The 72,089-nt window shown below is 48.8% G+C and overlaps 1 protein-coding gene across 1 annotated transcript; it reads right to left on the bottom strand.

The window, feature by feature from the left end:
• Window positions 1–39,394: 39,394 nt before the first annotated feature.
• LOC143770440 (myeloid cell surface antigen CD33-like) lies at window positions 39,395–54,475 on the bottom strand. Its single transcript, XM_077260064.1, has 3 exons — window positions 54,359–54,475; window positions 51,674–51,790; window positions 39,395–39,930 (listed from the first exon to the last, which is right to left on the bottom strand). The coding sequence occupies exons 2-3, from the start codon at window positions 51,714–51,716 to the stop codon at window positions 39,515–39,517; spliced, it is 459 nt and encodes a 152-aa protein (XP_077116179.1). The 5' UTR covers window positions 51,717–51,790; window positions 54,359–54,475; the 3' UTR covers window positions 39,395–39,514.
• Between the last annotated feature and the right edge of the window lie 17,614 nt (window positions 54,476–72,089).

The following is a 72,089-nucleotide window of genomic DNA, read 5'->3' as shown; positions in this document are numbered from 1 at the left end:
ACCTAAACAGGGATGGTTGTTAAAAAAGGGGCAGAGTCCCGAAAGGGGGTGGTATCCCAAAAGGGAGTAATTACCTAAAAAGGGAAAGTGCCTGTGGAATTGATGTGTATGAAAATTAATGCAGAGAATGCACCCCCTATAGTTTACAGTCCTAAGACAGGCGTGACCAAGGAAAATGGTGGAGGGTCCCAACTTACGGACATGATGTCACCTAATGTGTGCCACAATATGACTGTTAGTGATGTGGTAGATAAAACGTGTGGAGCTGACACCCGGAAAGAGTGTGACTTGGGGGTTCGCCATACTGTGGGGTATGACACAGACTATGCTGGTGACTGTGACTCTGAGGAAGTAAGGGAGTACAGTAAAGAAGAGCCCCACCAGAAGGAAAAGTCCTCCCGTCACCAGAGACGTAAAGGATGCAAAGAAGTGGTACCAGTTGCACCTTGTGAAGAGCTGGAGGAGGCCACCAAAGGAGTGGGGCCTGAAGTAGGCACCACCTCGCATGATGAAAGCTCAGCCAATCCAGAGGATGGAGGGAGCGAGCTAAGCATGGTCCAAGAGGCTGTGGATACTCGTTTGAAGCAAGAGGAGCTTCGGAGACAGGCCGCTGAGTGTCGTGTGAGTGCCTTAGAGAAAGAGGTGGCGGAGCTCAGAGGTCACCTGAAAGAAAGCCAGTCAATGTATAAAGCAGCCTGGGAGAAGGTGGAGCGGCAGGTGTCTATCCTGGCCAAACGTCTGGAAGCTGGTGATGTTCAGAGGAAGTTGGCTCTGAAAGCTGAACAAGATGGGTGTCTAATGACAGCTGAAGATAAGGAGAGTTCCCTGTTCAAATGTATGATAGACGTCCCTGAAGACCTGAGAGAGGCCTGTGCCAGGGAGTCTATGCATGAAGAGTTCAAGACGGCTGTGGGGCATGTAAGGTGAATTGGTCCCCAGAAACTAATCAGTTAGTGATGCTGTCCACAACTGATGTCACAGCTAAGAGGGTAGCTACCCTGAGTGACATGCACCTGAGATATGTGCGTACAAAATGGATGGCCCAATTGCGGAATGAAGAAGCTGCTAGACGACTAGAGCATGTAAGGAAAGCTCGGAGTCTTCGAGAATATGTAATACAGGTACCCATTTCTAGGGTAAAGAAAGTCATTGGAAGGAATGGTCAAGCCATGCAAGAGATGGTGGATAAGTCTGGAGTGGTAAGGTTGAGAATACCTGGTGTTCATGAAGACCAAATACCCCAAGAAAAGGGTATGGTTCCCTTCTTCGTTGTAGGAACAGTGGAGAGTCTTAGCAAAATATGGACTCTGCTGGAGTATCGCATGGTATATCTGAAGGAAATGGAGCAGTTAAGGGTTGAAGGACGGCGCCTTACAGGATGGCGGCCACTTTCGACCCGAAATGTGGACAAACAAAGGGGTTGAAGTACCCAGCCTGAAGGAAGAGTTAGAGGCAGTGACTTCTCAGTTAGCTCAGGGCTGAGTGACTTACGTGGGAGACCCGGTAGCAGACGTGTTGACAAAGAGTCAGTCCAGACAGGTTGTATGAGTGCAAGGGGATTGCGACGCCAGATTGACCATGTTGCCCAAATCCGACTGAGACGAGATGAAAAGGGGTCATCTTTATCAAAGGGTGTGACGGAAATGGTTGATGAATGCCGACGAAAGGGTTCAGTAACAGGCCCTGACTTTCGCAGACGGTTTGACTGTCAGGGACGACAGAGAAGGATCTCTGGTCGGGTAATAGAAAGTGCCAAGCCCCACGGCTTTAAGCAGAGGGGGAATATGTGGCATAGCGACTGGTCATGTGATTGATGGACGGTATGTATCGCAGAGGTGGGTGGCCCTGTGATGGAAGCCTGGGTATGTTTTGCTCAAGCAGATCTACTGCTGAGGGATTTGTTTACATTGGGAAGACTTCCAGGTGATTGGAGAGATGGGTGGGTTCAGTCACCTACAAACCCACCCAAAGAGGCGTGTCTGAACACGTAAGATGGTTTTGTGTGTAAGGACCTGTGGTGATGTTACGCTCACCTGGCTGGCCATGTGACAGGTACTTGGGAGTGGTTACACCTATGTAAAGGAGGTGTGTGTAGCACATGGGGGGTGTTTGGGAGTCTGTCAGGGTGGACACACTTCCATGTGTCCTGGCTGGACACTACAGAGTGGCCTGTGTGTTGGACGGTTCCACGTGGGGACAGACGTCCTGAACAGCACACAGAGACCATATTTAGGCTGGAGAGCCTACGTGCTGGACATAGCACAGTCTGTGTGCCCACAGACCTGAGAGAGCGGAGCTCTACTATGGACATTGAGGATTAATCTGTCTGATGTAAGACTGTTTACCTGTTGTTCCTGCTGCAGTGTGGTTTATGGAGCAATAAACCCTGTTAACCTTTAATGAAACGTGTCTCCTGAGTGTCACCCATCGCACCTGAGCGAGTACAACCCCTACAATATATATATATATATATATATATATATATAATATATATACATACATGCATGTATTTATTTTTGCACTGGCACTTTGTTTAAGATATGTGCTACATCATGTATACTCAATATAAGTAATAAAGACAAAGGAGGACACGATGTTATCCCATAAAAGCAATAGCCAATTTTATTAGTCAAAATGTAATAGTAAAAATTCATAATACAATGTATCATAGCAAGAAAGTGCCAATCCAATGCAAATAAAAGGAATCCCCCACCCCCACTCCCCATTGGCCCAATAGTCAATATAAGTTTAGGCATCAAGGAGATATATAGATATATATATGCAAATACATATCTATATATCTCCATGATGCCTATATGTATATATTATTGACCATAAATGATGTAGCTCATATTTTAAATAAACTGCCAGTGCAAAAATAAATATATGGATATATATATATATATATATATATATATATATATATATATATATGCAGTGTATATATATATGTATATATATATATATATACACTGTATATCCTTGATGTCTATATTTATATTGAGTATAAACGCTGTAGCTCATATCTTAAATAAAGTGCCAGTGCACATATAATTTATAAGCCTACATAATATATATATATATATATATATATATATATATATATGTGTGTGTGTGTGTATATATATTTTCATCATTGTCTCCGAATATTAGGAATTGGCTGACCATACGATTTATGATCCATTAATGACCATTCATTGTTATATGTGTAATAGTTCCAATATATTACATCTGGACATATTTTGCTCCATATATAATATTTATAATTTTTTCTATAATTGTGAGAGGAGACCTTTGTCCATCCTATTCTAGAGTACATTATATTACATTATTTTTTTCAATTATGTTCCTGTTCTGTGCATCTATTACAATTTTTACCCCTTTAATTTTTATTCCACTTGTGGAAAATAATTTGTCCTACTATTGTTTTAATGGTACGCATTATGTTATAAAAATTGAGATTGATTCAATATTCTTTGTTTGAGTATCATTATCTTATGCTCGATATTTAGTAAAAGTAGTAGATTTCAGCTCAGGTTTAAAATTAAGATCCTTTATTGAAAAAAAATTACTAAAAATACCAACTCCATGATGGTGATACAGCAAAACATGGTTAGATGTAAACTATATAACTTTCATCTATAAAGCTTTGTGCTTTGAGGATAAGGGTTACAATAATGAACTTGTGGAGGGAGAGGGAGTAATGGGAGTAATGGAGCGTGAGTGTTTTATGGGTTAGGGTGTAGAAAATAGCTGGGTACTGAGTACTCAGACTACACCAACTCATATCATTGTGTATAATATATACGGTTTACGGTAACTCTTTTTATACAAATATGTTGTAATATTCACACATATGAGTTCTCTAACCCAGCACAGAAATGGAAGGAATTTATTTTGATTATTTTTTACATTGGAAGAATGTTTTTTATGTTATAAAGTCAACATTGAAAATAAGGTTAATGGGTCAATGTGACTTTTATTATGAAAATAAAAAGTTTAGAATTTTTGCATTTTCCTGCAACTTTTAACCTCACAGGAAGACGCTGAGCAAAATTCTCAGTGATTCTTTTAGAACTGGGTTAATAAACTTCAAGCATCCAATGTTATTGTTAAGAAGACCTTAGCAAAAAGATCTGTAGCAAAGTTTATCACCCCACTAGCATTTACAACCACCATTCCTAATGAATGGAGCAGGGATCACACATGCTCAGATCTTCTACACATTTGCTTACTAATCCTTGAGATCACCATTGTCATGACCATAGAGGTCCTATTTGTTGGCAGAAGTCAAACATGTATTATCTATCTTGTTGATAGGCAACATATGTTGTTTATAGGACAACCCCTCTATCTAGGAATCTAGGCTGGAAATTTTCTGAAGCCACTATAGTTGATCTCATAGATCAAGTGGCTGCTAGTTCCACCACTTTCTATAGACTAAAGGTACCGTCACATTAAGCGACGCTGCAGCGATAGCGACAGCGATGCTGATCGCTGCAGCGTCGCTGTTTGGTCGCTGGAGAGCTGTCACACAGACCGCTCTCCAGCGACCAACGATGCCGAGGTCCCCGGGTAACCAGGGTAAGCATCGGGTTGCTAAGCGCAGGGCCGCGCTTAGTAACCCGATGTTTACCCTGGTTACCAGCGTAAAAGTTAAAAAAACAAACAGCACATACTCACCAGCGCGTCCCCCAGCCTCTGCTTCCTGACACTGACTGAGCTCCGGCCCTAACAGCACAGCGGTGACGTCACCGCTGTGCTTTCACTTTCAGTTTAGGGCCGGCGCTCAGTCAGTGTCAGGAAGCAGAGGCTGGGGGACGCGCTGGTGAGTATGTGCTGTTTGTTTTTTTAACTTTTACGCTGGTAACCAGGGTAAACATCGGGTTACTAAGCGCGGCCCTGCGCTTAGTAACCCGATGTTTACCCTGGTTACCAGTGTAAAATATCGCTGGTATCCTTGCTTTTGCTGTCAAACACGGCGATACACGGCGACCTAGCGACCAAATAAAGTGCAGACCTTCTAGCAGCGACCAGCAATTTCACAGCGGGATCCAGATCGCTGCTGCGTGTCAAATACAGCGATATCGCTATCCAGGTCGCTGCAACGTCACGGATCGCTGGCGATATCGCCTAGTGTGACGGTACCTTAACAGTATCAACTTGTTCTATAGATGCAATCTAGAAGATTCATGAAAGATTTGTTTAAACTGTCACTAAACACTAAAACTTGGTCAACTAAGTGGGGTCAGATGGTTTTACAACCCTGTTCTTAGGTCTACTGTTGTCTGATAAAATTCTCCATCGAACCCAAACTGTTTTCATTCTTTCTCCAACACATATTTCAGTTCGTTAGTCTTGAAGTCCAAAATATTCTTATTTTCGACAACTTCTCCTTTACATTATTTCCCTATTCTACATACGGAAGACTGTATTGCCAAATCGCTCATCTGTTCATATCTCTTATGAGAAAAATCCCTCTAGATATAGTCTGTGTTAGGATGATTTCCAGTATGTAATGTTGCAATGTGACATACATTAATCAGAACTCTCACTCTGGTAATTCTGAGGAACATCTGAGATGTTCTGTTCAACTTTACAGAGTAGAAGATGGTATTTTAAGACATACTCTGGTTTAGGATACCCTATTTGACAGTAATGGGTCAATGGATGGAGTATTAGGACTCAATAAAAAGAAGTATAAATGTCACTCACAGATACTTTTTAATGTAAACAAAAATATTTATTGTATTTCTCTCATAGAGGCGCAGTGCTTTATGGTTACAGTCACTTTCTGTGGTAGAAGTATTTACTTATTTAATAGCCTTCAACTTGGTCTCGAGTCATGGAGACTTGAAGGAGGAAAGTTCAGTAGGAAGATCAATCTTATTTGGTTCATCAGGGTCTTCTCCATACAAGTATAATGGTTACAATCTCTAGATGAGGCACAAAGCTTGGTGGTTACACTCACACTTGGTAGGCACATTTACCAACTTGGAATGAAGTAGACTTAGTAGATTGTTTATGGACTTAACGTAGGCTGAATTGGGAGTGAAGACTAGTGTATCACTTGTTTTTACCCTTTGATCTTCATATTTAGATGCAGATTTTCCTGCAGGAATTCACATATTGTTTTACATAGTCGTCTCTGTTGGCGGTTGACTATAGTTGAGCAGAAGACTTCAATAGTAAAATGTTCACAGTATAAAGGCAGCATAAAAAACATGGTCAGATTGCCCAGATCAGGGTAGCTGGAGTTTAATAAAATAAAACAGATGAGATGAAGTCAGGGCAGGGAGCCGATAATGCAACATGGTCAAAAACAGGCGAGGTCACAGACAAATTTCAGTAGCAGAATACATCTCTGATTAATAAGAGTATAGAAAAACTATTATTCCTGATGCCAAGTACAATACCCATGGAAGATGAATGCACTTAGTCCTAGTTTTAGAGTCTGGAGGCCATGAAGTGAAATAGCCAAATATATTGGTAAAGGGAAAGGAGAAGATGTGGTGGGACATAGAGGTAGATGTGTAACTATAATAGGTGCAGGGGTTGCAATCGACCAGGTAGCCAAAAGGTCTCTTTGGCCCATATGAAAAGAGTAGTACTTTTCAAGACTTTCACTACTTGGGGGCACTATTGGAGATTTTACATTGGGGCCTATGAACTTCAAGTTACTCCACTAGATGGATGGAAGAATGGAGGCTGCTGGGGCAAAAGCAGTCAACGATGGATAAGATAGCACTGTGGATCTTAGGAGAGCTACTAACTACCACAGCATACCCTGCATTGGTGTTGATTTGTGGGGCTATGCTGTTCACGTATTTTAGCATGCACAGGAGCGTCATGGGGTATCTCCATCTGCTTGATCACTACTTATTTTCAGAAGGCCCCTGACCCCACAGTACAGGCTTTGAACTGTTCATACCTTCTCTCTCATAAGTTCTTACAGAGACCAGTCCCTTTTTACCCTTGTCCAGATCCACCTTTCTTAAAAGTGATACCACTAAACTTGTACTTAGAGAATACAGTGCAACATTACAGTAGCTTTGCCTTCACTCTCCTTGTTTCCAGTGCTTATTTCACCACTCCATTGTCGCACAACGAGGATGGCAACTTACATGTGATAATCCAGAATTTTTCCTTGTGTGATCACCAGTAGACATGATCCCTTTACCCCTGCTCTCCCGTAATATCACATGAGTCTTTAATGGCCTTGGACCATGCCGTGGTCAACAACTAGTCTTATTGCTGAACTTGTTCAGACTTTTACTCTGACAGTACGGAGTCACTGATTTCCGCTCAACAATTTCTCATAATCACTTAATTAAATGACTTTTTTTCCCAGGATCTCCTGAACAACTTGAACAAACTGACCTGAGCAGTTGATAGTTTGGTGATGAAAAAATAACTGGCTGTAACCCCCCCCCCACTGAAATAATGAATTTATATTTGGTTTTGGGACATGATCAATAAAGAACCATTGTATTATACCCTTTTTGGGAAGTGTCTGCACTACAAGATTTCATGACTACGAACAACAAGATATTCTTACCATCTTTGCGGTCCGGACTTTTTTCCAGTTGGAACATAGAAAAGGAGAAAGAACCTTCTTGTTTTAATAAGCCCAAGCAAAAGTAAAGTATTGATGTGAACATTTATTAGCAGTGGCACCAAAAGATGAGCAAACCAGAACTTAAAGATTCGGCGTTCACACCGGACAGTTAGTGTCTGGCTCTAAACACGTACATCGACTTTCCCCGGAATGTTTGGAGTTTCAGGGAAAGTCTGTGAGAGAGGGCTTTTCTGCTACAAACTTCAGGTCCAGGGTTCAGTTTCTGGTTCAAGTTCAGGTACAGTTCTGGCATCCGAAACAAATTTTGGACTAAAGTTTGGATGAGGTGCCAGAACCCGAATTTCCACTTGTCCGCTCACCACCAGTGACAACTCTAACTAACAAACTAAACCCCAAGTGATCGTTATTTGCAGATTATCTATTTCACTTGTTACTCAACAAAAGTGAACAATTTGTTCGATATTCAAGGACCTTTTAAAGAAATTATCCCTATAGAGTAAATCCATTTTGCAAGAACCACAATAAAGAAAACAAAGGTTACTGATGCTGATTTAGAACCTTTAGATAGCTGAAAATTTAAGGTTAGATGTTGATATTCTTGCTTGAGAAATTCTTTAGATGATTTTTCTATTCGTCTGAAGAAGTCTGAGAAGCAATTTTGGAATTCTTGGATTATATAGGATCTAGTTCTTTGCTCTTTTAAGAATGTTAATTATGTCCTTTTACTATTGCATTATAGCCAACGGTGCCCTAAGCGCAGCTCCTGTTTCTAGCAGTAAGATTCTCCAGCTCAGTAAAATAACAGTGATATCAAACTTATCTTCTATGTCTTATATGTTTTTTATTGTTTTGTTCATTATTCCAACTGCTTCAAAATAAAAATTAAACTTCGTAAAATAAAAATTTAGCTTATGCTGTAATTTTCCAAAATCAATATTTTTTTTAATTTTTTACAGCTTCTTTTGTCCTTTTTTTGACACAATTTTTTGGGTACATTTGATGGATTTTTTAGCACTTCGTTTCTGGAGGACAAAACGATTCTGTCTTGTATATATCTTTTTTGGATAGTAAAATCTGACATAAGGACTAGAGATGAGCCGACTTGTGGAAATTTGGATTCCGGTTCCAACCCAAACTTTAGTTTAAAGAAACCCATTGAAAACAAGGGAGACCCAAACTTTTTATCTTGAAAAAATCTTTCTCTCTCTCTCTCTCTCAAACTCTCTTTCTGTCTCGAAACTCCAAGTCATAGCAAGATTAATTACCATTGAGAAAAAAAGCATATTGTGTCATTTCTGCCTGTTTTTCCGAACCAGAAAACTTTCTGAAAAGTCTGTTATGTCATTAGTTTGTTATTTCTACTCTTAGACAATTTCTGAATAAACTGACAACTGGGTGTTACCAACAGTGGTGGTGTCTCTGCAGTCTGACACTATCCAATCAGTGTTGATAGTTTCAATGCCACACCCCTTTGAGATGGTAACACCTGGTTGTCAATTTATTCATACATGTAGAGAAATGTGAAAAAAAAGATATCCCTTGGGGAATTGTTTGGTAAAAGAGATTTTTCAGGAGAGATGAAAACATATCTCTCACTGACTTAAGTAATACCACATTGAGTAAGTAAACACCAAAAACTTCAGCCGAAGACCATTTCTTGCATATTTTAAAGGAAATTGTTTTAATATAATTTTCTTGTAAGTGCCATGTATTGGCTAATTTGTCCTGGAGTCTGATCGGTGAGTCAGATGATTATGAAGCTTTACTGCAGACACAAGTCATCTGGCTCCATCTGTGGGTCCAGAAAGGTTATGACAGTCCATCATGCACATACTGTATAACGTTATGGACAAGTAACACAATGAACTGTGATAAAACCCTCAGTGACAAAGCTTCAAAGCTCAATTTTACAAATCTGACCTGTGTCACTTAATGTGGTCACAATTTTGGAATTCTTCTACATGTCTCAGGGATCTAAAGGGTAATGTTTCTCCTTGTAGAGAGTGAAAAACCAAGCGTGAGGAGACTTATAAGCCATGCATGGTCCTCTGCGATCTATGGCATTATTGGTAGCTAGATAGATGTAGATAAGTAAATGACTGTAATAATATTATGGTAGGTTTAGGAGTAAAACATGCAGTATAATAAAAACTGACACTTTATTAACCCCTTCACCCCCGGAGCTTTTTCCGTTTTTCCATTTTCGTTTTTCGCTCCCCTCCTTCCCAGAGCCATAACTTTTTTATTTTTCCGTCAATTTGGCCATGTGAGGGCTTATTTTTTGCGGGACGAGTTGTACTTTTGAACGACATCATTGGTTTTAGCATGTCGTGTACTAGAAAACGGGAAAAAAATTCCAAGTGCAGTGAAATTGCAAAAAAAGTGCAATCCCACACTTGTTTTTTGCTTGCCTATTTTGCTAGGTTCACTAAATGCTAAAACTGACCTGCCATTATGATTCTCCAGGTCACTACGAGTTTATAGACACCTAACATGACTAGGTTATTTTTCACCTAAGTGGTGAAAAAAAATTCCAAACTTTGCAAAAAACAAAACAAAACAAAATTGCGCCATTTTCCGATACTCGTAGCGTCTCCATTTTTCGTGATCTGGGGTCAGGTGAGGGCTTATTTTTTGCGTGCCGAGCTGGCGTTTTTAATGATAGCATTTTGGTGTAGATACGTTCTTTTGATCGCCCGTTATTGCATTTTAATGCAATGTCGTGGCGACCAAAAAAACGTAAATCTGGCGTTTCGAATTTTTTTCTCATTACGCCATTTAGCGATCAGGTTAATGCTTTTTTTTTATTGATAGATCGGGCGATTCTGAACGCGGCGATACCAAATATGTGTAGGTTGGGTTTTTTTTTTATTGATTTATTTTGATTGGGGCGAAAGGGGGGTGATTTAAACTTTTATATTTTTTTTATTTTTTTCACATTTTTAAAAACTTTTTTTTTTTACTTTTGCCATGCTTCAATAGCCTCCATGGGAGGCTAGAAGCAGGCACAGCCCGATCGGCTCTGCTATGCAGCAGTGATCATAAGATCGCTGCTACACAGCAGATTTGCAGGTGTGCTGTGAGCGCCGACCACAGGGTGGCGCTCACAGCCACCGGCAATCAGTAACCATAGAGGTCTCAAGGACCTCTATGGTTACCTTCCTGACACATCGCCGACCCCCGATCATGTGACGGGGGTCGGCGATGCGCTCATATCCGGCCGCACGGCCGGATGCGGTAGTTAAATGCCGCTGTCTGCGCTTGACAGCGGCATTTAACTAGTTAATAGCGGCGGGTGATCGCGATTTCACCCGCCGCTATTGCGCGCACATGTCAGCTGTAAAAAACAGCTGACATGTCGCGACTTTGATGTGCGCTCACCGCCGGAGCGCACATCAAAGCGGGGGTCCCGACATGTGACGTACTATACCGTCACATGTCGGGAAGGGGTTAATATCTTAAACTTAAAATATATGCATATGGCTTGGATAAACAAGTAAAAGAGACATTAAAAACAAATATTTTATATAAAGATGGGATAAAAAGTGAAACAGTGGTTCTAAAAAGCAGTACAATGTCAAAAAAGGATTATTTTCGTAGAGGACTTAAAAATCTTATACGTTGTGAACCATAGGGCCTATTTTGGTGCTAAACTAACCAGTGTGGAGATCTCCACGCCGGTAAGTTTAGCACCAAAAAAGGCCCTAAATTATGATATCAAATGATATGCTTCTCAGCTTCTTCTCTTTATACTCATCCTTTACTCCCATTTTATTAAGCATTTCTGACATAGTTCATGGCGTATAAGATTTTTAAGTCCACCTACGAAAATAATCGTTTTTTGACACTGTACTGGTTTTATTAAATAAAATTAGATAGATTTTATGAAAAAATAATTAGTTCTGTGAAGCAATGAGGGAGCAAACTGGTTTGTAGAACACGAAGATCTTCAAATCATTGCATCCTTATGTTGTAGTAGGTATTGTCCTGCTGTCCCATTAGGTCCTTCAAAACAAATGTTTATTGTTTTCAAATATCAATTTTCAATCATAATTGCAATATTCCTCAGATTCTATCTATCTATCTATCTATCTATCTATCTATCTATCTATCTATCTATCTAGGCTGGTGGAATGCACCAAATAAGTGTAAAGATGATAATAAGGTGCGTTCGAACCCTGGGGTCCACCGTGCAGGGATGGTAACTGTTATGATCCCAGTGGTAGAGGATCTCTGATATTCCGGCAAGATAACCAAAAAACATAAATACTGCTCTAGGGAGGTGGAAACTGGGCTAACCGCATACCTGATCCTAACACACAACTAGAAGCAGCCGGTGAACGTGCCTACGTTGGTTCTAGACGTCTCGAGCCAGCCGGAGAACTGACTACCCCTAGAGGGAAAATAAGACCTCACTTGCCTCCAGAGAAATTGAACCCCAAAGATATAGAAAGCCCCCAACAAATAATAACGGTGAGGCAAGAGGAAAACACAAACGTAGAGATGAACTAGATTCAGCAAAGTGAGGCCCACTAGTCTAGATAGGCAGGAAATAGATAGTGAACTATGCGGTCTGCAGAAAACCCTGCAAAAACATCCATGCTGAATATTCAAGAACCCCCACACCGACTGACGGTGCGGAGGGAGAATATCAGCCCCCTAGAGCTTCCAGCGAGCCAGAAAATCACATATTAAGCAAGCTGGACAAAAACACTGAAAAATGCAAATGATCCAAAGTATTCAAAACGGACTTAGCTTTTCTTGCATGAGACAGACTGAAAGGAATCCGGAGGAGACCATATGGGACTGGATACAACGATGCCAGGCAAGAGACTGAGTCCAGAGGAGACCTAAATAGGGAACACCCGCTGTTTAATGACACAGCTGGAGCTCAGGCCTGCAACAAGACATGCCTAACACAATACCGTTAGTGACCACCAGAGGGAGCCCAGAAACACAGCTCACAACAGTACCCCCCCCTTGAGGAGGGGTCACCGAACCGTCACCAAGACCCCCAGGGCGATCAGGATGAGCAGCGTGAAAGGCATGAACCAAATCAGCCGCATGAACATCAGAGGCGACAACCCAGGAATTATCCTCCTGACCATAGCCTTTCCACTTAACTAAATACTGAAGTCTCCATCTAGAGATACGAGAATCCAAAATCTTCTCCACCACGTACTCCAACTCGCCCTCAACCAAAACCGGGGCAGGAGGCTCAACAGCAGGAACCATAGGCACCATGTACCGCCGCAACAAGGACCTATGGAACACATTATGAATAGCAAATGACGCTGGAAGGTCCAAGCGAAAAGACACCGGGTTAAGGATTTCCAAAATCTTATAAGGACCGATAAAGCGAGGCTTGAACTTAGGAGAGGAGACCTTCAAAGGAACATGCCGAGAAGACAACCAAACCAAATCCCCAACACGAAGTCGGGGACCCACACCGCGGCGGCGGTTGGCAAAACTCTGGGCCTTCTCTTGTGACAATTTCAAATTGTCCACCACATGGTTCCAAATCCGCTGCAACCTATCCACCACAGAATCAACCCCAGGACAGTCAGAAGGTTCAACCTGGCCCGAAGAGAAACGAGGATGAAAACCAGAGTTGCAGAAAAAGGGTGAAACCAAAGAGGCAGAACTAGCCCGATTATTAAGGGCAAACTCGGCCAGTGGCAAAAAGGTAACCCAGTCGTCCTGATCAGCAAAACAAAACATCTTAAATAAGTCTCCAACGTCTGATTAGTTCGCTCGGTCTGGCCATTAGTCTGAGGATGAAAAGCCGACGAAAAAGACAAATCAATACCCATCTTAGCACAAAAGGATCGCCAGAATCTGGACACAAACTGGGATCCTCTGTCAGACACAATATTCTCAGGGATGCCGTACAAACGAACCACATTCTGAAAGAACAATGGAACCAAATCGGAGGAGGAAGGCAACTTAGGCAAAGGCACCAAATGGACCATTTTAGAAAAACGATCGCACACCACCCAGATGACAGACATCTTCCGAGATACCGGAAGATCCGAAATGAAATCCATGGAAATGTGCGTCCAAGGCCTCTTCGGGATAGGCAAGGGCAAAAGCAACCCGCTGGCACGAGAACAGCAAGGCTTAGCCCGAGCACAAATCCCACAGGACTGCACAAAAGAACGCACATCCCGCGACAAGGAAGGCCACCAAAAGGACCTAGCCACCAAATCTCTGGTACCGAAAATCCCAGGATGCCCCGCCAACACCGAAGAATGAACCTCAGAAATAACTCTGCTGGTCCATCTGTCAGGGACAAACAGTCTCTCTGGTGGGCAACGATCAGGCCTATCAGCCTGAAATTTCTGCAGCACTCGTCGCAAATCTGGGGAAATGGCAGGCAAAATCACTCCCTCTCTGAGAATACCAGCCGGCTCCGAGACTCCCGGAGAGTCAGGCACAAAACTCCTAGAAAGTGCATCAGCCTTCAAGTTCTTCGAACCAGGCAGGTACGAGACCACAAAGTCAAAACGGGAGAAAAACAACGACCAACGAGCCTGTCTAGGATTCAGGCGCTTGGCAGACTCGAGATAAATCAGATTTTTGTGATCAGTTAAGACCACTACACGATGCTTAGCTCCCTCGAGCCAATGTCGCCACTCCTCAAATGCCCACTTCATAGCCAACAACTCCCGATTACCAACATCATAGTTCCGCTCAGCAGGCGAAAATTTTCTTGAAAAGAAGGCGCATGGCTTCATCACGGAGCCATCAGAACTTTTTTGCGACAAAACGGCCCCTGCACCAATCTCAGAAGCATCAACTTCAACCTGGAAGGGAAGAGAGACATCCGGCTGGCACAAGACTGGCGCTGAAGTAAACCGACGCTTCAGCTCCCGAAAGGCCTCCACGGCCGCAGGAGACCAATTAGCAACATCAGAACCCTTCTTGGTCATATCCGTCAAAGGTTTAAGCATGCTAGAAAAATTAGCGATAAAACGACGGTAAAAATTAGCAAAGCCCAAGAACTTCTGCAGGCTCTTAACAGACGTGGGCTGAGTCCAGTCATGAATGGCACGGACCTTGACTGGGTCCATCTCCACAGTAGAAGGGGAAAAAATAAAACCCAAAAAAGAAACCTTCTGTACCCCAAAGATACATTTTGAGCCCTTCACAAATAGAGCATTCTCACACAGAACCTGAAACACCATCCTGACCTGGTTCACATGGGACTCCCAATCATCAGAAAAAACCAAAATATCATCCAGATAAATAATCATAAATTTATCCAGATATTTCCGGAAGATGTCATGCATGAAGGACTGAAACACAGAAGGAGCATTAGAGAGTCCAAAAGGCATCACCAGGTACTCAAAATGACCCTCGGGCGTATTAAATGCTGTTTTCCATTCATCTCCCTGCTTTATGCGCACAAGGTTATACGCACCACGAAGATCTATCTTGGTGAACCAAGTGGCACCCTTAATCCGAGCAAACAAATCAGACAACAATGGCAAAGGATACTGAAATTTAACCGTGATCTTATTCAGAAGACGATAATCTATACAAGGTCTCAAAGACCCGTCTTTCTTGCCCACAAAAAAGAATCCTGCACCAAGAGGAGAAGAGGATGGGCGAATATGTCCCTTCTCCAAAGACTCCTTTATATAACTCCGCATTGCGGCATGCTCTGGCACAGATAAATTAAAGAGTCGTCCCTTAGGAAATTTACTACCAGGAATCAAATCTATAGCACAATCACAGTCCCTATGAGGAGGAAGGGCACTGGACCTGGGCTCATTAAATACATCCTGAAAGTCTGACAAAAACTCAGGGATCTCAGAAGGAGTAGAAGAAGCAATAGACACCAATGGAGAATCGCCATGAATCCCCTGACACCCCCAACTAGACACAGTCATAGCTTTCCAATCTAAAACTGGATTATGGGCCTGTAACCATGGCAGACCCAAAACGACAACATCATGCATTTTATGCAGTACCAGAAAACGAATCACCTCCTGATGTACAGGAGTCATGCACATTGTCACTTGCGTCCAATACTGAGGTTTATTCTCTGCCAATGGCGTAGCATCAATTCCTCTAAGAGGAATAGGAATTTCCAAAGGCTCCAGGACTAGTGTTGAGCATTCCGATACCGCAAGTATCGGGTATCGGCCGATACTAGCGGTATCGGAATTCCGATACCGGGATTCCGATACTTGGCGCGTATCGGATACCGGAATCGGAAGTTCCATGATTCAAAATTCAGAAATTCAGCCAATGAGAAAGATTCCAAGTGTGGGCACATCCTGTTTAGCATGGAGGGCATGAAAGTACTGGCAAGGCTGTGATTGGCTGCTGAAATGATGTCATGATGCAGTTTAAAAGTCGCTGGCGCCATTTTGCGATCACTCTGCTGTGAATTCAGTTAGTGACAGGACGCTGTTTGCTGACTGAGGGACAGTTTAGAGATAGCGATTTGCTTCTTTGTGCTTTCCAAAGGCTAATTTAGCAACCGCTGTGTTCACCTACTATTCACCTTGCTTTTGCCTTGTAGCGCTGTTTTCACAGCGATCTGCAAGGTCTCTCTGTGTGTGTGTGTGTGAGTGCAGCCCACTCTCTAGTCTGAGTGCAGCCACATAGGCCATCCATAGCTGGTTGTATTCAGTTCAGGGAGGGTGGTTCATTGCCTCATACTGTCCTTTTTTTTTTTTTTTTTTGAAGTAGTGCAGGCTGCTGCACATTTTTTCAAATAATTCCTATTAGTGTCTTTCCACCCGTCTCCATCTAATTTGTGGAAAAACACTACATAGGATAAAGTAGAGGAGGGTTTTTGGGCCTTGCAGCGCCGTTTACGGCTGTCTGCACGGTCTCCGTGTGACTGCAGCTCGCCCTGTAGTCTGTGAGCAGCCGTAGCTTGGTTGTCTCCAGCTCAGGGTTGTTCACTGCGTCATACCGCCAAATCAATTTTAATTTTTTTTCAAGTACTGTAGTCTGCTGTTAATTAATTTAAAAAAATCCTATTAGTGTCTTTCCACCCGTCTCCAGCTAATTTGTGGAAAAACACTACATAGGATAAAGTAGAGGAGGGTTTTTGGGCCTTGCAGCGCCGTTTACGGCTGTCTGCACGGTCTCCGTGTGACTGCAGCTCGCCCTGTAGTCTGTGAGCAGCTATAGCCTGGTTGTCTCCAGCTCAGGGTTGTTCACTGCGTCATACCGCCAAATCAATTTTAATTTTTTTTCAAGTACTGTAGTCTGCTGCTAATTAATTTAAAAAAATCCTATTAGTGTCTTTCCACCCGTCTCCAGCTAATTTGTGGAAAAACACTACATAGGATAAAGTAGAGGAGGGTTTTTGGGCCTTGCAGCGCCGTTTACGGCTGTCTGCACGGTCTCCGTGTGACTGCAGCTCGCCCTGTAGTCTGTGAGCAGCCGTAGCTTGGTTGTCTCCAGCTCAGGGTTGTTAACTGCGTCATACCGCCAAATCAATTTTAATTTTTTTTCAAGTACTGTAGTCTGCTGCTAATTAATTTAAAAAAATCCTATTAGTGTCTTTCCACCCGTCTCCAGCTAATTTGTGGAAAAACACTACATAGGATAAAGTAGAGGAGGGTTTTTGGGCCTTACAGCGCCGTTAACGTCTGTCTGCACGGTCTCCGTGTGACTGCAGCTCTATCCGTTGTCAGTTCAGCCCCCAAAAAAGAAATAAATAATAAAGTTCACCAAACACACCAGTTACACCACTTTACATTTGTGTAGGCCACATTAACTCATATTAAAGTCTAGTCCACACTTTAGCTAATTAGTGTTTCTTATACCTGTTAGGAGGAGTTTTTCAGGAATAAGCACACAAAGCCGTTAGTACTTTTCTGCTTTTCTTTATCAGTCAACCACGATGAAGAAGGCAGTGAGTAAGGCACGTGGGCGTGGGCGCGGAGCAGGGAGGGGACGTGGGGATTCTGTGCCCGCTGCGGGCACCGGTGACTCATCAGCACCCACTTTCACGAGGGAACAGTCGTTCATGCGCAGCTTTGTCGCCGAGCGCCGTACACCGCTGCTGCGTGAAGACCAAATTGAAGCCGTTGTGGGATGGATGGCAGCTAATGCATCAACTTCCATTAGTGCCACATCCTCTCAGACACAGAGCACTGGAGAGCAGCCATCTGTCTCTTCACCACCTGCCAAATTGCCCAGGCAGACAGAGAGCCCAGGACAGGAGCCGTCTCTACTTCTGTTCTCTGAATCTCTTGGCTTGGAAACAGGGGGCCAGCCAAGCAGCATTGGAGAAATGGAAGAAGAGGCAGGGTGCAGTGATGCCCAACAGCTTTTTCTCTCTGAGTCTGAAGAGGCGGGTGGGCCAGTGGCTCCGTTCACCACATCGCAGGCCGCATCAGCTGATGATGACACTCAGGTGCCACTTACTGGTGCGTGCTCTGCTGCTGAGACTACCCGGGAGGAGCAGTTGGGGGCAGAGGGTAGTGTGGATGACGAGGTCCTTGACCCATCTTGGCGTCAGGGACAGGAAGGTGGTGGGAGCAGCTCTGAGGAAGAGATTCCCCGTACGGTCCAAAGAGGGAGAGGGAGGGGGAAGACTGCGGATCCTGCAGCCTCCGCTTTGGCACCCGTAAGGAGCATGTCTCTTCCAAAAGTCAAAAGGGGGGCTCCCAAGACTTGCAGTGCCTGGTCCTTTTTTGACACAGTTGCAGATGACATTTGCTATGTCAGATGCAAGGTGTGTCATCAAAAAATCAAAAGAGGTCAAAAAGTCGCCAACCTCAATACCTCCAACATGTGGAAACATGTGCGCAACAGGCACCCGGCGGAGTTAGACAAACACACTGAAGAGCTAGGCCAACCAACAGCGGCAGCTACCACCTCTTCAGCTCGTGTTGCCTCTTCCTCTAGCTCACACGCAGCTGGTTCGGCTTCCTCCCAGGATCGCCGTGGAAGAACCTCTGGCCCTGTTGTCCAGAGACCCGCTGTAATTCCACCCGCAGCACCACTTTCCCAGTCAACCCCACACTCCCAGCCCAGTCTACAGCCATCGGTAGTACAGGCATGGGAGAAAAGGCGGCCTTTCTCGTCAAACCACCCACGAGCACAGGCTCTGACTGCAGGCATTGCCAAACTTCTGTCACTGGAAATGCTGTCATTCAGGCTGGTGGAGACTGACAGCTTCCGTGACTTGATGTCATTGGCAGTCCCACAGTACAGTGTGCCCAGCCGCTTTTACTTCAGCAGGCAAGCCGTCCCTGCCCTGCACAAGCATGTGGAGGGACACATAAAACATGCGCTACTGAACGCCGTCAGTAGCAAGGTCCACCTCACCACCGATGCGTGGACCAGTCAACATGGACAGGGGCGATACCTTTCCCTCACTGCCCATTGGGTTAATGTCGTTGAGCCGGGTACAGACCGTGCGAGTGGCGCAGGACGTGTCCTGCCCACTCCAAGGATTGCAGGAATCCATTCTGTACGCATTGACTCCTCCTCTTACACCAGTTCCTCAGAATCATCGCTGCAGGAGCCGTCACAGTCCACCTCCACATGGACCCGTGATGAACGTGTACCTGTTACGACCGACATGAGCACAGCCGTGGCCAAACGTCAACAGGCCGTCTTGAAATTAATTTTTTTGGGGAATCGTAGCCACACAGCGCAGGAGCTCTGGAATGCCATCAAGCAGGAGAGCGATGTGTGGTTTGAGCCAGCGAATCTCCAGCCAGGCATGGTAGTGTGTGATAATGGCCGAAATCTGGTGGCAGCCCTGGGCCTCGGCAACCTCACTCACATCCCATGTCTGGCACATGTGCTCAATTTGGTCGTGCAGAGTTTTTTGAGGGACTATCCGGATCTTGATGCACTGCTGCACAAGGTCCGCCTAGAGTGTGCTCACTTGCGGCGTTCCAGCACGGCAAAAGCGCGCATTGCGGCTCTGCAGCGCCGACACCGCCTGCCGGAACATCGCATCATATGTGACCTACCTACCAGGTGGAATTCCACGTTACATATGTTGGAGCGGTTGTGTGAGCAGCAGCAAGCTGTAATGGAGTACCAGCTGTATCAGGCGCACAAAAGTCGCAGTCAGCGCCGTACAGACTTCACAACCACAGAGTGGGCCACTATGAAGGATGTCTGCCAGGTTTTGCGTCCCTTCGATTATTCCACGCGGATGGCGAGTGCAGATGATGCACTAGTCAGCATGACTGTCCCCCTTATCTGCCTGCTTGAAAAATCACTGCAAGCGCTAAGGGATGATGTTGTGGAAGAGGTGGAGGATGAGGATTCACCACTTCCATCATCTTCTGGACAGTCAGCGCCACGTGGTTCCTCACAAACGCGTAGGCAGGGGACAGTTTGTGAGGAGGATGAGGAGGAGTCAATGGAGGAGGAAGACATCCGTCCAGAGGAGGGAGTTACACAATTGTCCAGTACTCAGTGTGTACAGCGAGGGTGGGGTGATGACGAGCGGGCAGAGATCACGCCTCCAGCTGGGGACAGCGTTTCTTGGGCAGTTGGCAGTCTGCAGCACATGGTGGATTACATGCTGCAGTGCCTGAGAAACGACCGCCGCATCGACCACATTCTCAACATGTCTGATTACTGGGTGTTCACCCTCCTCGATCCTCGCTACCGGGACAACGTAGAAAGCCTCATCACACCGTTGAACCGGGAGCGAAAAATGCGGGAGTACCAAGACACACTGGTCAGTTCCATCATCTTCTCCATTCCAACTGAGAGAAGTGCTGCTAGTGCATTCCAAAGCAGCTCAGTGCGTCCAGGCAGTGGTGGAGGCTCTGCACAAAGAGGGAGCAGAAGCAGTGCCTCTGCCCAAGGCAAGACCAGTATGGCCCAACTGTGGCACAGTTTTCTGTGCCCGCCACAAAAGTCTACACCATCACAGACGGCTCCAGTCAGCAGGAGGCAACGGTTCCGTCAGATGGTGACAGACTACATGTCTTGCCCTCTTGCTGTACTCCCAGACGGCTCTTCCCCTTTCAAGTTTTGGGTCTCAAAGCTGGATACATGGCCAGAGCGAAGCCAGTATGCATTGGAGGTGCTGTCTTGCCCTGCGGCCAGTGTATTATCGGAACGTGTCTTTAGTGCTGCAGGTGGTGTACTAACTGACCGTCGCATGCGACTATCCTCCGATAACGTTGACCGGCTTACTTTCCTGAAAATGAACAAGGCCTGGATCTCGCAGGAATTTGCCACTCCTCCTCCTGATTAAATAATTAGGTCACTGTATACGTTATCCAGGTCTCCTGTTGTGTTCATCTTTCTACCACCTGAACTTAAATTCCTGGGCTCCAACACCGCCAGTTGAGGCTCAGATGTGCCGTCTGCACAGTCAAAACATACGACCCAGTGTTATTGGGTTTCAGTAACGTCAGCTGATCCCCAGCTGTGTAGCCGGCAATGTGTCATGCGACCGCCACGCTGACACAACAACTGAAATGTAAGGGAATCTGTCCCCCCCCCCCCAAGGCGTTTGTTACTGAAAGAGCCACCTTGTGCAGCAGTAATGCTGCACAAGGAAAAAGGTAGCTATTTTGGTTTTGCTCCTTGCACACGCAAAACTTAACACTTATAAAATGTGTCCACTGATACCGTAAAACCGTCCCGGAGGTGGGACTTTCCTTCGTAATATGACGCAGCACAGCCGTCATTCCTACCCCCCCGGCGCCGCGCCCCGGCTCCTCAGCGTTGTTTGATTCCGTCCCGGAGCCTGCGCTGTTATGTTATCCCGTGGCCAGGCACACTTAGCGCTGCCCGTCTTCTGGCATCATTTGGTGTCAGGCTGGCTGCGCCTGTGCGGCCACGCTGGCCGAGAGCCCGCCTCGCAGTGTCTTCTGATTTAATCCCACTGGGGGCCTGGGATCTATGGACATGCGCAGTGCATATCTGAACCTCCACCTCTCACTCATCTCCCTATGGCTTCTTCAGACTGTTCGGTGTCAGCTGGTCCCTAATAGCATGCCACGGCCGTGACACCGCACAGTCTGAAAAAGAAGCCGTAGGGAGGGGAGTGAGAGGCGAGGATATGCACTGCGCATGGCCATGGATCCCAGGCCCCCAGTGGGATTACATCAGAAGACACTGCGAGGCGGGCTCTCGGCCAGCGCGGCCGCACAGGCGCAGCCAGCCTGACACCAAATGATGTCAGAAGATGGGCAGCGCTAAGTGTGCCTGGCCACGGGATAACATAACAGCGCAGGCTCCGGGACGGAATCAAACAACGCTGAGGAGCCGGGGCACGGCGGCGGGGGGGTAGTAATGATGGCTGTGCTGCGTCATATTACGAAGGAAAGTCCCACCTCCGGGACGGTTTCACGGCTTCAGGGGACACATTTTAAAAGTGTTTAGTTCTGTGTTTGCAAGGAGCATGATGAAAAGAGCCACCTTTTCCTTTTGCATCTTTTGTGCTGCACAAGCTGGCTCTTTCAGCTACAAACGCCTTGGGGGGGGGGTTAAAGGTTCCCTTTCGACTTTCTCAGGCTTCGGCCTACATTGTGTTCCTCTGCTTTTCCACCTGCCCCTGGGCTCCAACACCGCTAGTTGCCGTCCAGAAGTGCTGTACGCACAGTCAACAGTCGCTCCTCTGTTATTGGGGTTCAGTAACGTCAGCTGTTCCCCTGCTGTGTGTGTGGCAATCCCTCCAACCTCCTCCAACCTCCTCCTCCTCCACCTGTCCCTGGGCTCCAACACCGCCAGTTGCCGTCCAGAAGTGCTGTACGCACAGTCAACAGTCCCTCCTCTGTTATTGGGGTTCAGTAACGTCAGCTGTTCCCCTGCTGTGTGTGTGGCAATCCCTCCTACCTCCTCCAACCTCCTCCAACCTCCTCCTCCTCCACCTGTCCCTGGGCTCCAACACCGCCAGTTGCCGTCCAGAAGTGCTGTACGCACAGTCAACAGTCCCTCCTCTGTTATTGGGGTTCAGTAACGTCAGCTGTTCCCCTGCTGTGTGTGTGGCAATCCCTCCAACCTCCTCCAACCTCCTCCTCCTCCACCTGTCCCTGGGCTCCAACACCGCCAGTTGCCGTCCAGAAGTGCTGTACGCACAGTCAACAGTCCCTCCTCTGTTATTGGGGTTCAGTAACGTCAGCTGTTCCCCTGCTGTGTGTGTGGCAATCACTCCTACCTCCTCCTACTTCCTCCTCCTCCAACTGTCCCTGGGCTCCAACACCGCCAGTTGCCGTCCAGAAGTGCTGTACGCACAGTCAACAGTCCCTCCTCTGTTATTGGGGTTCAGTAACGTCAGCTGTTCCCCTGCTGTGTGTGTGGCAATCCCTCCTACCTCCTCCAACCTCCTCCAACCTCCTCCAACCTCCTCCTCCTCCACCTGTCCCTGGGCTCCAACACCGCCAGTTGCCGTCCAGAAGTGCTGTACGCACAGTCAACAGTCCCTCCTCTGTTATTGGGGTTCAGTAACGTCAGCTGTTCCCCTGCTGTGTGTGTGGCAATCCCTCCAACCTCCTCCAACCTCCTCCTCCTCCACCTGTCCCTGGGCTCCAACACCGCCAGTTGCCGTCCAGAAGTGCTGTACGCACAGTCAACAGTCCCTCCTCTGTTATTGGGGTTCAGTAACGTCAGCTGTTCCCCTGCTGTGTGTGTGGCAATCCCTCCTACCTCCTCCAACCTCCTCCTCCTCCACCTGTCCCTGGGCTCCAACACCGCCAGTTGCCGTCCAGAAGTGCTGTACGCACAGTCAACAGTCCCTCCTCTGTTATTGGGGTTCAGTAACGTCAGCTGTTCCCCTGCTGTGTGTGTGGCAATCCCTCCTACCTCCTCCAACCTCCTCCAAACTCCTCCTCCTCCACCTGTCCCTGGGCTCCAACACCGCCAGTTGCCGTCCAGAAGTGCTGTACGCACAGTCAACAGTCCCTCCTCTGTTATTGGGGTTCAGTAACGTCAGCTGTTCCCCTGCTGTGTGTGTGGCAATCCCTCCTACCTCCTCCAACCTCCTCCAACCTCCTCCTCCTCCACCTGTCCCTGGGCTCCAACACCGCCAGTTGCCGTCCAGAAGTGCTGTACGCACAGTCAACAGTCCCTCCTCTGTTATTGGGGTTCAGTAACGTCAGCTGTTCCCCTGCTGTGTGTGTGGCAATCCCTCCTACCTCCTCCAACCTCCTCCAACCTCCTCCTCCTCCACCTGTCCCTGGGCTCCAACACCGCCAGTTGCCGTCCAGAAGTGCTGTACGCACAGTCAACAGTCCCTCCTCTGTTATTGGGGTTCAGTAACGTCAGCTGTTCCCCTGCTGTGTGTGTGGCAATCCCTCCAACCTCCTCCAACCTCCTCCTCCTCCACCTGTCCCTGGGCTCCAACACCGCCAGTTGCCGTCCAGAAGTGCTGTACGCACAGTCAACAGTCCCTCCTCTGTTATTGGGGTTCAGTAACGTCAGCTGTTCCCCTGCTGTGTGTGTGGCAATCCCTCCAACCTCCTCCAACCTCCTCCTCCTCCACCTGTCCCTGGGCTCCAACACCGCCAGTTGCCGTCCAGAAGTGCTGTACGCACAGTCAACAGTCCCTCCTCTGTTATTGGGGTTCAGTAACGTCAGCTGTTCCCCTGCTGTGTGTGTGGCAATCACTCCTACCTCCTCCAACCTCCTCCTCCTCCACCTGTCCCTGGGCTCCAACACCGCCAGTTGCCGTCCAGAAGTGCTGTACGCACAGTCAACAGTCCCTCCTCTGTTATTGGGGTTCAGTAACGTCAGCTGTTCCCCTGCTGTGTGTGTGGCAATCCCTCCTACCTCCTCCAACCTCCTCCAACCTCCTCCTCCTCCACCTGTCCCTGGGCTCCAACACCGCCAGTTGCCGTCCAGAAGTGCTGTACGCACAGTCAACAGTCCCTCCTCTGTTATTGGGGTTCAGTAACGTCAGCTGTTCCCCTGCTGTGTGTGTGGCAATCCCTCCTACCTCCTCCAACCTCCTCCAACCTCCTCCTCCTCCACCTGTCCCTGGGCTCCAACACCGCCAGTTGCCGTCCAGAAGTGCTGTACGCACAGTCAACAGTCCCTCCTCTGTTATTGGGGTTCAGTAACGTCAGCTGTTCCCCTGCTGTGTGTGTGGCAATCCCTCCAACCTCCTCCAACCTCCTCCTCCTCCACCTGTCCCTGGGCTCCAACACCGCCAGTTGCCGTCCAGAAGTGCTGTACGCACAGTCAACAGTCCCTCCTCTGTTATTGGGGTTCAGTAACGTCAGCTGTTCCCCTGCTGTGTGTGTGGCAATCACTCCTACCTCCTCCAACCTCCTCCTCCTCCACCTGTCCCTGGGCTCCAACACCGCCAGTTGCCGTCCAGAAGTGCTGTACGCACAGAGCCAAACACCTCGCCAATGTGTTAGTGGGGTTCAGCACCGCCAGCTGTTCCCCTGCTGTGTATACGGCAACGTGTACTGCGACCGCCACGCAGGCACAACAAGTTAAATGTAAGGGAACCTGAACCCCCCCCCCCCCCAGGCGTTTGTTACTGAAGGAGCCACCTTGTGCAGCAGTAATGATGCAAAGGGAAAAAGTGCCTCTTTTCGTGATGCTCCTTGCACATGCTGAACCAAACACTTATGAAATGTGTCCCCACACAGCGTTAAACCGTCCGGTAGGTGGAACTTTCCTTTGTCGTGTGACGCAGCACAGCCATCATTTTTACCCCCTTGGCGCCGTGCGCCCCCTCCTCAGCGTTGTTTGAATCTGTCCCGGAGCCTGCGCTGTTAGGTTAGCCCTTGGCCATGCACACATGTTGCGCTGCCCGTCTTCTGACCTCATTTGGTGTCAGGCTGGCTGCGCCTGTGCGGGTGCGCTGGCCGAGATCCCGCCTCGCAGTGTCGTCTAATGTAATCCCACCGCGGGCCTGTGATCCGTGCCCGTGCGCAGTGCATATCCTCTCCTCTCACTCCCCTCCCTACGGCTTCTTCAGACTGTGCGATGTCAGCTGGTCCCTAATAGCATGCCACGGCCGTGACACCGCACAGTCTGGGACTGGGATTTATTGGGACTGCGAGGGTGTGATTGATGGGCAGGATCAGTGCATCAGTTCGCCTGTCCCTCCTCTCCTTCCGCCTTCTTCGGACTGTGCGGCTTCATGGCCGTGGCATGCGATAAGGGATCAGATGACGCCGCACAGTCTGAAGCGGGTGTAAGGACCCGAGTGTGAGAGGCGAACATATGTGCTGCGCCAGGCCCTGAATCCCAGCCCCGCAGTGTTTTAACAATGTTAAGACACTGCGGGGCTGGGATTCATGGGCATCGCGAACCACACCGGCCGACATTACATGATGCCAGAAGATGGGCAGCGCTAACGGCGCTAGGCCAGGGGATAACACGACAGCGCAGACTCCTGTACAGCAAATAACAACGCTCGGGAGGCTGCACCCAGCACCAAGGTGGGATTCTTGACACCTGTGCTGCGTCTCATTACAAAGGGAACTCTCGCCTCCATTACACAGTTTGACTGTATAAAGGGCTAAATGTTATACGTGTTCCATTCAGCGTGTGCAAGGAGAAAAATTACAAGAGCAACCTTTGACTTGCGCAGCACTGCTGCTGCATAAGCTGTGGCTCTTCTACTTTGTAACCCCTGAGGGGGGGTTAAAGGTGACTTTTGAAATCGGTTCAATTAGGCTTCGGCCTACACTCTGCTCCACCTGCAGAGCCCGGGCTCCAACAACGCTAGTTGCTGTCCGGAAGTGCTGGCTGCACAGAGCCAAACACCTCGCCAATGTGTCAGTGGGGTCCAGCACCGCCAGCTGTTCCCCTGCTGTGTAGCCGGCAACGTGTCCTGCAAAAGCCACGCAGACACAACACACCCAAAGCTGCCGCCTGTGCAGGCTTCGGCCTACACTCCCCTCCCCCTGCTCCTCCTCCTCCTGCTCCTCCTCCTGCTGTCCCTGGGCTCTAACACACCGCCAGTTGGGGCCCAGATGTGCTAGCTGCACAGAGAAAAACACCAGCCAATGTGTCAGTGGGGTCCAGCACCGCCAGCTGTTCCCCTGCTGTGCAGCCGGCAACGTGTCCTGCAAAAGCCACGCAGACACAAGAACTGAAATTGAAGGGAACCTGTCCCCCCTCCCCCAGGCGTTTTTACGTTATCCAGCCACCTTGTACAGCGGTAATGCTGCATGTGTGCAAGGTGGCTCAGAAACGTATTCTCCTCGCACATGTGGAACTGAAAACACGTCTGAAATGTGTCCTCTGTGTGACCATTTAACCGTCCCGGTGGTGTGACTTTCCTTTGTAATGACACGCTGCAACCCCCTTGGTAGCGCTGCCCGTCTTCTGGCATCATTGTTTGGCTGGCTGCGCCTCTGCGGCCGCCCTGACCCACACAACGCCCCTCGGTGTCTTATTTATTGGGACTGCGAGGGTGTGATTGATGGGCAGGATCAGTGCATCAGTTCGCCTGTCCCTCCTCTCCTTCCGCCTTCTTCGGACTGTGTGGCTTCATGGCCGTGGCATGCGATAAGGGATCAGATGACGCCGCACAGTCTGAAGCGGGTGTAAGGACCCGAGTGTGAGAGGCGAACATATGTGCTGCGCCAGGCCCTGAATCCCAGCCCCGCAGTGTTTTAACAATGTTAAGACACTGCGGGGCTGGGATTCATGGGCATCGCGAACCGCACCGGCCGACATTACATGATGCCAGAAGATGGGCAGCGCTAACGGCGCTAGGCCAGGGGATAACACGACAGCGCAGACTCCTGTACAGCAAATAACAACGCTCGGGAGGCTGCACCCAGCACCAAGGTGGGATTCTTGACACCTGTGCTGCGTCTCATTACAAAGGGAACTCTCGCCTCCATTACACAGTTTGACTGTATAAAGGGCTAAATGTTATACGTGTTCCATTCAGCGTGTGCAAGGAGAAAAATTACAAGAGCAACCTTTGACTTGCGCAGCACTGCTGCTGCATAAGCTGTGGCTCTTCTACTTTGTAACCCCTGAGGGGGGGTTAAAGGTGACTTTTGAAATCGGTTCAATTAAGCTTCGGCCTACACTCTGCTCCACCTGCAGAGCCCGGGCTCCAACAACGCTAGTTGCTGTCCGGAAGTGCTGGCTGCACAGAGCCAAACACCTCGCCAATGTGTCAGTGGGGTCCAGCACCGCCAGCTGTTCCCCTGCTGTGTAGCCGGCAACGTGTCCTGCAAAAGCCACGCAGACACAACACACCCAAAGCTGCCGCCTGTGCAGGCTTCGGCCTACACTCCCCTCCCCCTGCTCCTCCTCCTGCTGTCCCTGGGCTCTAACACACCGCCAGTTGGGGCCCTAGGAAGACAAGCTTGAATAGGTCCCCATCCGGGTTCCAGTACCGTCAGCTGGTTCTCGGCAGTGTCTTTTGCTCTTGTACCTTCTGCTCCCCATCCTGGTTCCAGTACCGTCAGCTGGTTCCGGGCAGAGCCTTTGGCTTAGGTGCCTCCCTCTGGGTATCCGAGTTCCACCAACGTCAGGTGGTCCTTGGTAGTGCTTTCAGGCATGGGTACCTCCTGCTTAGTAACCGGGTTCCAGTAACGTCAGCTGGTCCTCGGTAGTTCCATTGGCTCTTGGACCTTCGGCTACCCATCCGGGTTCCAGTACCGTCAGCTGGTTCTCGGCAGTGTCTTTTGCTCTTGTACCTTCTGCTCCCCATCCTGGTTCCAGTACCGTCAGCTGGTTCCGGGCAGAGCCTTTGGCTTAGGTGCCTCCCTCTGGGTATCCGAGTTCCACCAACGTCAGGTGGTCCTTGGTAGTGCTTTCAGGCACGGGTACCTCCTGCTTAGTAACCGGGTTCCAGTAACGTCAGCTGGTCCTCGGTAGTTCCATTGGCTCTTGGACCTTCGGGTAGCCATCCGAGTTCCAGTTCCATCAGCTGTTTCTCGGCATTTTCTCAGCCTTCTTGTACCTTCTGCTACATTTCCAAGTTCAAGACCCGAAAGACTATATTTGTATAGTAAAGCTGGATTTCTCAGGAAACTCAATGTATAACAGACAAGCAGAATGATCCAAAGTAGTGGCAAACATAAAAGACTGGAATAAAGATGGGTTAAAATTGTGCTACCATTGGAAAAATTAGGAGGAAACAGGAGTCCAAGATTGTTGAAAGATTGTTGTTTATTGGTTAACGGGTTTCAAAGTGTTAAGGTTCTTTATTAAAGCAAATAGCTGTGGTTTGAACTATGAATGGGGATCTGCCTCTGTTCCCAGAGACTCTACAGAAGAGCAACCAGGGAACCAAGGCACCAACTGGAGGAATACAGATCTGCTCCATTGACCATCACTGAACCCTCTAAGACATTTGTAAAATACAGGTTAGGACAATCAATGTGGTTTTTCGAAAGACAGCCAGGCAAGCAGACAAAAACACCAACTATCCCAATTGCGACCACACTGACCATGACAGAATTGAGATGATTTCACCTTCTAGGAACATGATGTCATTTTGAATGCACCGAGATACCGTGACGAGATCCTGAGTCCCATTGTTGTGCCATTCATCAATGACCATCACCTCCTGTTACATCATGATAATGCATGGCCCCATGTTGTGAGGATCTGTACTCAATTTCTGGAAGCTGAATGGTTATGGCAAATGGAGGTCACACCAGATACTTACTGGCTTTCTGACTCCCCCCCCCCCTGTAAAACTACACATCCTAGAGTGACCATTTATTGTGGCTAGCCTAAGGCACACCTGTGAAATAATCATTCTGTCTTATAAGGGTCCTAATATACCACACCTATGAAGTGGATAGATTATATCTACAAAGGAGAAGATCTCACTAACACAGATTTAGACAAATAAGTGAACAATATTTGAGAGAAAATGGCCTTTGGTGTCCATACAAAAAGTCTTAGACCTTTCAGTTCAGCTGATGAAAAATGGGAGCAAAGCCAAGTGTTACCCTTATAATTTTGTTCAGTGTATTTCCTTGCTTCTGACACTATAACAATATTTTTTATTGTAATTGCTTTTGCACATTCTGTTAGGGCTAGCGGAACGCACCATATAATATAAAGGGAGATAAGAGGTGCTTTCGCACCGTGCAGAGATGGAACCTGCTGCTGAGTAATGGCGGATGGGCGCTTGCTCACACGTGGGTTTAGACCTCACCCAGTGTGAATGGAAGTGAACTCTGTTGCTTCACAGAGTCGCCATAAATACGCTGGGCCCTGTTAGCAGTCACAGGGTGCAGCTGAAAGACACTAGTGGGATCCTTATGAATCTCCCCCACTAAACTGGTGGTTGGACTCACTCTGACCCTCGGTGGCTTTTGAGCCCGCACCAGAGGACGCCTTGAGTCAGATGCTGAGTCCAAGCGGGAATTCCCACCCTACACTGACAGGCTGTCAGGACAGGACTAACAAAAACATTTACCTCACTGAGTGCATACAGCGCCGCTCTGGCGGACACCACTATCCACCCTAACTAGGGCCAGGAAAGTGCATTGATTGTGCATGGCGCCGCATTGGTGGTCGCTACTAATAGATGCTGTAGCTTGTGCCTAGTGCTGGATGGCACAGTCTGGCACTAGGTAGCTCAATTACCCAAGTACTTTCAACAACACTAGGGATGGAAATGATTAAGGAGCTTTCACCAGATTCAGTCATACATACACACACACACAATTTCAGTTTTATACTAGTGCATGGCTGTGTGGCCATGCAAACCTTTTATAGCTGTAGCCTTCCGGGACCCTCCTAGTGATCCAATCGGAGACACTACAGGACCTGAGCATGTGACCCCCGACCTCCAATGAGAGGTCATACTGTGGGCATGCTCAGTAGAAGAAAAGCAGGACTTAGTCCCTGGAATGTCTGCTCGCAGCTGATCAATTCTGGTTACAAAGGCTGAGCCTGGAAAGGCAGCAGTAACCAAATGCGCAGTATAGGCTTGAGCCAGATGCTGTGATCGACGTCTCTGCTGTGCAGGCTCCACTGTGGCTGGAGGAGAATGGGAGGCTGCACCAGACATGGTTCGAGATTCCCCCTGTTCAGCGGTGGGAACTCGACACTTAACACATTCATTTTTAAGCAATGTCACGATATGGTATGAAATATCATAAGTTAGTTTTCTTGCTAGCATGCGGGGGCTAAACCCCCCCCCCTCTCTCTGGTTCTCTTTCCTTTCCTGTGTTTCTATCTGTCTGTGTAGAAGAGCTTGCCTTGTGGGGGGAGTTTTATTGACGAAAGGTATTTACGACTAGCATAGCTGCAAGAGAAATTTGTGTTAGCAGGAACTGTTAGAGAAACTTCTAGAACGCATAGAAGGTCTTTGTTCTGTTTTTGGAAGATATTATGCAAACCGTTTAAGTTACGAACACCAAAATATATCGTCATAATCACACTCGGAGGATCTACGCATCACTCTAATCACAGGCTTGTAGCTCCATCTGGTACAGAGGTAGGGATTTCTCTGTCAGTGTGCGTGACAAATAGGACATATTTGATCTCATCGGAATGCCCACGATACTATGAGATGAACGATGGGTATGGTGCGATTATTTTATGTTCGGTGGCGAAGTTACGGGCATCAGATATATTTAATGCCCAGTTAGTGAAACCGAAGAGGTAGGAGGAGTTGGAAAACCAAGCCCTTTCTGTGAGGTCACAGACTGTAGGTTTTAAGTGCTGGCAGGCATCCAAGAGAGAGAGTTGGGAGTTTTTACCTGAAGCGACCAGACTGCGAGTGCCAATGCACTGGGATAGATGGAAAGCTCTCCTAGCCTAGCCTGCAATGCAATGATCTGAGAATATGTGAGTGTTACCGTTTCTTCCTTTAATCCTTTTATTTTCATAATTACCTTGTACATATTTGCAATTGTCTCATTTGTAACATCTTTGTAAAATATTTTATAAACACTGCCTAAAAATCATTTATGGGGTATCATAGTTATTACTAGTTCGTTCTCCATGCTCTAAAAACGTACCCTGTCTTTGAAGGGAATTTACGCTACTGTTTTGGGTTAGCAGCCAAACCCGTTTAATCAGCGCTGGTGGCAGCTTACCGTGTGCCGGCTTTTTGGGGGGGTCACTGTAGCGACTGCGGCTTGATAATTATTGTTCCTGCCTGAGTGGGAGTAGTTATCGCGTTGCTGCAGTGCGCCCAATAGCCAGTACATAGCAGGCAGCCTTTCTGGCGACTAATTACCCCAGGTGCAGTACCTAATCTGACCTGAGAGTAAGGGGGGCGCCAGAGAGCTGCAAGTGTTAAGTGGAACTGTAAGCGGGATAGACACAAATCCCTGCAGTTCATGGTATACTGAAGAGCAGTGGGATACCTAAAATAAGCCCCTGCTGTAAACTAAGAGGTCAATAGCCTCGTGGGTGTTTTTTCATCACATTGTGGCAGTGGAGGGATAACTAGGATAAGCCCCTGCACATGTGATAGCCGTCTGCTGGTCTAAAGTCACCCCAATCCGTGACATATTGTGGGCAGCGGCTAAGGGACCTTGACAATTGGTGACAGTCACGGTGTGAATCGTGACATATTGGTGGCAAGGCGGTGGGATATTAGAGCATTAGTGATTTGGTTTGAGCAATCATTCCTCTCACTAAAAACTTGCAGAAAGTTCTTGCGAGAACTCTGCGCAAATAAGTTTGGAGAACGAACTCAGTGTTTATTAGTTGTGAGACAATTGTGTACTGGTAATTATCCCTTCCCTTTCTCTTCGTTTTTCTATTCTATCTTTTATTTGGCAACCATGGCTGCGAAAGGAGAAGCCTGGTACACCCAGCAGAAGAAAGACACTCTTGCTGGGATATGCATGTACCATGGCCTGAAACCCCAGGACAAGTCCAAGGCTCAAATGGTCGCTGAACTGGTGCAATTTGAAGCAGACCAAGCCAGGCCACAGAGCCCAGAGGCCGCAGAAGCTGGCACAAGCGAGCATGGTGCTGCCGCAGAGGTCCAACCACTGAATACGGGCCCTACTGGCAACCAAGGGGGCGCAGACCTCCTCCTGCAGCTGGCTCTGCAACAATGCCCCGCAGATGATCTAGAGAGACGTCTGCAGCTGATTCAGCAATACCGGCAGGAGGCCGAGGCCCGAGCCGAGCGAGAGGCCCAGGCCCAGCGAGCCGAGCGAGAGGCCCAAGCGCAGCGGGAGTACCAGCTGCAGATGGCCCAACTGCAAATGCAGGGGTCGTCCCAGTCCAGCCGTGAGCCCAGCAGCGCTCAGACACCAAAACCCCGACCCGACCACTTTCCTGTTATGGAAAAGGATGGGGACTTGGACACTTTTCTGCGGGCCTTTGAGAAAGCCTGCAGACAGTACCAGCTGCCTACACAAGAATGGGCACGGTACCTGACACCAGGGCTGAGAGGAAAAGCTCTGGAGGCGTTTGCTGCACTCCCTCAAGAACAAGATGGTGACTATGAGGCCATCAAGCAGGCTCTGATAGCCAAGTACCAGCTTACACCCGAGGTGTACCGTAAAAAGTTTCGGACCCTCCAACGTGGCCCACACGACAGTTACAGTGATGTGGTGCATGGACTGGGGACCCACTTTGACCAGTGGACCCAAGGACTGTCAGTGACCACCTTTGTACAGCTGCGAGACCTGATGATCAAAGACCAGTTCTTCCGTCTTTGCCCAACTGAGGTGCGACAGTTTGTGATGGACAGAGAACCCAAAGACGTGACGAAAGCAGCGCAGATTGCCGATGCCTATGAGGCCAACCGTAGATCGGAAGTGCGGAAGCCAGTCACCACCAGCTGGAGAGGGGGTAAGCCTGCAGCCAACGCCAGTACCCCTGCCAGCCAACACACCAGAGGTCCTGTCCCCGTGGCCAACAGCACCAGACCTACCACCGAACTTCGCCAGTGTTACCACTGCAGGCAGACTGGACACCTCAGTCACCAATGTCCAGCCAGGCAGAAGAACCCCTCATCCCAGGCCCCAGGGCCTAATGCAGCCGTTCTTTTGGTGGGTGGTGTGGTTGGGAGGGGGTGTGATAACGTACAGCATGTCACTGTGGGAGGTCGTGTTGCTACAGGCCTCAAGGACACCGGGGCTGAACGAACCCTCATCCGACCCGAACTGGCGGCCCCTGAAGAAATCATTCCGGGGAAAACCCTAACTGTCACTGGGATTGGGGGCATCAGCTGTCCCTTACCGATGGCCCGGGTTTTTATTGATTGGGGTGCTGGGAGCGGGGTGAAGGAAGTGGGGCTGTCTGATTTGCCCACTGATGTTTTGTTGGGGACTGATTTGGGGAGGTTGGTTGCATACTTCGTGGATGACCCTCCTCCCCAATCTACTAATGAGGGTAAAGTTAACCCTGGGGATGATGATGATGATGATGATGATGGGAAATCGCATGTGTTACCTGACCATGCTTTATCTTGTAGTGATGCATCTGCTAACCATTTTTTCCCTAGGATTGATGGTGAAAATGTTGTACCTGTGCCAACTGTATCTGATAATGATGTTTCTGTAAAAGTTGATGTGTCCATAGGTACAGGAGTGCTCAGCCACGTTGCTCTGCGGAGTGAGACGGCTGAGGAACCCCTAGCAGGGGCAAGTGTCGGTGCTACAAGAAATGGGGAGATACATGGGAACCGTGAGACAGGTGACGCCATGAAATTGACCAGTGCCACCGAGGAAGGTAACTGGCCCATAAGTAGCAATGCTCCTGAGGTAACGGGGGTGGATGGGGAGGTAGAGCCCATAGCAGCGTCGGCTGTTGGGTCTGTAGAAATCCCCGGGGAGACAGCCTACGTAGCTGCTGTCACCCGCAGTCAGAGTGCCCGGAACACAGATACCTGTCTGCCTTCCGGACCCTCCTCAGTCATCAGTATGACTGAACCAGAGGTGGACCCAGTGCAGGTCCCAGAGGGCTCCCTGTTGTGAATTTACTTTTTGCTCCCTCTAGTGGTTACTAGTTTTTTGACTCTGGTTTTTCTGTCATTCCTTTTATCCGCACCTGGGTCGTTAGTTAAGGGTGTTGCTATTTAAGCTCCCTGGACCTTCAGTTCAATGCCTGGCAACGTAGTTATCAGAGCTAGTCTGCTGTGCTCTTGTCTACTGATCCTGGTTCCAGTTATATCAGCTAAGTCCGCTTTTTGCTTTTTGCTATTTTGTTTTGGTTTTGTATTTTTGTCCAGCTTGTTCCAAATATATATCCTGACCTTTGCTGGAAGCTCTAGGGGGCTGGTGTTCTCCCCCCGGACCGTTAGACGGTTCGGGGGTTCTTGAATTTCCAGTGTGGATTTTGATAGGGTTTTTGTTGACCATATAAGTTACCTTTCTTTATTCTGCTATCAGTAAGCGGGCCTCTCTGTGCTAAACCTGGTTCATTTCTGTGTTTGTCATTTCCTCTTACCTCACCGTTATTATTTGTGGGGGGCTTCTATCCAGCTTTGGGGTCCCCTTCTCTGGAGGCAAGAAAGGTCTTTTGTTTTCCTCTACTAGGGGTAGCTAGATTCTCCGGCTGGAGCGTGTCATCTAGAATCAACGTAGGAATGATCCCCGGCTACTTCTAGTGTTGGCGTTAGGAGTAGATATATGGTCAACCCAGCTACCACTGCCCTATGAGCTGGATTTTTGTATTCTGCAGACTTCCACGTTCCTCTGAGACCCTCGCCATTGGGGTCATAACAGCTCCCGTGGGGAAGGGACCCTGACGTCGCTTCTGGCTTCCCCTAGCCAGGAGTTTCAGGCCGCTCTGCACACAGATGCGAGCCTAGAGAGTTTGAGACAACTCGCCGAGACGCGCTTCTCCGAGACTGATAAGGAGAAGGTGTTCTGGGAAGGAGGAAGGTTGTACCGGGAGACAGTACCCGGAGAATCACAAAAGGAGTGGTTGAGGGAAAGACAGCTTGTCGTCCCGCAGCAATTCCGGGGTGAGTTGTTGCGGATTGCCCATGAGATCCCGCTAGCTGGACACTTGGGGATCAGCAAAACTAAGGCCCGGCTGTCTCAACACTTCTATTGGCCTAAGATGGGGACAGATGTGTCAAACTACTGCCGCTCTTGTGTCACCTGCCAAAGAGTGGGGAAGGCGGGGCCTGCTCTTAAGGCTCCCCTGATCCCTTTGCCAGTGATAGAGGAGCCTTTCCAGAGGATTGCGGTGGACATTGTGGGCCCGCTGGCCGTCACCAGCAGCTCTGGAAAGCAATATATTCTTACTGTGGTAGACTACGCTACCCGGTACCCAGAGGCAGTAGCTCTGTCGTCAATTAGGGCAGATAAGGTGGCGGATGCCCTGTTGGCCATCTTTTCACGTGTAGGATTTCCCAGGGAAATGCTTACTGATCGAGGGACCCAATTTATGTCTCACCTAATGGAGGCTCTCTGTAAGAAAATGCAGGTGAAGCACCTGGTATCGAGTGCGTATCACCCACAGACCAATGGCTTGTGTGAACGCTTCAATGGTACCCTCAAACAGATGCTACGCATGCTGGTTGAGACACAAGGGCGCGACTGGGAGCGGTACCTCCCACACCTGCTATTCGCTTACAGAGAGGTTCCGCAGGCCTCGACGGGGTTCTCACCCTTCGAGCTCCTGTACGGCAGGCGAGTCCGGGGACCCCTTGGGTTGGTAAGAGAATCCTGGGAAGAGGAGCCGAACCCTTCCGAAGTGTCCATAGTGGAGTATGTCATGCGCTTCCGTGACAAGATGCAGACCTTGACGCAGTTGGTGCATGACAACATGACGCAGGCTCAGGCTGATCAGAAGCACTGGTACGACCAGAACGCCCGGGAGCGGACCTACCACGTGGGTCAAAAGGTGTGGGTGCTGGTTCCGGTACCAACGGATAAGCTTCAGGCAGCCTGGGACGGCCCGTACGTTGTCCACCAACAGCTCAACCCGGTCACCTACGTGGTCACCCTTGACCACACTCGGGGTAGGCGAAAGGCCTTTCACGTCAACATGATGAAGGCTCATCACGAACGTGAACCTTTCGTCCTACCGGTCTGCAGCTTACCCGAAGACGGGGAGGAAGACACCCTCCTGGACATGCTGGCCCAAGCCAAGGCCCGTGGGTCCATTGAGGACGTGGAGGTAAGCGCCTCGCTAGATGAACCACAGCGGTTGCAGTTGCAAACCATGCTGGAACCCTTCCGGGTCGTGTTCTCCAACCGGCCTGGACGGACTGAGTTAGCCGTCCACGAGGTGGACACCGGGAATCACGCCCCACTACGGCGAACACCCTATCGAATCTCTGACCAGGTGCAGCAGATTATGCGCCAGGAGATCGATGAGATGTTACAGCTGGGGGTGATTCGACGGTCAAAGAGCGCGTGGGCCTCACCTGTAGTTCTCGTGCCAAAGAAGGATCTGCATGGACTACAGGGGGCTCAACGCCATTACAGCCTCTGACGCGCACCCAATGCCGCGCATCGAGGAACTGCTTGGGAAGTTAGCTGGCGCAGAATACCTGACAATAATGGATCTGAGTCGCGGATACTGGCAGATTCCCCTGAGCCCCGAGGCGCAGGAGAAGTCCGCCTTTATCACACCCTTTGGACTGTACGAGTCCACGGTCATGCCCTTCGGCATGAAGAATGCCCCTGCCACTTTCCAGCGGATGGTCAATCTCCTGCTTCAGGGACTGGAGAAGTACGCTGTGGCGTACTTAGATGACATTGCCATCTTCAGTCCCTCCTGGGATGAACACCTGCAGCATCTCGAAGAGGTGCTCGGGCGAATTCACCGAGCAGGACTGACTATCAAGCCGGGAAAGTGCCAGATGGGCATGAGGGAGGTTCACTACCTGGGGCACCGGGTAGGTGGAAACACCCTAAAGCCAGAGCCTGACAAAGTGGGCGTGATCGTGAACTGGCCCACTCCCAGGAACAAGAAACAGGTGATGTCCTTCCTGGGCACTGCAGGGTACTATAGGCGCTTCGTGCAGCACTATAGTAGCCTGGCAAAACCTTTGACGGACCTCACCAGGAAGAAGCTACCCCACATCGTCAACTGGACAGATGGCTGTGAGGGGGCCTTCCAGGCGTTGAAAACAGCACTGTGCAACGCCCCTGTGTTGAAAGCCGTCGACAGCAGTCGACCGTTCTTGGTACAGACCGACGCCAGTGAGTTTGGCCTTGGTGCTGTGCTCAGCCAGGTTGACTCGGAGGACCAAGAGCACCCCGTGCTGTACCTGAGCCGGAAACTTTTGCCGAGGGAAGTGGCCTACTCCACCATCGAGAAGGAGTGCCTGGCCATAGTCTGGGCCCTGCAGCGCTTGCAGCCCTACTTGTACGGTCGCACCTTCACCGTGGTGACCGACCACAACCCTCTGCGCTGGCTAAGCACCATGTGTGGAACCAATGGCAGGTTGCTACGCTGGAGCCTTGCCCTTCAGCAATTTGACTTCACCGTTAAACACAAAGTGGGCAAAGAGCATGGTAATGCAGATGGACTCTCCCGCCAGGGTGAACCCACGGAGGTGTGCATGGAGGCATACCGAGAGGTCCTGCCGCCGTAGCGCACGCCAAAAGGGGGAGGTGTCACGATATGGTATGAAATATCATAAGTTAGTTTTCTTGCTAGCATGCGGGGGCTAAACCCCCCCCCCCTCTCTCTGGTTCTCTTTCCTTTCCTGTGTTTCTATCTGTCTGTGTAGAAGAGCTTGCCTTGTGGGGGGAGTTTTATTGACAAAAGGTATTTACGACTAGCATAGCTGCAAGAGAAATTTGTGTTAGCAGGAACTGTTAGAGAAACTTCTAGAACGCATAGAAGGTCTTTGTTCTGTTTTTGGAAGATATTATGCAAACCGTTTAAGTTACGAACACCAAAATATATCGTCATAATCACACTCGGAGGATCTACGCATCACTCTAATCACAGGCTTGTAGCTCCATCTGGTACAGAGGTAGGGATTTCTCTGTCAGTTATATATACACTCACCGGCCACTTTATTAGGTACACCATGCTAGTAACGGGTTGGACCCCCTTTTGCCTTCAGAACTGCCTCAATTCTTCATGGCATAGATTCAACAAGGTGCTGGAAGCATTCCTCAGAGATTTTGGTCCATATTGACATGATGGCATCACACAGTTGCCGCAGATTTGTCGGCTGCACATCCCAAAGATGCTCCATACAAGGCAGGATGGATCCATGCTTTCATGTTGTTTACGCCAAATTCTGACCCTACCATCCGAATGTCGCAGCAGAAATCGAGACTCATCAGACCAAGCAACGTTTTTCCAATCTTCTACTGTCCAATTTCGATGAGCTTGTACAAATTGTAGCCTCAGTTTCCTGTTCTTAGCTGAAAGGAGTGGTACCCGGTGTGGTCTTCTACTGCTGTAGCCCATCTGCCTCAAAGTTCGACGCACTGTGCGTTCAGAGATGCTCTTAGGCCTACCTTGGTTGTAACGGGTGGCGATTTGAGTCACTGTTGCCTTTCTATCAGCTCGAACCAGTCTGCCCATTCTCCTCTGACCTCTGGCATCAACAAGGCATTTCCGCCCACAGAACTGCCGCTCACTGGATTTTTTTTCTTTTTCGGACCATTCTCTGTAAACCCTAGAGATGGTTGTGCGTGAAAATCCCAGTAGATCAGCAGTTTCTGAAATACTCAGACCAGCCCTTCTGGCACCAACAACCATGCCACGTTCAAAGGCACTCAAATCACCTTTCTTCCCCATACTGATGCTCGGTTTGAACTGCAGGAGATTGTCTTGACCATGTCTACATGCCTAAATGCACTGAGTTGCCGCCATGTGATTGGCTGATTAGAAATTAAGTGTTAACAAGAAGTTGGACAGGTGTACCTAATAAAGTGGCCAGTGAGTGTATATATATATATATATATATATATATATATATATATATATATATATAAATATATATATATATATATTTACAGTATATTAATTAGGACTGTTTTTTCGTGTAAAAATGTGATGGAGTAACATGGCTGTAATGTGGATGATGCAGTTGGCAAATACTTCATGGGGTGCGGCACCTTCTACTTATAGATGTTATATAACTGGTAGTACGGTGACATAGAGCACATACACTGCTATATCTGACCATCACTGCCGGATACACTCACACTTACCGGTCACAGTAATGGCGGTTATTGCTTCTCTGTTATAATTATATTTCAATGTACTGGATCTACTTTCTACAAATCTGAAGTAATAAATCCCATTGTCTTCTTCCTTGGCGTCAGTGATTGTCAGGGTGCAGTCTCCAGTATCGGGATTTCCCGTTAGGTGGAAGTTTGTTTTTTTCACAGCAGTGGATCTATTGTTGGTGGCTACGATATAATACACATTTACATGTGACTGCCTCCGTATCCAGTACCCAGAGGTATTGTTGAATGTCTTTCTACCGTCAGCGATGAAGGAGCATGGAATCGTCACACAGAGACCCTCCTGTACACTGACACTAGAATTCACGCTGATATCAAAGCCCGGCACTGGAAAAGGCACCTGGCACACGATACCTGTAGAAGGATGAAACATGTCATCGTTAAATATCAGGAATTTTATTTCTGAAATAATTCACAAATATATTGAGTTTTTCTTACTATTATATATCTTCTTTTATAGGACATCAGATCCCCCACCATCAATCAACTGTTATCAGGGGCAGTCGGATCTGCACAGTGTATGAGCGGACCCCTTCTTTCAATCAAACTATAAGTGTTAAAAAGTTTTATACTTTCATCAAATATGGTTTTTTTTTTTAGTTTTTACATTTTATTTTTTTTTAACTGTGGAATAGAAATTTTATATTTTTCTTTTTTTATTTAGTCTTTTTCACATTACAGTTTTTTGGTCACTACAGGGAATTTGAATCTGCATCATTTGATCATATTTTTTATATATTGCATTTTTTTCAGTCCTTGCTCTCCCGTGATGCCCCGTTTGGATGGGGCGACATTGGGTACAAGAACAGATGCGCAAGCAGCATCTTATGGTCAACAGCAGCCATTTTAGATAGCTCTGGTTGCTGCTTTTAGTGGCTGCAGGGCGGCTGGAACCCGTCCCATGTGTAGCGGGGTTGGAATCTGAGCTCCCCTACACTTGATTTATGATGTATATACCTGCAGCGCCCCAGAGTCCTGGTCGTTGCAGTGATGTCATTCTTCCACCAGGAAGAGTGCTATCACGTCTGATGGCAATAAAGGAGATCTTCCTACCAGGTATCACAAACCATACACCACACTTCACACTCCAGTCCACCAGGGGGAGCCTTGCTCCTATCTACTAGGGCACTCCTCACAATAGGGTAAAACTGGTAGGCTGGATAGAAAGTTAGTCAGAAGCTGAGGGGCTTTGCCCAGGCAACACCTGTCAGGCAGACAGGGGGAAAAGGAGGAACATCGGAGCTGCAGACAGAGGGTCCCTGACAGGGGTGGGATCCTGTCGGAGGCCTAGCGGGACAGAAAGGCACAGAGCTGCGCCTGCCCCACGTGCGGCAGCATCCTAAGAAAGCACACAAAGAGAATTGTATTGTAGAGGGTGAAAAACGAAGTCATAGCACAAGGAGATAACACCAGAAGGAGTTCTGCCCTGAAATAGGCTGCCTCCTTCTGAGGTGCGTAGCCGGTGGCCGGAACACCGAGGGAGCAACCGTCTCCAAGCCTTCCTCCAGAGACTGACAGGACAGTCAATTCCAAGTTGGCTGCCCGACCTTAATACCTAGGAGACACGGTGGCAACTGGTGGAGGTCGGGGCATCTCTAGGGTCCCTATAAAAAGCCTCAGGCCATCAGTCATATGGGTTTGTCCTATCCACACCATCTGGGGGACAGGGAGGAAGAAATAACATCTAGAAGATCTACAACAGTTGTGAGGACCTTACCGAGAAGCTCAGCAGGGAGGTAATACAACACACGTGCTAGAGGAAGGCTACTGATTTCCACCTGGATAGGGGGACTCTGGATTTGCCTTCAGACCGGCCGGACTCTGCCTGCCCTGTGGTCCGTACCCTGGACTGTGGATGCTGAAGTCTTCAGTAAAGGTAAAGAGACTGCACCCTTGTGTCCTCGTTATTCACTGTGCCTTACATCATTCACCATCACCATCTACACTTCTGGGAAGCCCTGGGGATACACTTCACCTGTGGGAAGGTATACCATCTAGCTGCCATAACATCACCCCAGTGGATTCCTCACAGCAGCGTCTGTCACCCTGATCGAATACCACAGGTGGCGTCATGAACATTATCCCTTTAAAGACCTTTCCCTTTTAATACGGACGTCCCTAGGGCCACAGACCGGGTCAGCCACCATGACATACCCCTAGAGAACCGAAGGTCCCGGCTCCGAGTACCGCACTGCCCTACTGGGGTGATCCATCTTTGGCGTCACGAACAGGATCTACTTAGGCCTGAAAATCGGGTCATGTGCGCCTAAGAACTGTGCAAGAACTGTATCTGAACTGCGATTTACTAAAGGACTGTGTATTGCAAAAGACCACCAAAATTCCCGCCAAAACCGCCGCCATTACAGCGCCACAAGGAGCGCAGGAGAAGAAGAAGGGAGTGGAGTTGTGGGCGTGAACGAACTGAGAAGAGCGAAGAATAATGGCCGCCAAGTCTAAATATCTTTGTACCGTGAGGACATGTCCGTCAGCAGCCGAGATCCGCCTCCTGATCCTCAATGGCGGGTGTTGTGAATTTGGATTCTGGGCTCCCCCGGTGGCTACTGGTGGAATTGAACTGTGTCTTCATCTTCTCTGTTCACCTGTTCCCATCAAGATGTGGGAGTCGCTATATAACCTTGCTGCTCTGTTAGTTGCTTGCCGGTCAACAATGTTATCAGAAGCCTCTCTGTGCTTGTTCCTGCTCCTAGACAACTACTAGATAAGTTGGACTCCTGTCCATGTTTGTTTTTGCATTTTTGTTCCAGTTCACAGCTGTAGTTTCGTTACTGTGTCTGGAAAGCTCTTGTGAACAGGAATTGCCACTCTGGTGTTATGAGTTAATGCCAGAGTTTTAAAGTAATTTCTGGATGGTGTTTTGATAGGGTTTTCAGCTGACCATGAAAGTGTCCTTTCTGTCTTCTGCTATGTAGTAAGTGGACCTCAAATTTGCTAAACCTATTTTCATACTACGTTTGTTATTTCATCTTAATTCACCGCCAATACATGTGGGGGGCCTCTGTCTCCTTTCGGCGTATTTCTCTAGAGGTGAGCTAGGACTAATATTTTCCTCTGCTAGCATTATTTAGTCCTCCGGCTGGTGCTGGGCATCTAGAATCAACGTAGGCATGCTACCCGGCCACTGCTAGTTGTGTGTTAGGTTTAGTTCATGGTCAGCTCAGTTCCCATCTTCCAAGAGCTAGTTCCTATATATGCTGATGCTATGTTCTCTTGCCATTGAGAACATGACAGTTTGACCGGCCCACTAAAGGGTTAAAATCCTTGGCTGAGAAAGGAGAGAAATAAGAAGTCTGCTGAGATTTTTTTTTTTTTTTTTTTTTTTTTTTCTCCTTCTAATCTTTGAATGGCTCTGTGTCCACCTGTTTGTAATGGATCTTCAGAGTGTAACTGCAGGTTTGAATAATCTCGCCACGAAGGTACAAAATTTGCAAGACTTTGTTTGTCATGCACCTGTATCTGAGCCGAGAATTCCTTTGCCGGAATTTTTCTCGGGGAATAGATCTGGGTTTCAGAATTTTCGAAATAATTGCAAATTATTTTTGTCCCTGAAATTTCGCTCTGCCGGAGATCCTGCACAGCAGGTCAGGATTGTGATTTCCTTGCTCCGGGGCGACCCTCAAGACTGGGCTTTCTCATTGACACCAGGGGATCCTGCGTTGCTCAATGTGGATGCGTTTTTTCTGGCCTTGGGGTTGCTTTATGACGAACCTCATTTGGAGCTTCAGGCAGAAAAAACTTTGATGTCCCTATCTCAGGGGCAAGATGAAGCGGAAATTTACTGCCAAAGATTCCGTAAATGGTCTGTGCTTACTCAGTGGAATGAGTGCGCCCTGGCGGCGACTTTCAGAGAGGGTCTCTCTGATGCCATTAAGGATGTTATGGTGGGGTTCCCTGTGCCTGCGGGTCTGAATGAGTCCATGACAATGGCTATTCAGATCGATAGGCGTTTGCGGGAGCGCAAACCAGTGCACCATCTGGCGGTGTCCACTGAGAAGTCGCCAGAGAGTATGCAGTGTGATAGAATTCTGTCCCGAAGCGAGCGGCAGAATTTTAGACGGAAAAATGGGTTGTGTTTCTATTGTGGTGATTCTACTCATGTTATATCAGCGTGCTCTAAGCGCACTAAAAAGCTTGATAAATCTGTTTCCATTTGCACCTTACCGTCTAAGTTTATTCTATCTGTGACCCTGATTTGCTCTTTGTCATCTATTACCACGGACGCCTATGTCGACTCTGGCGCCGCTTTGAGTCTTATGGATTGGTCCTTTGCCAAACGCTGTGGGTATGATTTAGAGCCTTTGGAGTCTCCTATTCCTCTGAAGGGGATTGACTCCACCCCATTGGCTAATAATAAACCACAATACTGGACACAAGTAACTATGCGTATTAATCCGGATCACCAGGAGATTATTCGCTTTCTGGTGCTGTATAATCTACATGATGATTTGGTGCTAGGATTGCCTTGGCTGCAATCTCACAACCCAGTCCTCGACTGGAGAGCTATGTCTGTGTTGAGCTGGGGATGTAAGGGGGCTCATGGGGATGTACCTGTGGTTTCCATTTCATCATCTATTCCCTCTGAAATTCCTGAGTTCCTGTCTGACTATCGTGACGTCTTTGAAGAATCCAAGCTTGGTTCGTTACCTCCGCACCGAGAGTGCGATTGTGCCATAGATTTAATTCCGGGTAGTAAATACCCAAAGGGTCGTTTGTTTAATCTGTCTGTGCCTGAACATGCTGCTATGCGAGAATATATAAAGGAGTCCTTGGAAAAGGGACATATTCGTCCATCGTCATCTCCCTTAGGAGCCGGTTTTTTCTTTGTGTCAAAAAAAGACGGCTCTTTGAGACCATGTATCGATTATCGGCTTTTGAACAAAATCACTGTTAAATATCAATACCCATTGCCGTTGCTGACTGATTTGTTTGCTCGCATAAAGGGGGCTAAGTGGTTCTCTAAGATTGACCTTCGTGGGGCGTATAATTTGGTGCGAATCAGGCAGGGGGATGAGTGGAAGACCGCATTTAATACGCCCGAGGGCCACTTTGAGTATTTAGTGATGCCTTTTGGTCTTTCAAATGCTCCGTCAGTTTTCCAGTCCTTTATGCATGATATTTTTCGCGACTATTTGGATAAATTTATGATTGTGTATCTGGATGATATTCTGATTTTTTCGGATGACTGGGACTCTCATGTCCAGCAAGTCAGGAGGGTTTTCCAGGTTTTGCGGTCTAATTCTTTGTGTGTGAAGGGTTCTAAGTGTGTTTTTGGGGTACAGAGGATTTCCTTTTTGGGATATATTTTTTCTCCCTCTTCCATTGAAATGGATCCTGTCAAGGTTCAAGCTATTTGTGATTGGACGCAGCCCTCTTCTCTTAAGAGTCTTCAGAAATTTTTGGGCTTTGCTAACTTTTATCGTCGATTTATTGCTGGTTTTTCGGATATTGCTAAGCCATTGACCGATTTGACTAAGAAGGGTGCTGATGTTGCTGATTGGTCCCCTGACGCTGTGGAGGCCTTTCGGGAGCTTAAGCGCCGTTTTTCCTCTGCCCCTGTGTTGCGTCAGCCTGATGTTGCTCTACCTTTTCAGGTTGAGGTCGACGCTTCTGAGATCGGAGCTGGGGCAGTGTTGTCGCAGAAAAGTTCTGACTGCTCCGTGATGAGGCCTTGTGCCTTCTTTTCCCGTAAATTTTCGCCCGCTGAGCGGAATTATGATGTTGGGAATCGGGAGCTTTTGGCCATGAAGTGGGCTTTTGAGGAGTGGCGCCATTGGCTTGAGGGGGCCAGACATCAGGTAGTGGTATTGACTGACCACAAAAATTTGATTTATCTTGAGACTGCCAGGCGCCTGAATCCTAGACAGGCGCGCTGGTCATTATTTTTCTCTCGGTTTAATTTTGTGGTGTCATACCTACCGGGTTCTAAGAATGTTAAGGCGGATGCCCTTTCTAGGAGTTTTGAGCCTGACTCGCCTGGTAACTCTGAGCCCACAGGTATCCTTAAGGATGGAGTGGTATTGTCAGCCGTTTCTCCAGACCTGCGGCGGTCCTTGCAGGAGTTTCAGGCGGATAGACCGGATCGTTGCCCACCTGATAAACTGTTTGTTCCTGATGATTGGACCAGTAGAGTCATCTCTGAGGTTCATTCTTCTGCGTTGGCAGGTCATCCTGGCATTTTTGGTACCAGGGATTTGGTGGCAAGGTCCTTCTGGTGGCCTTCCCTGTCACGAGATGTGCGAGGCTTTGTGCAGTCTTGTGACGTTTGTGCTCGGGCCAAGCCTTGTTGTTCTCGGGCTAGTGGATTATTGTTGCCCTTGCCTATTCCTAAGAGGCCTTGGACGCACATCTCGATGGATTTTATTTCAGATCTGCCTGTTTCTCAGAAGATGTCTGTCATCTGGGTGGTGTGTGACCGTTTCTCTAAGATGGTCCATTTGGTTCCTCTGCCCAAGTTGCCTTCTTCTTCCGAGTTGGTTCCTCTGTTTTTTCAAAATGTTGTTCGTTTGCATGGTATTCCTGAGAATATCATTTCTGACAGAGGGACCCAATTCGTGTCTAGATTTTGGCGGGCATTCTGTGCTAGGATGGGCATAGATTTGTCTTTTTCGTCCGCTTTCCATCCTCAGACGAATGGCCAGACCGAGCGGACTAATCAGACCCTGGAGACATATCTGAGGTGTTTTGTGTCTGCTGACCAGGATGATTGGGTTGCTTTTTTGCCATTGGCAGAGTTCGCTCTCAATAATCGGGCCAGCTCTGCCACTTTGGTGTCCCCGTTTTTCTGTAATTCGGGGTTTCATCCTCGATTTTCCTCTGGTCAGGTGGAATCTTCGGATTGTCCTGGAGTGGATGCTGTGGTGGAGAGATTGCATCAGATCTGGGAGCAGGTGGTGGACAATTTGAGGTTGTCCCAGGAGAAGACTCAGCTTTTTGCCAACCGCCACCGTCGTGTTGGTCCTCGGCTTTGTGTTGGGGACTTGGTGTGGTTGTCTTCTCGTTTTGTCCCTATGAGGGTCTCTTCTCCTAAGTTTAAGCCTCGGTTCATCGGCCCGTATAAGATATTGGAGATTCTTAACCCTGTTTCCTTCCGTTTGGACCTCCCTGCATCCTTTTCTATTCATAACGTTTTTCATCGGTCATTATTGCGCAGGTATGAGGTACCGGTTGTGCCTTCCGTTGAGCCTCCTGCTCCGGTGTTGGTTGAGGGTGAGTTGGAGTACGTTGTGGAGAAAATCTTAGACTCTCGTGTTTCCAGACGGAGACTCCAGTATCTGGTCAAGTGGAAGGGATACGGCCAGGAGGATAATTCTTGGGTGAATGCATCTGATGTTCATGCCTCTGATTTGGTTCGTGCCTTTCATAGGGCCCATCCTGATCGCCCTGGTGGTTCTGGTGAGGGTTCGGTGCCCCCTCCTTGAGGGGGGGGTACTGTTGTGAATTTGGATTCTGGGCTCCCCCGGTGGCTACTGGTGGAATTGAACTGTGTCTTCATCTTCTTTGTTCACCTGTTCCCATCAAGATGTGGGAGTCGCTATATAACCTTGCTGCTCTGTTAGTTGCTTGCCGGTCAACAATGTTATCAGAAGCCTCTCTGTGCTTGTTCCTGCTCCTAGACAACTACTAGATAAGTTGGACTCCTGTCCATGTTTGTTTTTGCATTTTTGTTCCAGTTCACAGCTGTAGTTTCGTTACTGTGTCTGGAAAGCTCTTGTGAACAGGAATTGCCACTCTGGTGTTATGAGTTAATGCCAGAGTTTTAAAGTAATTTCTGGATGGTGTTTTGATAGGGTTTTCAGCTGACCATGAAAGTGTCCTTTCTGTCTTCTGCTATGTAGTAAGTGGACCTCAAATTTGCTAAACCTATTTTCATACTACGTTTGTTATTTCATCTTAATTCACCGCCAATACATGTGGGGGGCCTCTGTCTCCTTTCGGGGTATTTCTCTAGAGGTGAGCTAGGACTAATATTTTCCTCTGCTAGCATTATTTAGTCCTCCGGCTGGTGCTGGGCATCTAGAATCAACGTAGGCATGCTACCCGGCCACTGCTAGTTGTGTGTTAGGTTTAGTTCATGGTCAGCTCAGTTCCCATCTTCCAAGAGCTAGTTCCTATATATGCTGATGCTATGTTCTCTTGCCATTGAGAACATGACAGGCGGGCGGAGACAACAAAAACTAAACTGCCCCAGAAGGAGAGAGCGGGAAAAAGACCAGGAAGAGGCGAACCATGTGGAGGATGCCATGGCAAGCTGCCCAGAACCAGAGCATGGGGTCGGAGCCGAGGACTCCCCCAGCTACCCGGTGGGGCACCGTGACCAGGCCTCCACCGTTAACGCTGACTTCCTGCAGGCCAGAGTGGATGAGCTGATCAACCAACTTCTGCAGCTGTGGGTGACCACCAAGGCCGCATGCCAGATAATGCCTGCAGAGGGCCCGCCAGCACCACCACCGACACCGCTCCCTGCGCCGCTACAGGAGCCACTGCCAGCACCGTCGCAGGTGATGCCGCCAACAGAACCAGCCGACAGCAGGGGCACCGCTGCGACAGGTAAGGATGCTGACCCTGCCCCAGTGAGAGAAGACCTACTGATAGGCCCCGTCACAGCGTCACCTACCCGCGGTACCCGCAGACTCCAGCGTCTCGAGCCCTGGGACCAGTCCACGGGCATGGAGCAATTCTTGAAGGCCCCAATTGCGCCCACCACCCTGCTGGGTGAAGTGTACGCGGAGCGGACTGTGTACCGCTGGGTGAATCCTGGACCAGATTTCATAGGGTTCCCCGGTGCAGAAACACAAAAAGGAGAGACTTTTGAGGTTCTAAGTTGGGAGGACTACCAAGCCCAGATTGCTCGTCAGTGGGAGGAGACGGAAGAGAGACACCAGGCCCAACGCAAGGCCCATGACCAACGCAACCTAGCAGTCAAGGCCAAGGCCCGCAAGGACCATACCGCCCACCAGGCCCCGCGTAAGCAGGGCACAGTTGTAGCTTTCAAACTCAGAGGGGGATGGGGCTTCATCAAGGAGCAAGGACTGTATGCGGAGGTCTTTGTGAACCGGAGGGATGTGGAATCCCACCTCTGGGAAGGCCACCCAGACCGAGACCTTTACCCGGGAGACACCGTCACCTACACCAGACATTTCTGTGAGAAAGGCTGGTTCTCTCTAAATGTGCACAAGAAAAGGGACACTCTGGCACATCACGCCAAAGCACCAGCTAAGTTGTCTCCTGTGGCAATGACGCCACCTCACGTCCAAATGACTGCTACGACCACCACGACTACTGTTACTTCCACATAAACTGCTACTCGGATCACCACCTGCACTGTCACCACGACTGAAACTGTTGTGGCTGCTGAGCCAACACCCGTGGTGACCCATGCAAGGGTTAACTTTTAAAGGGATCCCCTGTTTAAAGGGATCCTATGTTTTTGCACAAGTTTTTCTACTTTTACCAAAGAACTGCAGAATCATGAACTGTGCATGATTACAAACTGCTGTGCCTGTAAATAGTTTGCACCTTCTTAAAGGTGCTCTCTACTGGTTTTACAAAGAAGGCTTTTACAGAGACTGCCTCTTAACAGAAACTGCTGTTAATTATGCTGTAAAAATAACTGCTTTGCCTTACAAATCTGAAGAAAAACCCGTTGATGCGGCAGAATTCCGAGTCAGGATTACACGTCTTGTAGCCCACCCAAGACCAACGTTCGGGGGTTCATAACGGGTCCCTCATATTGCATCACGTCACCTTTGAACTGACTTGAATATTGATGATGTGATTGTTTGCCTTACCTCAGAAAAAGACTTGGGTTTCCTCTTAAAGGGAATGTTAGTTTGTTGCACTTTGCTCAAGAGTGATAATGTTGTTTTAGATAGTTAGATAGTAATAATGTTTATACATAGCTGATAGTATGTAGCCAAGAATAGGAAATAAATTAAAAGAAAGATACAGTGAACCCATAGGGGGGGTGACACCTGTTCTGCATTTCAATAGAGTGAACCCATAGGGGTTAGTGAGTCACTTAGTGAGCCTTAGGTAGTTAGTTAAAAGACTTTGCACTTGGAGAAGAATAACTGTTTGATGCTTGAATAAAGAAAATGTTAATTTATTGTCTTGTAATTGCACTTAGTAGTTAATAGATAGTATACCTGTATGGGTAATAGTATTTCATAGTTAGCGCATCTGACAATGTAAATATGTTCTTGTTTGCAACGTTCAAGTGTTCTCACCTCCCATAAAGGGAAGCACTGTTATATTAACTTGTTTTATAGCATTTCAAAATTTTGCATGTCTTTTGTTAACCTGTAATTGTTGTTTTCTTTTCCCAGTCCGGGAGTACTGGATTTAACGAGGGGGGGAGTGCAGCGCCCCAGAGTCCTGGTTGTTGCAGTGATGTCATTCTTCCACCAGGGGGAGTGATATCACGTCTGATGGCAATAAAGGAGATCTTCCTATCACAAACCATACACCACACTTCACACTCCAGTCCAGCAGGGGGAGCCTTGCTCCTATCTACTAGGGCACTCCTCACAATAGGGTAAAACTGGTGGGCTGGATAGAAAGTTAGTCAGAAGCTGACTGGGCTTTGCCCAGGCAATACCTGTCAGGCAGGCAAGGGGAAAAAGAGGAACATCGGAGCTGCAGACAGAGGGCCCTTGGCAGGGGTGGGATCCTGTCGGAGGCCTAGCGGGACAGAAAGGCACGAAGCTGCACCTGCCCCACGTGCAGCAGCATCCTAAGAAAGGACACAAAGAGAATTGTATTGTAGAGGGTGAGAAACTAAGTCATAGCACAAGGAGATAACACCAGAAGGAGTTCTGCCCTGAAATAGGCTGCCTCATTCTGAGGCGCGTAGCCGGTGGCCAGAACACCAAGGGAGCAACCGTCTCCAAGCCTTGCTCCAGAGACCGGCAGGACAGTCAATTCCAAGTTGGCTGCCCGACCTTAATACCTAGGAGTCGCGGTGGCAACTTGTGGGGGTCGGGGCGTCTCTAGGGTCCCTGTAAAAAGCCTCAGGCCATCAGTCATACAGGTTTGTCCTATCCACACCATCTGGGGGACAGAGAGGAAGAAATAACATCTAGAAGATCTACAAAAGTTGTGAGGACCTTACTGAGAAGCTCAGCAGGGAGGTACTACAACACACAGGTGCTAGAGGAAGGCTACTGATTTCCACCTGGATATGGGGACTCTGGATTTGCCTTCAGACTGGCCGGACTCTGCCTGCCCTGTGGTCCGTACCCTGGACTGTGGATGCTGAAGTCTTCAGTAAAGGTAAAGAGACTGCACCCTTGTGTCCTCGTTATTCACTGCGCTTTACATCATCCACCATCACCATCTACACTTCTGGGAAGCCCTGGGGATACACTTCACCTGTGGGAAGGTATACCATCTAGCTGCCATAACATCACCCCAGCGGACCACTCACAGCAGCGTCGGTCACCCTGACCGAATACCACAGGTGGCGTCACGAACATTATCCCTTTAAAGACCTTTCCCTTTTAATACGGACGTCCCTAGGGCCACAGACCGGGTCAGCCACCGTGACATCCCCCTTGAGAACCGAAGGACCCGGCTCCGAGTACCCCACTGCCCTACTGGGGGTGATCCATCTTCATCACAGATGATGATGAGGTTGAAGCAGCACATCATTCCGCCCATGCCCCCCATACATCCTCAGTATAACACAGTCTCATTATGTAGCCATTTTATAGACAGGTCTTCAGTCTCCAGAACTCACTGAAATAGTTAGAACATAAAATTTTCATTAAACAAGATAAAGAAAACATTATTGACCTCACACATGGGAGACCCCGATGGCTGAGAACAAGTTGCATTTAAAAAAAAAAAAAAATGTTCAGTGCCGTCCTGGATCTGGGATTATGGTGGTATATTATCCTCGTGTAATGAAACTTGTGTTTTATTTATTTGTACAATTGCCAAAACCTAAAAAGTATCAGAAAATCAATGGAGCACTAAAATCTGCGGCAGAGGCCAAGGATACTGTGTGATCTAAAATGTGCCAAAATAAACTGCACCTTACACTACATCCAAATCCAATATATCAGTGTGCAGGACTCACCTTTCCAGATGAGAGGGAGGACAGCCAAAATACTGAGCCCCATGATGTGGGGCTTTGTGTGCTTCTTCTTGATACTGAGATTATCTTTTGGTTGAGATGTTGGATGGATTGTAGATTCTATGGAACAAATAATATTTCACTTTCTGTCGCTTCTGTTGATTTTTAGGAGTAAAGTTAAAAAAAAAACTTTATCTATTATCTATCTAGTATCTATATTTTTATCTATCTATTATCTATCTATCATCTATCTATCTATCAATCAATCAATCTATCTATCTATCTATCTATCTATCTATCTATCTATCTATCTATCTACAGGTCCTTCTCAAAAAATTAGCATATAGTGTTAAATTTCATTATTTACCATAATGTAATGATTACAATTAAACTTTCATATATTATAGATTCATTATCCATCAACTGAAATTTGTCAGGTCTTTTATTGTTTTAATACTGATGATTTTGGCATACAACTCCTGAAAATCCAAAAAACCTGTCTCAATAAATTAGCATATCAAGAAAAGGTTCTCTAAATGACCTATTACCCTAATCTTCTGAATCAACTAATTAACTCTAAACACATGCAAAAGATACCTGAGGCTTTTAAAAACTCCCTGCCTGGTTCATTACTCAAAACCCCCATCATGGGTAAGACTAGCGACCTGACAGATGTCAAGAAGGCCATCATTGACACCCTCAAGCAAGAGGGTAAGACCCAGAAAGAAATTTCTCAACAAATAGGCTGTTCCCAGAGTGCTGTATCAAGGCACCTCAATGGTAAGTCTGTTGGAAGGAAACAATGTGGCAGAAAACGCTGTACAACGAGAAGAGGTGACCGGACCCTGAGGAAGATTGTGGACTGAGTCTGGTGTGGAAACATCCAGAGCCACCGTGCACAGGCGTGTGCAGGAAATGGGCTACAGGTGCCGCATTCCCCAGGTAAAGCCACTTTTGAACCATAAACAGCGGCAGAAGCGCCTGACCTGGGCTACAGAGAAGCAGCACTGGACTGTTGCTAAGTGGTCCCAAGTACTTTTTTCTGATGAAAGCAAATTTTGCATGTCATTCGGAAATCAAGGTGCCAGAGTCTGGAGGAAGACTGGGGAGAAGGAAATGCCAAAATGCCTGAAGTCCAGTGTCAAGTACCCACAGTCAGTGATGGTGTGGGGTGCCATGTCAGCTGCTGGTGTTGGTCCACTGTGTTTCATCAAGGGCAGGGTCAATGCAGCTAGCTATCAGGAGATTTTGGAGCACTTCATGCTTCCATCGGCTGAAATGCTTTATGGAGATGAAGATTTCATTTTCCAGCACGACCTGGCACCTGCTCACAGTGCCAAAACCACTGGTAAATGGTTTACTGACCATGGTATTACTGTGCTCAATTGGCCTGCCAACTCTCCTGACCTGAACCCCATAGACAATCTGTGGGATATTGTGAAGAGAAAGTTGAGAGACGCAAGACCCAACACTCTGGATGAGCTTAAGGCCGCTATTGAAGCATCCTGGGCCTCCATAACATCTCAGCAGTGTCACAGGCTGATTGCCTCCATGCCACGCCGCATTGAAGCAGTCATTTCTGCCAAAGGATTCCCGACCAAGTATTGAGTGCATAACTGAACATTATTATTTGATGGTTTTTTGTTTGTTATTAAAAAAACACTTTTATTTGATTGGACGGGTGAAATATGCTAATTTATTGAGACAGGTTTTTTGGGTTTTCAGGAGTTGTATGCCAAAATCATCAGTATTAAAACAATAAAAGACCTGACAAATTTCAGTTGGTGGATAATGAATCTATAATATATGAAATTTTAATTGTAATCATTACATTATGGTAAATAATGAAATTTAACACTATATGCTAATTTTTTGAGAAGGACCTGTATTATCTATCTTTTTATCTATCATCTATCAATCTATCTATCTATTATCTATCTATCTATCTATCTATCTATCTATCTATCTATCTATCTATCTATTATCTATCTTTTTATCTATCATCTATCTATCTATCTATTATCTATCTATCTATCTATCTATCTATCTATCTATCTATCTATTATCTATATTTTTATCTATCATCTATCAATCTATCTATCTATCTATCTATCTATCTATCTATCTATCTATCTATCTATCTATCATCTACCTATTATTAGCACGGTGGCGCAGTGGTTAGCATTGCAGCGCTGGAGTCCTGGGTTCAAATCCCACCAAGGACAACATCTGCAAAGAGTTTGTATGTTCTCCCTGTGTTTGCATGGGTTTCCTCCCACATTCCAAAGACATACTGATAGGAAATTTAGATTGTGCGTCCCAACGGGGACAGCGATGATAATGTGTGCAAACTGTATAGCGCTGCGGAATATGTTAGCGCTATATAAAGAAAAGATAAAGATTATATATCTAGCTATTATTTATCTATCTTCTATATATCAAATTCGAGGAATCTTTATTGGCAGGACTGAATACACATGAATAGGAATGATGGATGAGACACAGTCTGGGGCTATGGAAGTCCATGACATATCATAGTTCTCTTCCTCAGCCTACGGCCGCCCTCACATACTGCGCTGCTCTCTATAACAGTAAGTGACATTAGTAATATCCTGCGCAGTTTTTCGTTTTACATTAAATATAACACAGAACATATATATATATATATAAAGAATAATCTGCACTCACCCTGTAAAGTATAGAATATTAGAAGGTTAGTGTGCAGCCACCACAGCCCCTCGGCACTTCTGCTCTGTGTTTCTTCTTCTGTCTCCTGAGTCTTCCTCTTGCTTTGCTTACTATGATCTTTCTGTCACTCATTGCTTAATGTTTCTATTTTGTAATTTCCTCGTCTTCCACTTCCTCTTTTTTTTTTTACTAAAGTGTCCTCTTTTGTTTTCTGTAAAATACTTTATCTTATTGTAATGTATTAGTAGGTCATGGAACACACAGACACTTATAGAAATCGATTTTTGTCTCACTTGTCAAAACAAACCAAAAAAAAACAATAAAGAAAAGTTAAATGGTCTAATCTTCACTGGTGTAACTTCCACATAGAGTGAATATTATAATAGTCACAGTTATAATTTAGCTTGAAAATGAATCTGCGGTATCTGTCTCTATAGTTATAATGACCAAAGATCGCATGAAAGTGGAATGTGCAGGGAAATAAAGAGCCGATTAACGATGCAACATTTCTACTGAAATGCTATAATTGCAAAAATGATTGTTAGGCTACTTTCACACTAGCGTTTTTCTGCGGACGTCTAAGGCCATGTTTACACTTTGCGGGTTTTACCGCGGATCCGCAGCAGTTTCTGCAGCTGCGGGTCCGCAGCAGTTTCCATTGCATTTACATTTACATGTAAACCCTATGGAAACCGCAATCCGCTGTGCACATGCTGCGGGAAAAACCGCGCAGAAACACAGCGGTTTACATTCCGCAGCATGTCACTTCTTTGTGCAGAATCGCTGTGATTCTGCACCCATAGGAATGCATTGATCCGTTAACTTCCTGCATGGGGCTGTGCCTACGATGCGGGAAGTTAGCAGATAATGTGCGGTTGCTACCCAGGGTGGAGGAGAGGAGACTCTCCTCCAGGCCCTGGGAACCATATTAGTGTAAAAAAAAAGGAATAAAAATAAAAAATAATGATATACTCACCTCTCAGCACGGCACGCGGCCGTCCGGTGGCAGGGTTGCTGTGCGAGCAGGGCCTGAGATGACGTAGTGGTCACATGACCGTGACGTCGCGGTTACATGACCGTGACGTCACGAAGGTCCTTCTCGCACAGCATCTTTGGAACCAGACCGCCGCGTGCAGCGCCGAGGAGATCGGGACGTCAGAGGGTGAGTATAACCATTTTTTAAATTATTTTTAACATTACTATTGATGCTGCATATTGCTGCATATGCAGCATCAATAGTATAGGAGTAAACCCGCTGCGGAAACCGCAAGACTAAACGTGATAAATCTGCAGGGATAACCGCAGCGGTTTTGCCCTGCAGATTTATCAAATCCGCTGTGGGAGAACCCACAGAGGACCCGACCTACATGTGCACATAGCCTAAAAGCGTTTTTTTCCCATAGACTTGTATTGGCGACGCATCGCGATGCATTGTCATGTGTTGTGTACGTCGTGCGACGGTTGCGTCGAAAATTGGCAACACGTCGTCTGGAAAAAACGTTGATTGTAACGTTTTTTGTCTGCGCCGGGAAAACGTGTCGCGACGCATCCTACGGCATGCGTCGTTGGCTAGAATGGAAGCCTATGGGCGCAGGAAGCGTCGGGACACGTTGTATGACGGAATGCAGCGCTGCAATGCGTTTTTTTACACTGAGCATGCTCAGAAGCAGGATTTTGTTGCCAATTCACCACACCCCCCCAAATCTATATAAACCAGGCCTGGGCCTTCAACTCCAAATGTGCCAGCTACTTTTGAAGAAGCAAGAAGCCTGCCAGCAAGACTCCAAGACTCTAGCCTGAAGACAGCCTGCCAGCATCTGCCCAGCCTGCCAGCATCTGCCCAGCCTGCCAGCTACAGAACCTCAAGCTGCAGCCTTCCAGCCATTGTGAGTACTAAAACTGCCATTTTTGTGTGCGTCTGTGTGCGTGTCTGTGTGTGTGTGCATGTGTTTGTGTCTGTATGGCGTACGACTGAATACAGCCAGAGCTAAACCTGAATACAGCAGAGGCCTGCCATCGTCCTTCAACAGCCAGCATCCTGCCAGATTTCAGCTCCAGCACGAGGCCTTCCACTTTGAAGACATCCAGCGTCCAGCTCCAGCCTGAGTCCTGCCATTTTGGCGTATGTGTGTTGGTGCATGCGGGTGTGTGCGTGTCTGTGTTCGTGTTTGTGTTTTTGTCCGGCTGTGTGGTTTTGTGTGTGTGCATCTGTGTGTGTTTGTGTACGGCTGTGTGCTTTTGTGTGTTCGAGTGCGTTATGCCTGCACCTGTGTGCTTTCGTGCATGTGTCTGGGTTTTTTTATTGCGGGTGCATGCGTCCATGCACTCACGTGCGGTGATTTCACATGCATTTTTTTTTCTGTGATGTATTTACAAAGTAGTGTGGTGTGTGCAGCATGTGGTTTCAGTGTGTGAGTGTATGTCTTGCGTGTGTGTTTTGTTTTTTCTTTAAAATTTTTTTTTGTTTTATTGTTGAAAACATTTCCAGTTGATGTACTTGTATTTAAAATAAAGAGCATTTTAGCTCCTATTGTGATGGTAAAAAAAAAATAAAAAAATAAAAAAGAATTAATAAAAATTTTCTAAAAAATGTCCGTAGTATCATTTCATAAAGGTAAATTTTAAACTGGTGTATGTACAAATGGCCACACATGCAATACTGTGTTGGTTCAGGGTTTATTTTTTAAGATAAAAGGTAATCTAAACTTTTTTAAAGGGAAATTTAATTTTTTTAAATTATTTTTAAAGGAATCTTTTTAAATCACATATGTGATCAATACATTTTGTACTGGTGTGTAGGCATTTCAATTGTACAAGAGGTTTTTTTTGGGGGGGGTAGGGGGAAATGGTTTTACAGCTTGCACATACTATTGAAGTAGGGAATCCAGCTCTAACTGGTGTGTAGTGTTGAGCATTCCGATACCGCAAGTATCGGGTATCGGCCGATACTTGCGGTATCGGAATTCCGATACCGAGATCCGATACTTTTGTGGTATCGGGAATCGGTATCGAAACAACATTAATGTGTAAAATAAAGAGTTAAAATAAAAAATATTGATATACTCACCTGTCCGGAGGCCCCTGGACATCACCGCTAATAACCGGCAGCCTTCTTTGCTTAAAATGAGCGCGTTTATGGCCTTCCATGACGTCACGACTTCTGTTTGGTCGCGTGCCGCTCATGTGACTGCCACGCGACCAATCACAAGCCGTGACGTAATTCTCAGGTCCTAAATTCCTGATTCTAGGAATTTAGGACCTGAGAATTACGTCACGGCTTGTGATTGGTCGCGTGGCGGTCACATGAGCGGCACGCGACCAATCAGAAGCCGTGACGTCATGAAAGGCCATAAACGTGCTCATTTTAAGCAAAGAAGGCTGCCGGTTCACAGCGGTAAGGTCCAGGCTGCGTCGGAGAGGTGAGTATATCAATATTTTTTATTTTAATTCTTTATTTTACACATTAATATGGATCCCAGGGCTCTCAGAAGGGGACGAGATGGGTGGAGAAATGCCAGGAGCGGGCGCACAGAGCGTAAGTTGTGTCGAAACAGTTGCTTCACACATCACAGTGGACCCAACACAAAACAGATCATCATACATCACTGTACACATACAACATATGCCTATATAAAAGATAACTATTTTTCTTTTGTTTTAGTCTGCTGCACATTCAGGCCAATGCCAGGAGGATCCTCCCAGCCGCTCCCGGAGTCGACGTGGTGGTCGCCGCCGCGGTCAGCCAGCAGTGAGTTTTGGGTTTTTTTTGCTGTAGTTTTTGGTTTCAGTGTATTAATTTTTTTTTGTTTGTTTGTTTTCTTTTCAGTCTTCACAGCGTGCTCCCGACTCGGATGTTGAGGACAGCACCGGCATTGATGTAGAGCAACTCATCGAAGAGGTGCGCGAGTGGGAGCCGCTGTGGAATATGGGTCACTGCTGGCATTCAGACACACATGTCACCCGTCGGCTCTGGGAGGAAGTAAGCCAGAATGTATTGCGGAGTTGGGAGGACCTTGATCCAAGGCAGCAGAGTCAAGAATGTAAGTATTCACTTATCAGTTATGTTTTGAACTGAATGGAATGTGTTTTAATAACACTGGCTTTTATTCTTGTCTTTACAGGTGAAAGGGTTAGGAAGCGGTGGCGGTCACTCAGAGATCGCTTCAAGAGGGAGTTTAACCAGGAGATGCAGGCCCCGAGTGGCTCATCAGGATGGCGAAAGCACCGATATAAATATAGCCATGCCCTGTCGTTCCTCAGACAAAGTATACTGAATAGAATGTAAGTATTCAACAGCCCATTCAATTACCAATTTTACCTTTATAACTTGTTTTGGTTTCAGTCAGTGCTTTTCTCCTATCAATACATTAATTGTATTTTTTTTCTCTATTTCACAGCACTTTCTCTAGTCATCGGGTGCCTGCATCTACCTTGGACCCCTCTGGAGCGATCTCTCAGGAGTCTGCCACCGAGGGCCACATCGGTAGACCCCACCCCTCTGACCCCTTGTCTGGCCCTTCCGGTACCTCTGCCCCATCCACCTCCACAAGCACTAGAGCAGCATTGCAGCCCTCGTTACTTGAATCTGCTGGTCAAGACGTAGCGTTCCCTTCACCACACCCCTCTGATCCTGCCACCTCTAGACCACCATTAGGTTCGTGGCGGCAGCGACAGAGGGGTCCAGAAAGGAGCTATGTTCCTGAGTTCTTGCATCTGAATGCAGCCTTCCAAAGCTCTTTCAAAATTTTGGGAGAGCAAGTAACTGCTGGTTTCAACATGGTGCAAGCACTAGTGTTGAGCATTCCGATACCGCAAGTATCGGGTATCGGCCGATACTTGCGGTATCGGAATTCCGATACCGGGATTCCGATACTTGCCGCGTATCGGATACCGGAATCGGAAGTTCTAAGATTCAAAAAGCAGAAATTCAGCCAATGAGATTGATTCCAAGTGTGGGCACATCCTGTTTAGCATGGAGGGCATGAAACTACTGGCAAGGCTGTGATTGGCTGGTGTAATGATGTCATGATGCAGTTTAAAAGTCGCTGGCGCCATTTTGCGATCACTCTGCTGTGAATTCAGTTAGTGACAGGACGCTGTTTGCTGACTGAGGGACAGTTTAGAGATAGCGATTTGCTTCTTTGTGCTTTCCAAAGGCTAATTTAGCAACCGCTGTGTTCACCTACTATTCACCTTGCTTTTGCCTTGTAGCGCTGTTTTCACAGCGATCTGCAGGGTCTGTGTGTGTGTGTGTGTGAGTGCAGCCCAGTCTCCAGTCTGAGTGCAGCCACATAGGCCATCCATAGCTGGTTGTATTCAGTTCAGGGAGGGTGGTTCATTGCCTCATACTGTTCCTTTTTTTTTTTTTTTTTCCCAAGTAGTGTAGTCTGCTGCTAATTTATTCAAAAAAATCCTATTAGTGTCTTTCCACCCGTCTCCAGCTAATTTGTGGAAAAACACTACATAGGATAAAGTAGAGGAGGGTTTTTGGGCCTTGCAGCGCCGTTTACGGCTGTCTGCACGGTCTCCGTGTGACTGCAGCTCGCCCTGTAATCTGTGAGCAGCTATAGCCTGGTTGTCTCCAGCTCAGGGTTTTTCACTGCGTCATACCGCCAAATCAATTTTCTTTTTTTTCAAAGTAGTGTAGTCTGCTGCTAATTTATTTAAAAAAATCCTATTAGTGTCTTTCCACCCGTCTCCAGCTAATTTGTGGAAAAACACTACATAGGATAAAGTAGAGGAGGGTTTTTGGGCCTTGCAGCGCCGTTTACGGCTGTCTGCACGGTCTCCGTGTGACTGCAGCTCGCCCTGTAATCTGTGAGCAGCTGTAGCCTGGTTGTCTCCAGCTCAGGGTTTTTCACTGCGTCATACCGCCAAATCAATTTTCTTTTTTTTCAAAGTAGTGTAGTCTGCTGCTAATTTATTTAAAAAAATCCTATTAGTGTCTTTCCACCCGTCTCCAGCTAATTTGTGGAAAAACACTACATAGGATAAAGTAGAGGAGGGTTTTTGGGCCTTGCAGCGCCGTTTACGGCTGTCTGCACGGTCTCCGTGTGACTGCAGCTCGCCCTGTAATCTGTGAGCAGCTGTAGCCTGGTTGTCTCCAGCTCAGGGTTTTTCACTGCGTCATACCGCCAAATCAATTTTCTTTTTTTTCAAAGTAGTGTAGTCTGCTGCTAATTTATTTTAAAAAATCCTATTAGTGTCTTTCCACCCGTCTCCAGCTAATTTGTGGAAAAACACTACATAGGATAAAGTAGAGGAGGGTTTTTGGGCCTTGCAGCGCCGTTTACGGCTGTCTGCACGGTCTCCGTGTGACTGCAGCTCGCCCTGTAATCTGTGAGCAGCTGTAGCCTGGTTGTCTCCAGCTCAGGGTTTTTCACTGCGTCATACCGCCAAATCAATTTTCTTTTTTTTCAAAGTAGTGTAGTCTGCTGCTAATTAATTTAAAAAAATCCTATTAGTGTCTTTCCACCCGTCTCCAGCTAATTTGTGGAAAAACACTACATAGGATAAAGTAGAGGAGGGTTTTTGGGCCTTGCAGCGCCGTTTACGTCTGTCTGCACGGTCTCCGTGTGACTGCAGCTCTATCTGTTGTCAGTTCAGCCCCCAAAAAATAAATAAATAATACAGTTCACCAAACACACCAGTTACACCACTTTACATTTCTGTAGGCCACATTAGCTCATATTAAAGTCTAGTCCACACTTTAGATAATTAGTGCTTCTTATACCTGTTAGGAGGAGTTGCTCAGGAATAAGCACACAAATCCGTTAGTACTTTTCTGCTTATCTTTATCAGTCAACCAAGATGAAGAAGGCAGTGAGTAAGGCACGTGGGCGTGGGCGCGGAGCAGGGAGGGGACGTGGGGATTCTGTGCCTGCTGCGGGCACCGGTGACTCATCAGCACCCACATTCACCAGGCAACAGTCGTTCATGCGAAGCTTTGTGTCAGAGCGCCGTACACCGCTGCTGCGTGAAGAACAAATTGAAGCTGTTGTCGGATGGATGGCAGCTAATGCATCAACTTCCATTAGTGCCACATCCTCTCAGACACAGAGCACTGGAGAGCAGCCATCTGTCTCTTCACCACCTGCCAAATTGCCCAGGCAGACAGAGAGCCCAGGACAGGAGCCGTCTCTACTTCTGTTCTCTGAATCTCTTGGCTTGGAAACAGGGGGCCAGCCAAGCAGCATTGGAGAAATGGAAGAAGAGGCAGGGTGCAGTGATGCCCAACAGCTTTTTCTGTCTTCCTCTGAAGAGGCGGGTGGGCCAGTGGCTCCGGTCACCACATCGCAGGCCGCATCAGCTGATGATGACACTCAGGTGCCACTTACTGGTGCGTGCTCTGCTGCTGAGACTACCCAGGAGGAGCAGTTGGGGGCAGAGGGTAGTGTAGATGATGAGGTCCTCGACCCATCTTGGCGTGAGGGACAGGAAGGTGGTGGGAGCAGCTCTGAGGAAGAGATTCCCCGTACGGCCCAAAGAGGGAGAGGGAGGGGGAAGACTGCGGATCCTGCAGCCTCCGCTTTGGCACCCGTTAGGAGCATGTCTCTTCCAAAAGCCAAAAAGGGCGCTCCCAAGACTTGCAGTGCCTGGTCCTTTTTTGACACAGTTGCAGATGACATTTGCTATGTCAGATGCAACGTGTGTCATCAAAAAGTCAAAAGAGGGAAAAATGTCAGCAACCTCAATACCTCCAACATGTGGAAACATGTGCGCAACAGGCACCCGGCGGAGTTAGAAAAACACACTGAAGAGGTAGGCCAACCAACAGCGGCAGCTACCACCTCTTCAGCTCGTGTTGCCTCTTCCTCTACCTCACACGCAGCTGGTTCGGCGTCCTCCCAGGATCGCCGTGGAAGAACCTCTGCCCCTGTTGTCCAGAGACCCGCTGTAATTCCACCCGCAGCGCCACTTTCCCAGTCATCCACACACTCCCAGCCCAGTCTACAGCCATCGGTAGTACAGGCATGGGAGAAAAGGCGGCCTTTCTCGTCAAACCACCCACGAGCACAGGCTCTGACTGCAGGCATTGCCAAACTTCTGTCACTGGAAATGCTGTCATTCAGGCTGGTGGAGACTGACAGCTTCCGTGACTTCATGTCATTGGCAGTCCCACAGTACAATGTGCCCAGCCGCTTTTACTTCAGCAGGCAAGCCGTCCCTGCCCTGCAGAAGCATGTGGAGGGACACATAAAACACGCGCTACTGAACGCCGTCAGTAGCAAGGTCCACCTCACCACCGATGCGTGGACCAGTCAACATGGACAGGGGCGATACCTTTCCCTCACTGCCCATTGGGTTAATGTCGTTGAGCCGGGTACAGACCGTGCGAGTGGCGCAGGACGTGTCCTGCCCACTCCAAGGATTGCAGGAATCCATTCTGTACGCATTGACTCCTCCTCCTACACCAGTTCCTCAGAATCATCGCTGCAGGAGCCGTCACAGTCCACCTCCACATGGACCCGTGATGAACGTGTACCTGTTACGACCGACATGAGCACAGCCGTGGCCAAACGTCAACAGGCCGTCTTGAAATTAATTTTCTTGGGGAATCGTAGCCACACAGCGCAGGAGCTCTGGAATGCCATCAAGCAGGAGAGCGATGTGTGGTTTGTGCCAGCGAATCTCCAGCCAGGCATGGTAGTGTGTGATAATGGCCGAAATCTGGTGGCAGCTCTGGGCCTCGGCAACCTCACTCACATCCCATGTCTGGCACATGTGCTCAATTTGGTCGTGCAGAGCTTTTTGAGGGACTATCCGGATCTTGATGCACTGCTGCACAAGGTCCGCCTAGAGTGTGCTCACTTGCGGCGTTCCAGCACGGCAAAAGCGCGCATTGCGGCTCTGCAGCGCCGACACCGCCTGCCGGAACATCGCATCATATGTGACCTACCTACCAGGTGGAATTCCACGTTACATATGTTGGAGCGGTTGTGTGAGCAGCAGCAAGCTGTAATGGAGTACCAGCTGCTTCAGGCGCAAAAAAGTCGCAGTCAGCGCCGTACAGACTTCACAACCACAGAGTGGGCCACTATGAATGACGTCTGCCAGGTTTTGCGTCCCTTTGATTATTCCACGCGGATGGCGAGTGCAGATGATGCACTAGTCAGCATGACTGTCCCCCTTATCTGCCTGCTTGAAAAATCACTGCAAGCGCTAAGGGATGATGTTGTGGAAGAGGTGGAGGATGAGGATTCACCATTTCCATCATCTTCTGGACAGTCAGCGCCACGTGGTTCCTCACAAACGCGTAGGCAGGGGACCGTTTGTGAGGAGGATGAGGAGGAGTCAATGGAGGAGGAAGACATCCGTCCAGAGGAGGGAGTTACACAATTGTCCAGTAGTCAGTGTGTACAGCGAGGGTGGGGTGATGACGAGCGGGCAGAGATCACGCCTCCAGCAGGGGACAGCGTTTCTTGGGCAGTTGGCAGTCTGCAGCACATGGTGGATTACATGCTGCAGTGCCTGAGAAACGACCGCCGCATCGCCCACATTCTCAACATGTCTGATTATTGGGTGTTCACCCTCCTCGATCCTCGCTACCGGGACAACGTAGAAAGCCTCATCACACCGTTGAACCGGGAGCGAAAAATGCGGGAGTACCAAGACACACTGGTCAATTCCATCATCTTCTCCATTCCAACTGAGAGAAGTGCTGCTAGTGCATTCCAAAGCAGCTCAGTGCGTCCAGGCCGTGGTGGAGGCTCTGCACAAAGAGGGAGCAGAAGCAGTGCCTCTGCCCAAGGCAAGACCAGTATGGCCGAACTGTGGCACAGTTTTCTGTGCCCGCCACAAAAGTCTACACCATCACAGACGGCTCCAGTCAGCAGGAGGCAACGGTTCCGTCAGATGGTGACAGACTACATGTCTTGCCCTCTTGCTGTACTCCCAGACGGCTCTTCCCCTTTCAAGTTTTGGGTCTCAAAGCTGGATACATGGCCAGAGCTAAGCCAGTATGCATTGGAGGTGCTGTCTTGCCCTGCGGCCAGTGTATTATCGGAACGTGTCTTTAGTGCTGCAGGTGGTGTACTAACTGACCGTCGCATGCGACTATCCTCCGATAACGTTGACCGGCTTACTTTCCTGAAAATGAACAAGGCCTGGATCTCGCCGGAATTTGCCACTCCTCCTCCTGATTGAATAATTAGGTCACTGTATACGTTATCCAGGTCTCCTGTTGTGTTCATCTTTCTACCACCTGAACTTAAATTCCTGGGCTCCAACACCGCCAGTTGAGGCTCAGACGTGCCGTCTGCACAGTCAAAACATACGACCCAGTGTTATTGGGTTTCAGTAACGTCAGCTGATCCCCAGCTGTGTAGCCGGCAATGTGTCATGCGACCGCCACGCTGACACAACAACTGAAATGTAAGGGAATCTGTCCCCCCCCCCCCAAGGCGTTTGTTACTGAAAGAGCCACCTTGTGCAGCAGTAATGCTGCCCAAGGAAAAGGTAGCTATTTTTGTTTAGCTCCTTGCACACGCAGAACTTAACACTTATAAAATGTGTCCACTGATACCGTAAAACCGTCCCGGAGGTGGGACTTTCCTTCGTAATGTGACGCAGCCCAGCCGTCATTCCTACCCCCCCGGCGCCGCGCACCGGCTCCTCAGCGTTGTTTTATTCCGTCCTGGAGCCTGCGCTGTTATGTTATCCCGTGGCCAGGCACACTTAGCGCTGCCCGTCTTCTGGCATCATTTGGTGTCTGGATGGCTGCGCCTGTGCGGCCGCGCTGGCATAGAGCCCGCCTCGCAGTGTCTTCTGATTTAATCCCACTGGGGGCCTGGGATCCATGGACATGCGCAGTGCATATCTGAACCTCCACCTCTCACTCATTTCCCTATGGCTTCTTCAGACTGTTCGGTGTCAGCTGGTCCCTAACAGCATGCCACGGCCGTGACACCGCACAGTCTGAAGAAGCCATAGGGAGATGAGTGAGAGGTGGAGGTTCAGATATGCACTGCGCATGTCCATGGATCCCAGGCCCCCAGTGGGATTAAATCAGAAGACACTGTGAGGCGGGCTCTCTGCCAGCGCGGCCGCACAGGCGCAGCCATCCAGACACCAAATGATGCCAGAAGACGGGCAGCGCTAAGTGTGCCTGGCCACGGGATAACATAACAGCGCAGGCTCCTTGACGGAATAAAACAACGCTGAGGAGCCGGTGCGCGGCGCCGGGGGGGTAGGAATGACGGGTGGGCTGTGTCACATTACGAAGGAAAGTCCCACCTCTGGGACGGTTTTACGGTATCAGTGGACACATTTTATAAGTGTTTAGTTCTGTGTTTGCAAGGAGCATGATGAAAAGAGCCACCTTTTCCTTTTGCATCTTTTGTGCTGCACAAGCTGGCTCTTTCAGCTACAAACGCCTTGGGGGGGGGTTAAAGGTTCCCTTTCGACTTTCTCAGGCTTCGGCCTACATTGTGTTCCTCTGCTTTTCCACCTGTCCCTGGGCTCCAACACCGCCAGTTGCCGTCCAGAAGTGCTGTACGCACAGTCAACAGTCCCTCCTCTGTTATTGGGGTTCAGTAACGTCAGCTGTTCCCCTGCTGTGTGTGTGGCAATCCCTCCTACCTCCTCCAACCTCCTCCTCCTCCACCCGTCCCTGGGCTCCAACACCGCCAGTTGCCGTCCAGAAGTGCTGTACGCACAGTCAACAGTCCCTCCTCTGTTATTGGGGTTCAGTAACGTCAGCTGTTCCCCTGCTGTGTGTGTGGCAATCCCTCCTACCTCCTCCAACCTCCTCCTCCTCCACCTCCTCCACCTGTCCCTGGGCTCCAACACCGCCAGTTGCCGTCCAGAAGTGCTGTACGCACAGTCAACAGTCCCTCCTCTGTTATTGGGGTTCAGTAACGTCAGCTGTTCCCCTGCTGTGTGTGTGGCAATCCCTCCTACCTCCTCCTACCTCCTCCAACCTCCTCCTCCTCCACCTGCCCCTGGGCTCCAACACCGCCAGTTGCCGTCCAGAAGTGCTGTACGCACAGTCAACAGTCCCTCCTCTGTTATTGGGGTTCAGTAACGTCAGCTGTTCCCCTGCTGTGTGTGTGGCAATCCCTCCTACCTCCTCCAACCTCCTCCTCCTCCACCCGTCCCTGGGCTCCAACACCGCCAGTTGCCGTCCAGAAGTGCTGTACGCACAGTCAACAGTCCCTCCTCTGTTATTGGGGTTCAGTAACGTCAGCTGTTCCCCTGCTGTGTGTGTGGCAATCCCTCCTACCTCCTCCAACCTCCTCCTCCTCCACCTCCTCCACCTGTCCCTGGGCTCCAACACCGCCAGTTGCCGTCCAGAAGTGCTGTACGCACAGTCAACAGTCCCTCCTCTGTTATTGGGGTTCAGTAACGTCAGCTGTTCCCCTGCTGTGTGTGTGGCAATCCCTCCTACCTCCTCCAACCTCCTCCTCCTCCACCCGTCCCTGGGCTCCAACACCGCCAGTTGCCGTCCAGAAGTGCTGTACGCACAGTCAACAGTCCCTCCTCTGTTATTGGGGTTCAGTAACGTCAGCTGTTCCCCTGCTGTGTGTGTGGCAATCCCTCCTACCTCCTCCAACCTCCTCCTCCTCCACCTGCCCCTGGGCTCCAACACCGCCAGTTGCCGTCCAGAAGTGCTGTACGCACAGTCAACAGTCCCTCCTCTGTTATTGGGGTTCAGTAACGTCAGCTGTTCCCCTGCTGTGTGTGTGGCAATCCCTCCTACCTCCTCCAACCTCCTCCTCCTCCACCCGTCCCTGGGCTCCAACACCGCCAGTTGCCGTCCAGAAGTGCTGTACGCACAGTCAACAGTCCCTCCTCTGTTATTGGGGTTCAGTAACGTCAGCTGTTCCCCTGCTGTGTGTGTGGCAATCCCTCCTACCTCCTCCTACCTCCTCCAACCTCCTCCTCCTCCACCTGCCCCTGGGCTCCAACACCGCCAGTTGCCGTCCAGAAGTGCTGTACGCACAGTCAACAGTCCCTCCTCTGTTATTGGGGTTCAGTAACGTCAGCTGTTCCCCTGCTGTGTGTGTGGCAATCCCTCCTACCTCCTCCAACCTCCTCCTCCTCCACCCGTCCCTGGGCTCCAACACCGCCAGTTGCCGTCCAGAAGTGCTGTACGCACAGTCAACAGTCCCTCCTCTGTTATTGGGGTTCAGTAACGTCAGCTGTTCCCCTGCTGTGTGTGTGGCAATCCCTCCTACCTCCTCCTACCTCCTCCAACCTCCTCCTCCTCCACCTGCCCCTGGGCTCCAACACCGCCAGTTGCCGTCCAGAAGTGCTGTAGGCACAGTCAACAGTCCCTCCTCTGTTATTGGGGTTCAGTAACGTCAGCTGTTCCCCTGCTGTGTGTGTGGCAATCCCTCCAACCTCCTCCAACCTCCTCCTCCTCCACCCGTCCCTGGGCTCCAACACCGCCAGTTGCCGTCCAGAAGTGCTGTACGCACAGTCAACAGTCCCTCCTCTGTTATTGGGGTTCAGTAACGTCAGCTGTTCCCCTGCTGTGTGTGTGGCAATCCCTCCTACCTCCTCCAACCTCCTCCTCCTCCACCTCCTCCACCTGTCCCTGGGCTCCAACACCGCCAGTTGCCGTCCAGAAGTGCTGTACGCACAGTCAACAGTCCCTCCTCTGTTATTGGGGTTCAGTAACGTCAGCTGTTCCCCTGCTGTGTGTGTGGCAATCCCTCCTACCTCCTCCTACCTCCTCCAACCTCCTCCTCCTCCACCTGCCCCTGGGCTCCAACACCGCCAGTTGCCGTCCAGAAGTGCTGTACGCACAGTCAACAGTCCCTCCTCTGTTATTGGGGTTCAGTAACGTCAGCTGTTCCCCTGCTGTGTGTGTGGCAATCCCTCCTACCTCCTCCAACCTCCTCCTCCTCCACCCGTCCCTGGGCTCCAACACCGCCAGTTGCCGTCCAGAAGTGCTGTACGCACAGTCAACAGTCCCTCCTCTGTTATTGGGGTTCAGTAACGTCAGCTGTTCCCCTGCTGTGTGTGTGGCAATCCCTCCTACCTCCTCCAACCTCCTCCTCCTCCACCTCCTCCACCTGTCCCTGGGCTCCAACACCGCCAGTTGCCGTCCAGAAGTGCTGTACGCACAGTCAACAGTCCCTCCTCTGTTATTGGGGTTCAGTAACGTCAGCTGTTCCCCTGCTGTGTGTGTGGCAATCCCTCCTACCTCCTCCAACCTCCTCCTCCTCCACCCGTCCCTGGGCTCCAACACCGCCAGTTGCCGTCCAGAAGTGCTGTACGCACAGTCAACAGTCCCTCCTCTGTTATTGGGGTTCAGTAACGTCAGCTGTTCCCCTGCTGTGTGTGTGGCAATCCCTCCTACCTCCTCCTACCTCCTCCAACCTCCTCCTCCTCCACCTGCCCCTGGGCTCCAACACCGCCAGTTGCCGTCCAGAAGTGCTGTAGGCACAGTCAACAGTCCCTCCTCTGTTATTGGGGTTCAGTAACGTCAGCTGTTCCCCTGCTGTGTGTGTGGCAATCCCTCCTACCTCCTCCAACCTCCTCCTCCTCCACCCGTCCCTGGGCTCCAACACCGCCAGTTGCCGTCCAGAAGTGCTGTACGCACAGTCAACAGTCCCTCCTCTGTTATTGGGGTTCAGTAACGTCAGCTGTTCCCCTGCTGTGTGTGTGGCAATCCCTCCTACCTCCTCCAACCTCCTCCTCCTCCACCTCCTCCACCTGTCCCTGGGCTCCAACACCGCCAGTTGCCGTCCAGAAGTGCTGTACGCACAGTCAACAGTCCCTCCTCTGTTATTGGGGTTCAGTAACGTCAGCTGTTCCCCTGCTGTGTGTGTGGCAATCCCTCCTACCTCCTCCTACCTCCTCCAACCTCCTCCTCCTCCACCTGCCCCTGGGCTCCAACACCGCCAGTTGCCGTCCAGAAGTGCTGTACGCACAGTCAACAGTCCCTCCTCTGTTATTGGGGTTCAGTAACGTCAGCTGTTCCCCTGCTGTGTGTGTGGCAATCCCTCCTATCTCCTCCACCTCCTCCTCCTCCTCCTGTCCCTGGGCTCCAACACCGCTAGTTGCTGTCCAGAAGTGCTGTACGCACAGAGCCAAACACCTCGCCAATGTGTTAGTGGGGTTCAGCACCGCCAGCTGTTCCCCTGCTGTGTATACGGCAACGTGTACTGCGACCGCCACGCAGGCACAACAAGTTAAATGTAAGGGAACCTGACCCCCCCCCCCCCCCAGGCGTTTGTTACTGAAGGAGCCACCTTGTGCAGCAGTAATGATGCAAAGGGAAAAAGTGCCTCTTTTCGTGATGCTCCTTGCACATGCTGAACCAAACACTTATGAAATGTGTCCCCACACAGCGTTAAACCGTCCGGTAGGTGGAACTTTCCTTTGTCGTGTGACGCAGCACAGCCATCATTTTTACCCCCTTGTCGCCGTTTGCCCCCTCCTCAGCGTTGTTTGAATCTGTCCCGGAGCCTGCGCTGTTAGGTTAGCCCATGGCCATGCACACATGTTGCGCTGCCCGTCTTCTGACCTCATTTGGTGTCAGGCTGGCTGCGCCTGTGCGGGTGCGCTGGCCGAGATCCCGCCTCGCAGTGTCGTCTAATGTAATCCCACCGCGGGCCTGTGATCCGTGCCCGTGCGCAGTGCATATCCTCTCCTCTCACTCCCCTCCCTACGGCTTCTTCAGACTGTGCGATGTCAGCTGGTCCCTAATAGCATGCCACGGCCGTGACACCGCACAGTCTGAAGAAGCCGTAGGGAGGGGAGTGAGAGGAGAGGATATGCACTGCGCACGGGCACGGATCACAGGCCCGCGGTGGGATTACATTAGACGACACTGCGAGGCGGGATCTCGGCCAGCGCACCCGCACAGGCGCAGCCAGCCTGACACCAAATGAGGTCAGAAGACGGGCAGCGCAACATGTGTGCATGGCCATGGGCTAACCTAACAGCGCAGGCTCCGGGACAGATTCAAACAACGCTGAGGAGGGGGCGAACGGCGACAAGGGGGTAAAAATGATGGCTGTGCTGCGTCACACGACAAAGGAAAGTTCCACCTACCGGACGGTTTAACGCTGTGTGGGGACACATTTCATAAATGTTAGGTTCCGCATGTACAAGGACCATAATTAAAAGAGCTAAGTTTACCTTTTCCAGCATTAGTGCTGTACACAATGGCTCTTTCAGCTACAAACGCCTGGGGGGGGGGGGGGTTAAAGGTTTCCTTTCAACTTGCTCGAGTGCAGGCTTCGGCCTACACTCCGCTCCCCCTGCTCCTCCTGCTGACCCTGGGCTCTAACACCGCCAGTTTTTGCCCAGATGTGCTAGCTGCACAGAGAAAAACACCAGCCAATGTGTCAGTGGGGTCCAGCACCGCCAGCTGTTCCCCTGCTGTGCAGCCGGCAACGTGTCCTGCAAAAGCCACGCAGACACAAGAACTGAAATTGAAGGGAACCTGTCCCCCCTCCCCCAGGCGTTTTTACGTTATCCAGCCACCTTGTACAGCGGTAATGCTGCATGTGTGCAAGGTGGCTCAGAAACGTATTCTCCTCGCACATGTGGAACTGAAAACACGTCTGCAATGTGTCCTCTGTGTGACCATTTAACCGTCCCGGTGGTGTGACTTTCCTTTGTAATGACACGCTGCAACCCCCTTGGTAGCGCTGCCCGTCTTCTGGCATCATTGTTTGGCTGCCTGCGCCTCTGCGGCCGCCCTGACCCACACAACGCCCCTCGGTGTCTTATTTATTGGGACTGCGAGGGTGTGATTGATGGGCAGGATCAGTGCATCAGTTCGCCTGTCCCTCCTCTCCTTCCGCCTTCTTCGGACTGTGCGGCTTCATGGCCGTGGCATGCGATAAGGGATCAGATGACGCCGCACAGTCTGAAGCGGGTGTAAGGACCCGAGTGTGAGAGGCGAACATATGTGCTGCGCCAGGCCCTGAATCCCAGCCCCGCAGTGTTTTAACAATGTTAAGACACTGCGGGGCTGGGATTCATGGGCATCGCGAACCGCACCGGCCGACATTACATGATGCCAGAAGATGGGCAGCGCTAACGGCGCTAGGCCAGGGGATAACACGACAGCGCAGACTCCTGTACAGCAAATAACAACGCTCGGGAGGCTGCACCCAGCACCAAGGTGGGATTCTTGACACCTGTGCTGCGTCTCATTACAAAGGGAACTCTCGCCTCCATTACACAGTTTGACTGTCTAAATGGCTAAATGTTATACGTGTTCCATTCAGCGTGTGCAAGGAGAAAAATTACAAGAGCAACCTTTGACTTGCGCAGCACTGCTGCTGCATAAGCTGTGGCTCTTCTACTTTGTAACCCCTGAGGGGGGGTTAAAGGTGACTTTTGAAATCGGTTCAATTAGGCTTCGGCCTACACTCTGCTCCACCTGCAGAGCCCGGGCTCCAACAACGCTAGTTGCTGTCCGGAAGTGCTGGCTGCACAGAGCCAAACACCTCGCCAATGTGTCAGTGGGGTCCAGCACCGCCAGCTGTTCCCCTGCTGTGTAGCCGGCAACGTGTCCTGCAAAAGCCACGCAGACACAACACACCCAAAGCTGCCGCCTGTGCAGGCTTCGGCCTACACTCCCCTCCCCCTGCTCCTCCTCCTCCTGCTCCTCCTCCTGCTGTCCCTGGGCTCTAACACACCGCCAGTTTTTGCCCAGATGTGCTAGCTGCACAGAGAAAAACACCAGCCAATGTGTCAGTGGGGTCCAGCACCGCCAGCTGTTCCCCTGCTGTGCAGCCGGCAACGTGTCCTGCAAAAGCCA

This window comes from Ranitomeya variabilis, chromosome 4 (assembly GCF_051348905.1).
Source record: "Ranitomeya variabilis isolate aRanVar5 chromosome 4, aRanVar5.hap1, whole genome shotgun sequence".
Taxonomy (NCBI): domain Eukaryota; kingdom Metazoa; phylum Chordata; class Amphibia; order Anura; family Dendrobatidae; genus Ranitomeya; species Ranitomeya variabilis.
Note: the sequence above shows the minus strand (reverse complement) of the source record. Positions and strands in the feature narration are given on the sequence as shown.

Coding starts and splice junctions, on each gene's coding strand:
- LOC143770440 (XM_077260064.1), bottom strand. CDS start 51,716: ATGGGGCTCAGTATTTTGGCTGTCCTCCCTCTCATCTGGAAAG. Junction 39,931..51,673: donor CCTCCCTCTCATCTGGAAAG/GTGAGTCCTGCA, acceptor ATCCTTCTACAG/GTATCGTGTGCCAGGTGCCT.